The sequence below is a fragment of the Mixophyes fleayi genome, chromosome 4 (genome assembly GCF_038048845.1).
Source record: "Mixophyes fleayi isolate aMixFle1 chromosome 4, aMixFle1.hap1, whole genome shotgun sequence".
In the NCBI taxonomy this organism is placed as follows: Eukaryota; Metazoa; Chordata; class Amphibia; order Anura; family Limnodynastidae; genus Mixophyes; species Mixophyes fleayi.
In genome coordinates this window covers 25,212,351-25,279,685 of record NC_134405.1, presented here as the reverse complement: position 1 = coordinate 25,279,685, position 67,335 = coordinate 25,212,351, and the positions used below count along the sequence as shown (strand labels likewise).

The 67,335-nt window shown below is 44.1% G+C and overlaps 8 non-coding genes across 8 annotated transcripts; 6 read left to right on the top strand and 2 right to left on the bottom strand.

The window, feature by feature from the left end:
- Positions 1–14,237: 14,237 nt before the first annotated feature.
- TRNAW-CCA (transfer RNA tryptophan (anticodon CCA)) lies at positions 14,238–14,309 on the bottom strand. Its single transcript has one exon. It is a non-coding gene; the product is annotated as a tRNA-Trp (tRNA).
- A 280-nt stretch (positions 14,310–14,589) lies between these two features.
- On the top strand, positions 14,590–14,660 carry TRNAG-GCC (transfer RNA glycine (anticodon GCC)). Its single transcript has one exon. It is a non-coding gene; the product is annotated as a tRNA-Gly (tRNA).
- A 16,275-nt stretch (positions 14,661–30,935) lies between these two features.
- TRNAW-CCA (transfer RNA tryptophan (anticodon CCA)) lies at positions 30,936–31,007 on the bottom strand. The gene has a single exon. It is a non-coding gene; the product is annotated as a tRNA-Trp (tRNA).
- Positions 31,008–31,285: 278 nt separating this feature from the next.
- Positions 31,286–31,356, top strand: TRNAG-GCC (transfer RNA glycine (anticodon GCC)). The gene has a single exon. It is a non-coding gene; the product is annotated as a tRNA-Gly (tRNA).
- A 14,374-nt stretch (positions 31,357–45,730) lies between these two features.
- On the top strand, positions 45,731–45,801 carry TRNAG-GCC (transfer RNA glycine (anticodon GCC)). Its single transcript has one exon. It is a non-coding gene; the product is annotated as a tRNA-Gly (tRNA).
- Positions 45,802–50,765: 4,964 nt separating this feature from the next.
- TRNAG-GCC (transfer RNA glycine (anticodon GCC)) lies at positions 50,766–50,836 on the top strand. Its single transcript has one exon. It is a non-coding gene; the product is annotated as a tRNA-Gly (tRNA).
- A 6,633-nt stretch (positions 50,837–57,469) lies between these two features.
- TRNAG-GCC (transfer RNA glycine (anticodon GCC)) lies at positions 57,470–57,540 on the top strand. Its single transcript has one exon. It is a non-coding gene; the product is annotated as a tRNA-Gly (tRNA).
- Positions 57,541–63,491: 5,951 nt separating this feature from the next.
- On the top strand, positions 63,492–63,562 carry TRNAG-GCC (transfer RNA glycine (anticodon GCC)). Its single transcript has one exon. It is a non-coding gene; the product is annotated as a tRNA-Gly (tRNA).
- Positions 63,563–67,335: the final 3,773 nt, after the last annotated feature.

Below are 67,335 nucleotides of genomic sequence, written 5' to 3'. Positions count from 1 at the left end.
TGCCGCTTTCATTACCATATGCTACACTTCGTGATCAACAGCTCCTGCCCTGCGCTGCACTTCTGTTTCCCATCGCTGTTGGTTCCTGTGGTTGCTACTGGTTACCTCCGTGTGCCGCTGAGTCCTGCTGCTGTGGTCAGCGCTATCCTCCATCTCCTGCTGATCCACTCTCCACGCCTTCACGTGTTCCACTGGTCTCTACCCTGCTGTCAGCATTTGATTTGTATCTCATCTACTACCCGCTGCTGGATCATCTCCATTCTCCTGGGTCTCCTATGAGTCCAGTTCCACGTGTTGCTGACTCCTGTGAATTCGTGTCCCTGTTGGTCTACTCACCTGTGCGCTGCACCTGCTAGACCGCTGCCTCACCTATCCAGGGACTTCCTATCCAGGCGGTCTCCCGCCGCTCAGGTACCGCTGCTATCCCATCTGACTGCTACTGCTGAACCACGGTATGCATACTTCTCATTGACTGTGCTGTGTATTGCATATCTTGCTGGACTGTGTTTGGTTCTCTCTGGAGTCTGCTATCCGCTGAGTCTATTGCCATCATTGACTGTGTTATAATTGTGCTGGACTACTTCAAGAGACTTTCTAGATTGCAGACCTGCTCAGTCATTTATATCTATATGTATATCTATATTGTGCATATTACTGTGGATCGTGTATAAGGTGCCTGTGTATATCCTGTGTTGCAGTCTTCCCCTGTGCACCTCCTCACATATATATTCAGTGGTACAACTTGCTGATGTCAGACCACTGATCCCTGTTTCCGGTATCACCTGTTCCATCATCCTCTCACATAGCAGTGGTACAACTTGCTGCCGCAGACCACTGACTACCCGGATACCTCCACTTGGATTCCATTCCTTCACTCAGACAGCGGTACAACTTGCTACCCGCAGACCGCTGACTCTCATCACCTCCTTGTTTCTGTTGGACATTCCTCCTCCCTATAGCAGTGGTACAACTTGCTATCGCAGACCACTGACTATCTTCACGTGTCCTTGTCCATACAGTTCCTTGTGTATTATTACCTCATTATTACCAGTGTTGCTAGTCATAGACTTTCCTGAGCATCTCATCGGCCATCATTTCATGTTCCGTGATCACCTAGCTACCAGAGTATTCGATTACCATCTACATTGCTCTGGTAAGCCTACCATCTGGTGATCCCTGGGTAAAGACTCCTAGTGCCCGTGACAGTAAGATCAGGCCATGACAGACCCAGATACGGAACCTACAGCCAAAGAGATGCTGCGGCATCTGGTTACTCGTATTGAGCAACAGGAAGTTCGCCAACGGCATTTACTGCGGTGTTACCAGGCCTTAGCCTCCCAAAGACCGTCTGTACAAGATGCCACAACTACTGTTGATGCTCCTGTGCCTTCCTCCGTTTCCCCAGTGCCATCCCAGGTGTTTACAGCTTCCATGCTTCACCTGCCTACTCCGTCAAAATACGATGGAGACCCCAAAACTTGTAGGGGTTTTCTTACTCAATGCTCAGTTCATTTTGAGCTCGAACCTCAAAATTTTTCTACCCATCGTTCCAGAGTGGCCTATCTTATTTCATTGTTTTCTGGACAAGCTCTCGCATGGGCTTCCCCTCTGTGGGAAAGAAACGATCCATTGTTACAGGATAGTGCCGAGTTTATTTCCACGTTCCGAAGTGTATTCGATGAACCAGGTCGTGTCATTTCCGCTGCATCCAGCATTCTCCGTCTTCGCCAAGGATCTCGCACGGTGGCTCAGTACGTCATTCGATTTAGGATCTTAGCCTCTGAACTTCAGTAGAACACTGAAGCACTAGTTGCCGCCTTCTGGCAGGGGCTTTCCGATAAAATTAAAAACGCACTGACTTCACAAGAACTACCCTCCTCTTTAGAAGATTTGATCTCTCTTTGCCATCGGGTAGACCTGAGGTTTCGTGAAAGAGAACCTGAGAAAACAACTTCGGTTAAAACACCTCCTCTCTCAAATCCTCAATTTCACCCAGCTTCATCTCCGGTGATACCCATGGAGATAGGTCGCTCCAAATTAACCTTAGAGGAGAGGGACCGAAGAATAAAGAATAGACTTTGTATCTATTGTGCCGATTCTACGCATATGCTCAATTCTTGTCCCAGGAGATGCCGGGCTCTAACCAATACTGGGGAGATAAGGTTAGGGTTCCTGCAGTCCTCTCCATCGTCTATGAAATCTAAAGTCTGCGCTTTTGATGTGACTATTTCCTTTGCTACCAAAACCTTTGAGTCACAGGCATTGATTGATTCCGGAGCAGCAGGAAATTTTATTTCCAAATCATTAGTAAATCAATGGTCTCTACCAGTGATTACCTTAAAAACACCCATTACTGTGACGGCTATAGATGGATCACGTCTCATCAACGGTCTCATCACCCAGAGTACGTCTCCAGTAACCCTTCAGATTGGTGCCCTGCATCATGAAGAAATATCGTTTTTGATCCTTCCTGTTACGACAAGTCCGATTGTCTTAGGCCTTCCATGGCTTCAGTGTCACTCTCCCCAGATTGACTGGCGCACTCCTCGAGTTACATCTTGGGGAACTGAATGTCATCATCGTTGTCTCTCCCAAGTGGTTTCATTCAAAAGACAGCATTCGTCTATTCCACCAGGTCCTCCTCCACAAGATCCTTCATCTACGGATCTGTGTGATAAAGTTCAGTCTGAACGCCTTCCTCCTCATCGGGCGTTCATGACGTCATCGGACGTTGAAGATGGATCTCAGGAGTCATCTTCAAAAAGTCAAGTGCTGGTGGTTCACGGTCACCATCCGTCTTTTCCGGAATTTCCTGCCCTCCCGCCCACCCAAGTTCCTGCGGTGGAAACTGTTTGTCAGACCTTTAAAAATATCTGGTCTCAGGTCAGTACCTGTTTAAAGAAGACATCTGTCAAATATAAATCTTTCGCTGATAAGAAGAGGCGGGCTATTCCACCACTAAAAATTGGAGATCGTGTCTGGTTATCCACAAAAAATATTCGTTTGAAGGTTCCATCCATGAAATTCGCCCCTCGTTTTATTGGTCCATATAGGATCATTCAAGTTATCAATCCAGTATGTGTGAAACTCCTTCTTCCTAAGAGTCTTCGGATTTCTAATGCCTTCCATGTATCTTTGCTCAAACCTCTTATTATCAACCGTTTTTCAACTCCTCCCTCAGCTCCGCAGCCAGTTCAAGTTCATCAGGAGGAGGATTTTGAGATTACCGAGGTACTAGATGCAAAAATTTCGCGAGGAGTCCTCCACTTCCTCGTTCATTGGAAGGGCTTTGGTCCTGAGGAGCGCTCTTGGATCAAAGCTGAAGATCTTAATGCTCCTGCCCTTTTGAAGAAGTTTTACTCCAAAAATCCGGACAAGCCCGGTTCCAGGCGTTCTGTGCCCACCTTTAAAAGGGGGGGTACTGTCACTCACCGGACCGTGAGTGCCTCTTCCCGGACATTTAGGAACCGTGGTCGTCCACCATCCTGAGGGTCTGCGCATGCGCAGCCCTTTTCTATACTTCAGTGTATACCCCTTTAACTCAATTGGCAGATCAGGCAACCTCCCTATATTAAGCACCTGTGGTCAACACCACGTTGCCTGATCTTGGAGTCTCATTCCTCATGAGTCTCTGAAGGTGTTCCTGTATTACTCGTGTATTCAGCGCTGCTGATTCCTGTGGTTTCCAAACCACTTCTACTACTGTGGTTCCATACCACTTCTACCATCAACTGTATCATCATGACTGTTTGCTGATTCCTATCCGCTGCCTCCGTGCACTACAGTCTTCTAAACCACTTCTACGTTATTTTACATCTATGTGACTGTTTGCTCATTGCTATCCGCTGCCTCCGTGCACTCCAGTTTTTACTTCACTCACCTGCTTCTCATCAAGTTTGTTTGCTGATTCCTATCCGCTGCCCGTGCACTACAGTCTCCTGCTATCAACTCGCCTGTGTTCAACATCGTGACTGCCAGCTGATTACTATCCGCTGCCTCCGTGCACTACAGTCTCCTGCTTGCAGCTCGCCTGTGTTCATCATCGTGACTGCCAGCTGAATACTATCCGCTGCCTCCGTGCACTACAGTCTCCTGCTATCAACTCGCTTGTGTTCAACATCGTGACTGCCAGCTGATTACTATCCGCTGCCTCCGTGCACTACAGTCTCCTGCTTGCAGCTCGCCTGTGTTCATCATCGTGACTGCCAGCTGATTACTATCCGCTGCCTCCGTGCACTTCAGTCTCATCTCATCTTTGCTGTGACTTCCTCGAGCCTGCCGCTTTCATTACCATATGCTACACTTCGTGATCAACAGCTCCTGCCCTGCGCTGCACTTCTGTTTCCCATCGCTGTTGGTTCCTGTGGTTGCTACTGGTTACCTCCGTGTGCCGCTGAGTCCTGCTGCTGTGGTCAGCGCTATCCTCCATCTCCTGCTGATCCACTCTCCACGCCTTCACGTGTTCCACTGGTCTCTACCCTGCTGTCAGCATTTGATTTGTATCTCATCTACTACCCGCTGCTGGATCATCTCCATTCTCCTGGGTCTCCTATGAGTCCAGTTCCACGTGTTGCTGACTCCTGTGAATTCGTGTCCCTGTTGGTCTACTCACCTGTGCGCTGCACCTGCTAGACCGCTGCCTCACCTATCCAGGGACTTCCTATCCAGGCGGTCTCCCGCCGCTCAGGTACCGCTGCTATCCCATCTGACTGCTACTGCTGAACCACGGTATGCATACTTCTCATTGACTGTGCTGTGTATTGCATATCTTGCTGGACTGTGTTTGGTTCTCTCTGGAGTCTGCTATCCGCTGAGTCTATTGCCATCATTGACTGTGTTATAATTGTGCTGGACTACTTCAAGAGACTTTCTAGATTGCAGACCTGCTCAGTCATTTATATCTATATGTATATCTATATTGTGCATATTACTGTGGATCGTGTATAAGGTGCCTGTGTATATCCTGTGTTGCAGTCTTCCCCTGTGCACCTCCTCACATATATATTCAGTGGTACAACTTGCTGATGTCAGACCACTGATCCCTGTTTCCGGTATCACCTGTTCCATCATCCTCTCACATAGCAGTGGTACAACTTGCTGCCGCAGACCACTGACTACCCGGATACCTCCACTTGGATTCCATTCCTTCACTCAGACAGCGGTACAACTTGCTACCCGCAGACCGCTGACTCTCATCACCTCCTTGTTTCTGTTGGACATTCCTCCTCCCTATAGCAGTGGTACAACTTGCTATCGCAGACCACTGACTATCTTCACGTGTCCTTGTCCATACAGTTCCTTGTGTATTATTACCTCATTATTACCAGTGTTGCTAGTCATAGACTTTCCTGAGCATCTCATCGGCCATCATCTCATGTTCCGTGATCACCTAGCTACCAGAGTATTCGATTACCATCTACATTGCTCTGGTAAGCCTACCATCTGGTGATCCCTGGGTAAAGACTCCTAGTGCCCGTGACAGGCTGCCTGTGCGCTGACGCGGTCGCATCTCGTGTCATCAGATGCGGGCGGGGGTAAAAATGTGGTATGTTGCATGCGGGGGGCGGCCGGCCGGCCTACCCCCCGGCCCTAATAGCAGTCTGACCACCCCTGCCCCCCGGGCCAGCCCGCCGCTGATGCTTTATATCTAATCTTAAGGCTTACCTGCACACAGGTTTTAAAGGCAAGTCCTTCCCAAGCACTAGCAGTCACATGACACAAGTTGGAATTAATTAATGTAAAGAATGGGGTGCAAGAGTGATAGGACTTACATTGTATAAACAAAAACAGACGTAGATCTTCTGCACTCTCCATGTACAGACCGGGGTGCAAGAGGAGTTGCACACATATGATAGACAAACAACAGGGATACTCTGCACTCTCCAAACACATAAATAATGCTGTATGAACTACTGTTGTATATTAAAAACAGGGAATGTCAGTTCCACATATTGCAATATATGTTAAGCTGACCAACTCAAGGAAAAGTCTTCCCATTCTTGTCAGTCCTAACATGATCAAATGTTATTTTTTATATCTAGTCTAATGGCTTACCTGGAGCTATATAAATAAATGTTGTTGATGATGTTTTGTCTCCACCGCCATAAAGGTCACAGTTTAAGGGATATCACTGTCCAGCGAGTTTACACACACATACATATACAGTTAGCACTACAAACGTCACTGTTCTTGTATTAGGAATTATTAAGGAGCGGAAAACATACAAAGGAAGGACTCAACTGTCCATGTGATAGAAAGCCTTAAATATGATAGACCAACCACTTTTTTGATTGAAAAAGTAGCTTTATTTGTATAAAGTACAGAAACACAGGCGATACATTACATTCAAGTGTACACAGTACACTGTAAAACATAATCATGCATACATTTTAGCACAATACAAGGTATAAAGTACAAGATATAACATCCTACACTATACATCAAGTACTGCACTAACCATTCAAACTTTAAACAATATCACATTACAATAAAACAACAGTGGATGTGAGGGGGAGGTAGGTGAGAGGGGTAGGGTGGGGGAGTCACAAGCAAAAAGTTTTATTGAGGACGGACCCAAAGGGAAGGGTGCATAAATAGACATGACATTCAATAATACTTTAAACTGTGATGGGGGAATGGGTTGGAGCGGGTAAGGGAGGGGAAGCACAACCCAAAGATTTTAGTGAAAAAAACACACAGTGGGGAGAAGGAGAAGAGGGAGACAACAATCAATCGTCGTCTTCTTCTTCCTCAGGACTGTCAAGGGTGTTATATTCTCTTAGCAGGCTGTGGATCAGCCTGCGACAGTCCTGGATGGTCATCTTCTCCCGCTTCAAGATGAGGCGATTCCTGGCAAGCTACATAGCGTCCTTAAAACAGTTCATAAGGCGCCAGGTCTTCTGGATTGCCCCAACGGTGTGAGTCCCAGGAAATAATCCATAAAATACTGAATGGTATGAAAGGCAAGTCCTGGGCACACTGTCCTTAAGTTCGTGTTCCAGGGCATCCAACAGTGCCTGTGCAGTGGGGCAGTTCCAAAAAATATGCTGAGCTGTTTCCCTTCTGGTGGTGCAAAAGGGGCAGTGAACATATCTGCACACATTCCAGGAGTGCATGAATGTCCTGAGAGGCAGACCCACCTGGATAGCAATCCATGCAATGTCCTTATGTCTATTAGTCAGCCTCTTAGAGGCCACCATCTCCCAGACGTGTTTGGCCATTGCAACAGGGAGTCCTGGAACAGACTCCATAACGTCCTTCACTCTGATGATCTTGTGGATAGATTTAGGCTTCCACAAGTCTGGCTTAAGTCCCTCCTGATGGTGCTCCCTCACAAATTGTCCAACATCCAGGTAGAACCAAGGTGTAACCAGTTGTAAGGGAAGGAGCTGTCCCACTTGTCCCAACCAAGGGATTTCCCAGCAGAGCAAAAGTTCTTTTCAAGAAGTGTCCTGCGGATGCAGTTACAAACAAAGAAGGCCCACAGCATGGTGGGGATATTGGGGATCCCTTTCCCACCTTTGAGGGGCTCCTTGTACATAACTGACCGCTTCACTCTGTCCATTTTGGAGCCCCAGATGAAGTGAAAGACTGTCCTCGTGATGATCTTACAGACGGCAGCAAGAGGTGGCCAAGCTTGGGCCGTGTACTGCAGAAGCGGTATGATCTCGTTGCTCTGCAACAGTGCTTTCCCTTCGATGGTAAGGTCTCTGAGGCTCCACAGTCCAATTTTCTCTCTTCCCAACACTTCAGGGCCGCCTTCTCTCCACCAAACCAAACTCCAAGGATTTTGATGAAGTCTGGCTTGATAGTGAAGGGGAATGCAGCGGGGGATGACAGGTGCCACTGACCAAACAGCATCGCCTCTGACTTCCCGCAGTTGACCTTTGCCCCTGAAGCTTGGCCGAAGTTCTCGCAGGTCTGGACGAGTGCTGCCAACGAAGGCTGATCAGCGCAAAAGACAGTGACGTCGTCCATGTAGAGCGAACACTTGGCCCGTAGACGGTCTGGACCCAATGCGGTGATGCCTCTTATCTTTGGATTCTGCCTGATGCACATCGCAAAGAGCTCTATACAACAGACAAAAAGAAGAGGCTGTGAGTCAAGAAATCTGCTGTTTATTGAGAAATGTACCCAAGTAATTCCAGAAGTCTAATAGTTTTTTGAGATACTGACTCTTACATACAAGGCCCTCGTCAATGCCACTGCACCCTACATCTCAGCACTCCTATCTATTCATGCTTCGTCCCGCCCTCTCCGATCTGCCAATGACCGTCGCCTCTCTTCCCCCTGATCACCTCCTCCCACGCGCGTATCCAAGACTTCGCCCGCGCTGCCCCCCTCCACTGGAACAAGCTCCCTCCCTCCATCAAAACTTCCCCTAATCTGTCCAGTTTCAAACGGGCTTTAAAAACCCACCTTTTTCTTAAAGCCTCCCAGTCTCCCACTTAACTTCCTACCTTATCTTCTGCCTCTCCCCCTTCTTTCCCCTTCCATGCCTCTGTCCCCTTACTCTCCCTCTCTCCCCTGCGTTTCTCTGTCTGTCCACTCCTCCCCTTAGATTGTACGCTCCTCTGAGCAGGGCCCTCTCTCCTCCTGTTTCCACCACTTCTAACTCTGCTCTCCAGCTACTTAGCCCTCCTCCTCGAGGGTCCTCCACCTTACCGTCCCCTCTCGCTCCCTCCTCCCCCCTCTGGGGGTCTCCCTGTCTTCCGCGCCCTCCTTCTTGGGCCCCGTCGTTTGCGGATCCTCCCTCCCCCTCCCTCTCTAGCTGTGCATTGAACTCACTGAGTTACTGTGCTTAGTGTTTACTGTACTGTGCTGTCTCACCTTGTATTGTAATTCGTTTGTCCCTGTACGGCGCTACGGACACCTTGTGGCGCCCTATAAATAAAAAAGGAATAATAATAATAGTTATTTTCCCCAGGGTGTATTGCCTAAAAAGCAGCTCCGGCATGTTGTGGGGATGGATTTTGTAATCTGTGCAGCGCTGTGAACACCTTGTGGCCACATATAAATTAAAGCTAATAATAACAACACCATGACTGTCCCAAGTATTGAGTCATGGTGGAAGACTCAAGTTCTGCTGAATTATGATAATCTTTGTGCATATGATATTTGTGAAGGCTGTTAGTAGATCTTTTATATTAGACAATCTGTGCATTCATGTTCTTATCATTCACCAATATTCCTGATTGTTTTGTTAATATACTTGTAAATCAGTTCATCAGGACACTGAAGCATGGGTGGGCACTGCTGAGCTCTTTATTCAGCCATTTGCAGACTCTGGGTACATTGCACACTGGCCACACCCACTTCCCAGCATTCCACATGGTCTTAGGGACCATCACTAAAGATTCAAGCTTAAACATATAAGGGAGTGTCTACAAACATTAAGCATATCTAATGCAATAACATCACATCTTCTTTTCTTTAAAGATAAACCATGTATCCTTCAGTATAACAATTTAACGATATAACATTAAGAACATCATCTAACACGTTTCAATGAGTCTCTCAGGTCTGCGTATTTCTCTTATGGGTATTTCACACAAAGTCTGTGTATCGTCAACCATGTTGGACCTTTCTTCCATCATGGTTTGTTCACCATTATCAAGTCCATCATACATGTCAGATGAAGGGTATTCTTCAGTCGTGTTGCCATCACTATGGTTGGGTTGAGATCTTAAATCGACCCGATTTCTTCTTACTTCTGTTCCACGATCTGTACGTACAATATAAGATCTTGGTGCTACTTGTGCTTGCACAATACCTTTCTGCATCCAAATGCCTTTCTCATGATCTCGGAGACGGACTTGGTCACCTGATCTTAGATCAGATAAGCTTTTTGCTCGCCTATCATGGTACAGTTTCTGTTTCTCCTGTTGACGTCCCTTACTCAGTCTCACCAATGCTGAGTTATGCGTATTAAGCAGTTCATCACTTATCGGAAGATTTGCTCTAATCCTCCTTCCCATCAGCATTTGTGCAGGAGAGAGTCCATTCTGTAGAGGTGTACTGCGGTAGATTAAAAGACTTTTGTAGAAATCTTCTTTGCCGTCTTGTGCTTTTTTCATTAGACTCTTTACAGTTTTTACTGAACTTTCCACCAACCCATTTGACTGTGGATAGTGGGGACTCGATGTTGCATGGACAAATTCCCACTCTTCAGCAAACTGTCTAAATTCAGCGCTGGAAAACTGAGGTCCATTGTCAGTGAACACTTCCATAGGAACACCATGCCTTGCAAAGATTGACTTCATGCAACTGATTACGGCTTTACTAGTAGTTGTAGGTAGAGTCTGCACCTCAGGGTAATTAGAATAATAATCAGTCACGACAATGTGCGTTTTTCCAATACAATCAAACAAATCTGCGCCTACCTTCTGGTATGGTCTCTCTGGCACTGCATGAGGACTCAGCGGCTCGACTTGTTGCTTTGGTCTGTACGTAAGACACAGTTCACATGTAGCTGTTGTCTGTGCTATGTCCTGGTTCATTCTTGGCCAATACATCACTTCACGCGCCCTCCGTTTACATTTCTCTTCTCCTAAGTGGCCTTCATGTATCTTGCACAGCATAATTTTTCTTAGTCGTGCAGGTATAATAATTCTATTGCCTTTGTAAATAATACCATTGACAACCGTAAGGTCAGTGCGGTACATCCAATAATCATGAATAGACAGTGGGCACGCATTTTTTTCTGCTGGCCATCCTTTCAGAATGATGTCTTGTAACACTTTCATTGTGATGTCTGTCTCTGTTTCTTTTCTTATCTGTTCTTGTCTTGCAAGAGACACAGGTAGAGAAGCTACAATAAAAATAACATATGCGTCTATCTCTTTATCCATCAGACTTTCGGAACCTTCACTTTTGTTCACAGCACGGGAAAGTGTGTCAGCAATGTACATGTATTTACCAGGACAGTACAGCAATTGGACATCATATTTCTGTAGTCTTATAAGCATTCGTTGAATTCTCATGGGACAGTCATGTAACGATTTAGCCATGATAGCTACCAATGGCTTGTGGTCAGTTTCCACTGTAAACGCTTGACCATACACAAATTGATGAAATCGCTCACATGCATATGTGATTGCTAGAAGTTCTTTTTCTATCTGAGCATATCTTGTTTCAGCACTTGTCAATGCTCTTGATGCATAGATTACCGGTTGCCATGTATCCTCATGTTCTTGTAACAACACTGAGCCTAGGCCAAATTGCGAGGCATCTGCTGAAATTCTTATACTTTTTGTAGGATCAAAGAATCTTAGTACCGGTTGCTCTGTGATGGTCCATTTCAAGTTTTGCCAACTTTCTTCTTGTTCATGTGACCACATCCACTCATTATTTTTGTCCAACAACCATCTTAGAGGTGCTGTTTGTTCGGAGAGTTGAGAAATAAACTTTCCTAAGTAAGTAATCATTCCTAGGAATCTTCTCACGTCGTCTTTGTTGTTAGGACATTCCATGTTTATTATGGCTGATATTTTCCTCGGGTCAGGCTTCACACCTTCCTCCGAGACCACGTCACCCATAAAGGTAAGTGTTTTCACACCAAATTCACATTTGTCCTTGTTCAGCTTTAGATTCACCTTCTTGATAAGTTCCATTACTTGTCTCAGTCTAGAATCATGTTCTTCTTTTGTAGATCCCCAGACAATAATGTCATCCATCATTGTTTCAACACCTGGAATGTGTTCAAAAATCATGTGTATCCTTTTGTGATATACTTCTGGAGCAGACAATATCCCATATGGTAGTCGAAGGAATCTGTATCGACCTTCTGGGGTATTAAATGTACACAGCATTGAGCTGGCTTCATCTAGCTTCATTTGCCAGAATCCTGAAGATGCATCCAATTTACTGAACCATTTTGCTCCCGCAAATTGTGACATGATTTCATCTCTGGTTGGTAGTTTGAAATGTTCTCTTTTAATAGCCTTATTTAAATCTCTTGGATCCAGACATATTCTGAGTTGTCCATTTTTCTTTTCAACAATTACTAAGGAGCTCACCCATTCAGTAGGCTCATCAACTTTCTGTATCACACCCAAAGCTTCCATGCGGTTTAACTCCTCTTTTAGTTTTTCTCTCAGCGCAAATGGCACTTTTCTACAGGGGTGTATCACTGGAGGAACTTGCGTGTCTAGATTTATCTTATGCTCGCCAGGCAGACAACCTAAACCTTCAAACATGTCTCTGTATTCTGCAAACACTGATTTGCATTCATCTTCTACTTGTGATGTCACCATGAAAACTTTCTTTATCAAGTTAAGCTTCTCACATGAACTTAATCCTAGAATCGGTTGTACATCTTTATCCACAATCAGTAGAGATGTTTTGAACTTTTGTCCTTTGTAGCTCAGGGTCACTAGGCATGTACCTTTCACAGGAATTTCCTCCCCAGTGTAGCCTGTAACTTTCACATTGGCTGGATGAATTTTAGGTTTTACTCTAAAAGTCTTATAGTCTTGAAACGATATCAAATTCACCTGCGCACCAGTATCAAGCTTAAAGGGAATGACAATCTCGTTCACTGTTAAAGGAACAATCCATTCTTTCTTGTCTGTACTGCAAAGTTCAATACAATTCACAAAAAAATCTTCAGACGTAGCTTGTTCAACGGCATGCACTTTGTTTGTTTTACTATTGGTTCTACAGCATTTGGCAAAGTGATTAAGTCCACCACATTTCATGCAGGTTTTACCATAAGCAGGGCACATTTTAGGATTGTGAGTATTTCCACATCTACTGCAGATTTTCCTATAAGATTGCATTTTAGACTGCTTCATTTTAGAGAATGGTGGTTTGCTTGGCTCTGTTTTCTTCACCACATGTACAGTAGTATCAGATTCCTTGTGTAACTGTTTGGCTTGCAGTCTGGTCATTTCTGCAGATCTGCACATAGTCATTGCCTTGTCTAGTGTTAGGTCTTGCTCTCTCAGCAATCTTTCTCTGAGTCCATTATCAGGTATTCCACAGACAATACGATCTCTAATCAGTGAGTCCTTTAAATCACCAAACTCACAGGTTTTGCTGAGTGATTGCAGTTCTGTAACATACTGATCAAATCCTTCTCCAGACTTCTGATCACAGGTGAAAAACTTATATCTTTCATATGTCACATTTTTCCTTAGCACAAAGTAATCTTCAAACTTTTGCATTATAGAAGATAGCACCATTTTCTGCCCTTCAGCAAACTGAAAACTGTTATAAATGTCCAGCACATCCTCTCCTATCACATGGAGGAAGATGGATGACTTTGTTTTATCCTCCATTGCATCAGCTCCACATGCAGCAAGATATATATTAAACCTTTGTTTAAATCTTTTCCAGTTTTCAGACAAGTTGCCAGACATGAGCATGCCTGCTGGAGGAGACAGCCTATCCATAGTTACTCACTGTTTGATGTGACCAGAGCACAAGGCAGATATTCAGACACTGCGTGTCACAGCTTTACAGACTTCTGCAGGATCCTTTCACACTCTGAGCTCTAGCAGTCCAGTTAAAACTTCTTCTGACACCATGTTTTGTTAATATACTTGTAAATCAGTTCATCAGGACACTGAAGCATGGGTGGGCACTGCTGAGCTCTTTATTCAGCCATTTGCAGACTCTGGGTACATTGCACACTGGCCACACCCACTTCCCAGCATTCCCCATGGTCTTAGGGACCATCACTAAAGATTCAAGCTTAAACATATAAGGGAGTGTCTACAAACATTAAGCATATCTAATGCAATAACATCACACTGATCATGATGTAATTCATTTTAAATGGATCATTGTTGGCCATTGTGGTCATCTTGGGGAAATATATTCTGCGATACCAAACAAGTTATCCTGTATTGGAGGAGATATATCAGAGTGTGTGGCCAGCTTTAAAAAGACACAGAAATGTTCTGTTTCCAGCAATGGTTCTAAGGGGCCCTGAAAGTTTTGGTCTAGGAAACTTCTTAATATATTGGTTAGAACTTCTGAACATGTGTCTATGTCACTTTGCAGTTTTACACTCACTTGATGTTCACATGGTTCTGTCAGCTCCTTGTGTTCAGGTCACACGTTACTGAACCACGGAGAAGTGTGTCAAGTGTGGAGAGACGAGAGCAACAGTTAACAATTGGCCACACTCCACACTAGTCATAAGATTTTATTTTATAGAATTTCATGGAATTTATCGGAGTGTGTGGGGTTTTACTAGGCCCAATTGACTGTTTTATCATCAAAATAGAAATTGACCCCGACGTGATTTGAACACGCAACCTTCTGATCTGGAGTCAGACGCGCTACCGTTGCGCCACGAGGTCACTTGTAGCACTGCATGCTTTAAAAGATTGTGACACTTTACTGCTGTATCTCACAACTTAACTCAACTGGCTCGTTGTAAATCAGCGGAGGCGGACAGATTTCAAGATCTGTTCAACTCTGTAAATGTGCGGAAATAAGCTATTTTTCAATGCTCATTTTTTAAGACTAGACAGAAAATGATATGAATAGTATCACTTATAGATCAATTTCTTTTTCTAAATACTATGGTAGAAATATCTAATATTCATCTCCTTTAACTAAAAACAAAAACACATGCAAGCATTGGTGGTTCAGTGGTAGAATTCTCGCCTGCCACGCGGGAGGCCCGGGTTCGATTCCCGGCCAATGCAGCAAATGTTCTTTTCTTACGTCTTATTTATGTTAATATTTGCAAATAAGCCAACTGATAATGTATATATTTTACTTACATTTTGCATTACAATTTATAGTAGAGTAGTTTAGTGCACAGTGCACATGAATGGGCTATGGAATGTTGCCACATCATCCATTCCTCAAGCTGTGTAACTTTATCCTTACAGCTGAGCATCAGGTTTTGGAAAACTTTCTTAGCTAAAATCACCAAAGCGAGTAGATAATATGAACCAGTTTTTTGCTATCAATTTCTGTTCATATATATCTTCAAACTGGCAATATTTGATGTATATGAAAAAACAATGAATACTTTTTGTGCTCTTGTGTAAGTCTAGAAAATGCAAATGACGACTAAGGGCTAGATTTACTAAACTGCAGGTTTGTAAAAGTGATAGCAACCAATCAGATTCTAGTTTTCATTTATTTAGTACATTCTACAAAATGACAGCTAGAATCTGATTGGTTGCTATAGGCAACATCTCCACTTTTTCAAACCTGCAGTTTAGTAAATATACCCCCAAGTGTGATCAGTTTTCTCCCTATACAATTTAACTTTCAATAGTTTTTAATCAAAAATAGCATGACAGCGATGATAACATATTTTTTTTCTAACCGTTAGTTTTTATTGAGTGTTTTAAAGACTTTTGGGGTAGAGAAAACAAAGAAGGATGGGAACAAACACAATCCACAATACTGCATTACTGTGTCACTAAATTTGATAGGGCGGGTGGGAGGTTATGCTTCCTTTTGTATTTCACGTCATTAGATTAAATTGCGGTATTAATTTGTTCAGGCCTAGAAATTAAAGCTGCATTGTAGAAAGTGTCAACTTCTTCATACATGAAACCATTTCAACCCATACTGTCAACATGTAGCCCTTTTAGCAATTAGTCTAAATTATCTCAGAAGACTAATTAAAGGAAGACTCAGATTAAATGCTTTCTCCAGGTCCACCCAAGGCCTTTTACTGAGGAGGTAGGACTCAGAACCCAAACCCAAAGCCAACACATTGGCTGTCTGCCCCCATATATGTCCTCATCTCACCTTGTGTGGAGCAGGGACTACGTGACATCTTCCCCTCTTGGGAGTTGGGCTGAGATATCATAGCCCGGCGCCCACTCCCCAGCCCATTACCAACATGGAGGTCCAGCAGACGGCAGCTTCACTGTTAAGAAGCTGTCAGTTGCTCCATGTCAGCGGGCGGCAGATAGTGAAGGGCTGCTACATTGAGAATAAAGCTGCTAAATGAGTGACATTATGTCCCAATTCCAAGGGAGAGAAGCATGGTCTGACTATGTGATAGGGATGAAGCAAATCTCCACAGTCTGTTGGAGAATCCGTTTGTTATTGTGTACTGGGGGGTAGTTCTTTTTTTGGGGTTGTTGGCCCACCACGTGTCATATAGCTAAAACTCAGTGAGCACTAGAATGCCACGGAAGGCCCTAAATCTTTAATTACATGTTTAGCTAAAGGTGAGTTGGACTTTGATCTGACCTCCTGTAGCTCTGTGAATAGCTTTCTGATAAAAGATGTGCCTGGAGTTAGGAGTACATAGAGAGACAATTGTAACTAACTGATTGTTCAGCTTGCCTACGACTATCAAGTATCTGCCATTTTATTCTCTACCTCTTCATCATAATCATTTCTTTCTTTCTATTAGAATCTAAGAATCTAAATGAGCATTTAATTTCCTAATGAGTGAATGGTATACATGTTGAGTTCTGAGTTGCTTACTTTTTCTGGGAAGCCATGAAACTTATATTATTGTGACATAATCTGTCTTCAAGGTCTGCAACCTAATCTATGAGGACTGAGACAATGCCCTTTAGAACATAATGGGCAGTGATTAGGTCCTAATGAGAGGCTAACATCTCCTTCATTTTGTCCTTGGCATGATCAGTTTGGTTCCCCTAATTCAGAGAACTCCACCGTTAGCTCTCGTAGGAATGATCGCAACGCCGTAGCTAGATCTGTGTTATGTTAACGAGCCATCTTCGTCTACTGGGAAATGAGGAGGAATATTGGCCACTTGTAGTCCTGAGTGAGAGGACGCATTGTGGCTTTGTCCTGAGGGAGGATTGTGTATCATATGAGAATGTGGTACATTGCTTGCAGAAACAGATGGGAGAGACTGTCTTGTCAATTCTGTTTTTCAGGCCCATATTAACTGGTGAAAGGTGAGGTTCTTCCAGTGACTAGTTCGGTTAGTATAGAAAGGTTGTATGTGATTAGAGCGGTGTTAAGACAAATGCAGAGGGCTATGGCTTTCACAGATACATTATGGCCTCATAGGGTCTGCAGACATGAAGTGTTTTTTGCATCATAGAACAGAATAATTCATATTGTTAGTGGCATTCAAGATATTTGGTCCCTTTTGGGGGCCACCCAAAAAACGGGCTGATGCCTGGTCAGCTTGGATTTCTGTTTTGTGGAGAATATAAGGAGAAAATCTGTGTTTGTCTGTTAGTATAATTTTCAGAATCTCGAGTCTCTCTTTGATGAATTGGTTTTCCAAATTGTCCTATTAGCCCTGCTGTACTCTCTCCCTGACTGTTGAGAATGCTATAATGGATAGAGCATGTCCTCTCACCAACTCAAACTCAGTCTTTCAAAAACAGAGCTAATCACATTCCCACCAGCCAACATATGTTGCCTACTTGACATTTCTATTGCCAACATGACAACAAGTCTTACCGCACAAGCTCGCTGCCATCATTTGTGATGTTGACTCAGAACTATCCTTTGTTCCCCACATCCAAACTATATCGAAATCCTGTTGCATACATCTAAAAAACATTTCCAGAATATGCACATATCTCGTACAAGACACTGCAAAAACTTTCATTCATGCACTCATCATTTCCCGCATTGACTATTGCAATTCCCTCCTTACTGGTCTTCCCAGAATCAGACTCTCACTCCTACAATCTATTTTGCACGCAGCAACTAAATTGTTATTCCTTGTTCAACAACTGATCCTCTCTATCAGTCTCTACATTGGTTGTCTGATTTTTACCGAATCCAATGTACAATACTTCTTCTAACATACAAGGCTATCAATAAAACTGCACCAACATACATATCCTTACTTGTCTCAAAATATCTCCCAACTCGATACCTCCATTCTGCACAAGTTATATGTCCCTCATCCACACTCATTACCTGGTCCCATTCCTAGTAACAGGACTTTTTTCAGCCTGCACCCACTTTGTGGAATTCCATCCCTCGCACAATAAGACTTTCCTCTAGTCTTCAAACTTTTAAGCGTTCTCTGAAATCCCACCTCTCGGGCAAGCTTATAATATTCCTCAACCACTGTCTTAACCTCCCTAGGGTACCGTTTTACCATCCTTTACACAATTCACCCAAAACAACAGCAATCTCAGCCCCTGACCAACATTATTGTGGGACAGGATCATATAACCCATTAAGCACTTTCTACCTTTGCAACTTGGCTGGACTAATATGCAATATGTAGCACTTAACCTCATATATCAAACTTCTATTGTCCTATAAATTGCAAGCATGCAAGTAGCGCCCTCCTACCTTGCTGTCTGTCTGTAATAGCTAGTATTGTTTCATTACTGTGATTGATCCCAATTGTTTAGCACTGCAGAATATGCTGATGCGATATAAATAAAAGTTGTTGATGATGATGATGACGTGTCTCCCACACCATAAAGGTCACAGTTTAAGGGATACCACTATCCAGCAGCATTATATATATATATATATATATATATATATATATATATATAAATATAAATATAAATAAAACAGGGATACTCTGCACTTTCCAAACACACAATTAATGATGTACTAATTACTTTTCTATATTAAAAACAGGGAATGTTAGTTCCACATATTGCAATATATATTAAGCTGACCAACTCACGCCAAAGTCTTCCCATTCTGGTCAGTCCTAACATGATCAAATGCTATGCTTTACAGGCGCGGGCTGGGGGAGGGAAGCCCGGGGGGCACACAGACGGCCGCATCACATGACACGGGAAGCGGCCAGTGCGCTGACGTGGCCGCATCTCGTGTCATCAGATGCGGGCGGGGGTAAAAATGTGGTATGTTGCATCCGGGGGGCGGCCGGCCTGCCTACCCCCCGGCCCTAATAGCAGTCTGAACCACCCTTGCCCCCCGGGCCAGCCCGCCGCTGATGCTTTATATCTAATCTTAAGGCTTACCTGCACACAGGTTTTAAAGGCAAGTTCTTCCCAAGCACTAGCAGTCACATGACACAAGTTGGAATTAATTAATGTAAAGAATGGGGTGCAAGAGTCATGTGACTTACATTGTATAAACAAAAACAGACATAGATCTTCTGCACTCTCCATGTACAGACTGGGGTGCAAGAGAGGTTGCACACATATGATAGACAAAAAACAGGGATACTCTGCACTCTCCACATAAATAATGCTGTATGAACTACTGTTGTATATTAAAAACAGGGAATATCAGTTACACATATTGCAATATATGTGTCACGGGCACTAGGAGTCTTTACCCAGGGATCACCAGGTGATAAGCTTACCAGAGCAGTATAGGTGGTAATATGGTACTCTGGTAGCAGGGTGATCACGGAACAGGAGACAGCAGATGGTAGAGAATGCTCGTGGAAAGTCTATGACTAGCAGCACTGGTAATATATATGTAGTAATACACGAGGAACTGTATGGACAAAGGACACGTGAGGGTAGTCAGTGGTCTGCGGTAGCAAGTTGTACCACTGCTATAGTGAGGAGGAATGTCCAACAGAAACGAGGAGGTGATGAGAGTCAGCGGTCTGCGGTTAGCAAGTTGTACCGCTGTCTGGGTGAAGGAATGGAATCCAAGTGGAGGTATCCGGGGAGTCAGTGGTCTGCGTTAGCAAGTTGTACCACTGCTATGTGAGAGGATACTGGAACAGGTGACACAGGAAACAGGGATCAGTTGTCTGCCTCTAGCAAGTTGTACCACTGAATATATATGTGAGGAGGAGCACGGGGAGAGACTGCAATACAGAGGATACACGGGCACCTTGAACTTGATTCACAATGACATGCACAATATAGTAATGACTGAACAGCACTGCAATAATAGAAAGTCACAGAAACTATCCGGGCAAAAGATAACACAGTCAATGATGGCAATAGTCTCAGCGGATAGTAAACTCCAGAGGAGAACAACTCAGTCCAGCAAGATATGCAATACACCAGCACAGTCAATGAGAAGTATGCATACCGTGGTTCAGGAGCAGGCTGTCAGACAGGAGTGCAGAGATACCTGAACGACTGGAGGCCGGCAGGATGCGAAGTCCCTGGAGGGTGAAGCGGTAATCAAGTAGGTGCAGCGCACAGGTAGGTAGACCAGCAGGGGAACAAATACTCAGGAAGCAGTAGTATGTAGAACTGGACTCCTGGAGGAGCCTGAAGAGTAGCGATGGTCTAGACGAGATGAAAGCAGTGAGGCGCAGATCCGATGCAGACTGGCGAGTAGAGACCAGCCGGAACACTGAGAAGCACGGAGAGCGGATCAGCTGTTGTAGACACGAGTAGAACTGAGGAGTAGCAGCCAGCAGGACTCTGCAGGTACACGGAGGTAGCGGATAGCAACCAGCAGGTGCAGCAACGATGAAACACGGGAGATCAGAGCTGAGCTGGAACTGTTGAGCACGGAGAGCAGCGGATAGGAATCAGTTGTAGCAGTCTCGAGGAAACACGGGAGAGTTGAGATGAGCTGAAGACTGACGCGCACGGAGGCAGCAGATAGGAATCAGCCAAACAGTCACGATGAAACACAGGAGGGTTGAAGTGGTCTGAGGACTGTAGTGCACGGAGGCAGCGGATAGGAATCAGCTAACAGTCACGATGAAACGCAGCAGAGTTGAAGTGGTTTGAAGACTGTAGTGCACGGAGGCAGCGGATAGGAATCAGCTAACAGTCACGATGAAACACAGCAGAGTTGAAGTGGTTTGAAGACTGTAGTGCACAGAGGCAGCGGATAGGAATCAGCTAACAGTCATGATGAAACACAGGAGAGTTGAAGTGGTTTGAAGACTGTAGTGCACGGAGGCAGCGGATAGGAATCAGCTAACAGTCACGATGAAACACAGCAGAGTAGAAGTGGTCTGGAAACCACAGGAATCAGCAGCGCTGAATACACGAGGAAACACAGGAACACCTTCAGAGGCTCATGGGGAATGAGACTCCAAGATCAGGCAACGTGGTATTGACCACAGGTGCTTAATATAGGGAGTGTTGCCTGATCTGCCAATTAAGTTAAAGGAACAGGTACTGAAGGTTTTGAAAGGGCTGCGCATGCGCAGACCCTCAGGATGGTGGACGGCCACGGTTCCTAAACATACGGGAAGAAGCACTCACAGTCTGGTGAGTGACAGTACCCCCCCTTTTAAAGGTGGGCACAGAACGCCTGGAACCGGGCTTGTCCGGATTTTTGGAATAAAACTTCTTAAGAAGAGCTGGGGCGTTGAGATCTTCAGCTTTGATCCATGAACGCTCCTCAGGACCAAAGCCCTTCCAATGAACGAGGAAACGGAGAACTCCTCGCGAAATTTTTGCGTCCAATACATGAGTAATCTCGAAATCTTCCTCCTGATGAACTTGAACTGGCTGAGGTGCTGAAGGAGGAGTCGAGAAACGGTTGATGATGAGAGGTTTGAGCAAGGACACATGGAAGGCATTGGAAATACGAAGGTTCTTAGGAAGTAGAAGTTTGACACAAACTGGATTTATCACTTGAATGATCCTATATGGACTAATAAAACGAGGAGCGAATTTCATAGATGGGACCTTCAAACGAATATTTTTGGTAGATAACCAGACACGATCTCCAATTTTTAGTGGTGGAATAGCCCGCCTCTTCTTATCTGCGAAAGACTTATATTTGGCAGATGTCTTCTTTAAACAGGTTTTGACCTGAGACCAGATATTTTTGAAGGTCTGACAAACAGTCTCTACAGCAGGAACTTGGGTGGGAGGGAGGGCAGGAAATTTCGGAAAAGACGGATGGTGACCGTAAACCACAAAGAATGGAGTTTTGGACGATGACTCATGGTACATGTTGTTATGGGCGAATTCAGCCCAAGGAAGCAATTCTACCCAGTTGTCTTGATTGGCTGATGAGAACATCCTTATAAAGGTCTCGAGATCTTGATTGACCCGTTCAGTTTGTCCGTTTGATTGCGGATGGTAAGAAGATGAGAGTGCTAATCGTATGCCCAAGGTTTTACAAAGGGCCCGCCAGAATCTGGAAACGAATTGTACTCCTCTATCTGACACAATCTCAGACGGACATCCATGGATACGAAAGATTTCCTTAACGAAATGTTCAGCCAGAGTAGACGAGGAAGGCAAACCAGACAAAGGGACAAAATGAGCCATTTTCGAAAATCTGTCTACCACTACCCAAATAGTATTACAATTTTTACTAGATGGCAGATCAGTAACAAAGTCCATACTAATATGGGTCTAGGGCTTGGACGGAATGGGTAGTGGTTGCAGCAACCCCGCTGGAGTTCTGCGGGAGGATTTAAACTGAGAACACAATTCACAAGAAGCAACAAACTCTTTGACGTCTCTCCTCATCGAGGGCCACCAGTAACTTCGAGAGAGAATCTCAAAGGTCTTGCGTACACCAGCATGTCCAGAAAAACGAGAAGAATGGAACCACGAAAGGATTTTCCTCCTAAGAGTAGGAGGCACGAGGGTCTTCCCAAATGGTAGCACTTTGGTGGAAGAAGCAGCCAGCGAGATACATTTGGGGTCTAGTATAGAATGGTTGGAAACCTCTTCAACGTCAGAGGACGTCACAAAAGCTCGAGATAGAGCGTCAGCTTTCTTGTTCTTGGCAGCTGGTTTGAAGGTTATGATTAATTCGAAACGGGAAAAGAAAAGAGACCATCTTGCTTGACGAGGATTCAAGCATTGGGCAGACTGTAGGTATGACAGGTTCTTATGATCCGTGAAAATCGTCACAGCGTGACGAGCTCCTTCCAATAAGTATCTCCACTCCTCTAATGCAACTTTGATAGCCAGCAACTCCTTGTCCCCGATCGTGTAATTTTTCTCTGCAGGCAGGAGACCCCGAGAGTAAAAGGCACAAGGATGGAATTTTTGTTGCTCCGAGCGTTGGGAGAGACTGGCTCCTAAGCCCACATTAGAGGCATCTACTTCTAGGAAGAAGGGAAGTGTCACATCAGGCTGTCGAAGAATGGGAGCAGAGGAGAAGGACTCTTTAAGAATTTGAAAGGCTTGGAGGGCCTCGGATGACCATTGCTTAGTATTGGCCCCTTTACGAGTCAGGGCCACAATAGGAGATGCAATGGACGAGAAGTCTTGAATGAAGCGTCTATAGTAATTGGCGAAACCTAAAAAACGCTGGATAGCACGAAGAGTAGTTGGCTGGGGCCAATGTAATACAGCATTTACCTTTTCTGGATCCATTTTTAGGCCAACTCCGGAAACAATATACCCCAAAAATGGAATCTGGGGCAACTCGAATGAACATTTTTCTAGTTTGCAGAATAATGAATTTTTCCGGAGTCTGGAAAGGACCTCTGCCACATGTTGGTGATGAGAAGGCAGGTCCTGTGAAAAGATCAATATGTCGTCCAGGTAGACAACGACACATACATATAACAAGTCCCGAAAGATCTCATTAACGAAGCCTTGGAAAACAGCGGGGGCATTGCACAACCCGAAAGGCATTACTAGATATTCATAATGCCCATCTCTGGTGTTGAACGCTGTCTTCCATTCGTCACCGGGACGGATTCTAATTAAATTATAGGCACCACGAAGATCCAACTTGGTAAAGATCCGAGCTCCCTTGATGCGATCAAATAACTCAGTGATCAACGGAATGGGATACCGATTCTTAATAGTAATGGCATTGAGTCCACGAAAATCTATGCAGGGGCGTAGTGATCCATCCTTCTTTTTTACGAAGAAGAACCCGGCTCCAGCGGGAGAGGTGGAAGGTCGAATAAACCCTCGCTGGAGATTCTCCTGTATGTACTCAGATGTGGCTTGAGTTTCAGGTAACGAAAGTGGATAGACCCGACCCCTAGGAGGAGTCTTGCCAGGTAGAAGATCGATCGGACAATCCCAAGAACGATAAGGAGGAAGACGTTCAGACTGAGCTTTATCAAAAACATCGGCAAATGAAGCATACTGAGGAGGGAGTCCCGGTAAGGAAGATGAGATGGAAGATTGCTGTACTTTAAGAGGAATGACTTGAGAAAGACAACGATGATGACATTCAGCTCCCCAAGACGTAACTTGAGGAGTGCGCCAGTCAATCTGGGGAGAATGACATTGAAGCCATGGAAGGCCTAAGACAATCGGACTTGTAACAGGAAGAATTAAAAACGAAATCTCTTCATGGTGTAGCACACCAATCTGAAGCGTTACTGGAGACGTACTCTGGGTGATGAGACCATTGATGAGACGTGATCCATCTATAGCAGTCACAGTAATCGGTGTTTTCAAAGTAATCACTGGTAGGGACCATTGATTCACTAGGGATTTAGAAATGAAATTTCCTGCTGCTCCAGAATCAATCAGTGCCTGAGACTCAAAGGATTTGGTAGCAAAGGAAATCGTAACATCAAAAGCGCAGACTTTTAATTTCGTAGAAGATGGAGAGGACTCCAGGGACCCTAACTTCACCTCTCCAGAACTAGTTAGGGCCTGGCATTTCCCGATTTCTTAGGGCAAGAACTGAGCATATGTGTGGAATCAGCACAATAGATACAAAGTCTATTCTTTACTCTTCGTTTCCTCTCTTCTAAAAATAATTTGGAACGTCCTATCTCCATGGGAATCACGGAAGGTGAAGCTGGACGAAATTGAGGGGTTGAGCGAAGAGGTGCTTTAACTGAAGTTGTTTTCTCAGATTCTCTTTCACGAAACCTCATGTCTACACGATGGCAAAGAGAGATCAAATCTTCTAATGACGTAGGAAGCTCTTGGGTAGTCAGTGCATCTTTAATTTTATCGGAGAGCCCCTGCCAGAAGGCGGCAATTAATGCTTCAGTGTTCCACTGAAGTTCAGAGGCTAATATCTTAAATTGAATGACGTACTGGCCTACTGTATGAGAACCCTGACGTAAACGAAGAATGCTGTAAGCAGCGGAGGTCACACGACCTGGTTCATCGAACACACTTCGGAACGTAGAAATGAATTTGGCACTATCTTGTAATACAGGATCGTTTCTCTCCCACAGAGGGGAGGCCCAAGCCAGAGCTTGTCCAGAAAACAATGAGATAAGATAGGCCACTCTGGAACGATGGGTAGAAAAATTTTGAGGTTGGAGCTCAAAATGAACTGAACATTGGTTGAGAAAACCCCTACAAGTTTTGGGGTCTCCATCGTACTTTGACGGAGTAGGCAGGTGAAGCGTGGGAGCTGTAGACACCTGGGATGGCACTGGGGAAACGGAGGAAAGCACAGGAGCTTCAACATTAGCTGTAACAGGCTGTCCAGATGGTCCTTGGGAGGCTAACGACTGGTAGCATTGAAGTAACAGCTGTTGGCGAGCATCCTGTTGCTCCACACGGGTGACCAGATGCTGCAGCATCTCTTTGGCTGTAGGTTCCGTATCTGGGTCTGTCATGGCCTGATCTTACTGTCACGGGCACTAGGAGTCTTTACCCAGGGATCACCAGGTGGTAAGCTTACCAGAGCAGTATAGGTGATAATATGGTACTCTGGTAGCAGGGTGATCACGGAACAGGAGACAGCAGATGATAGAGATGCTCAGGAAAGTCTATGACTAGCAGCACTGGTAATATATATGTAGTAATACACGAGGAACTGTATGGACAAAGGACACGTGAGGGTAGTCAGTGGTCTGCGGTAGCAAGTTGTACCACTGCTATAGTGAGGGGGAATGTCCAACAGAAACGAGGAGGTGATGAGAGTCAGCGGTCTGCGGTTAGCAAGTTGTACCGCTGTCTGGGTGAAGGAATGGAATCCAAGTGGAGGTATCCGGGGAGTCAGTGGTCTGCGTTAGCAAGTTGTACCACTGCTATGTGAGAGGATACTGGAACAGGTGACACAGGAAACAGGGATCAGTGGTCTGCCTCTAGCAAGTTGTACCACTGAATATATATGTGAGGAGGAGCACGGGGAGAGACTGCAATACAGAGGATACACGGGCACCTTGAACTTGATTCACAATGACATGCACAATATAGTAATGACTGAACAGCACTGCAATAATAGAAAGTCACAGAAACTATCCGGGCAAAAGATAACACAGTCAATGATGGCAATAGTCTCAGCGGATAGTAAACTCCAGAGGAGAACAACTCAGTCCAGCAAGATATGCAATACACCAGCACAGTCAATGAGAAGTATGCATACCGTGGTTCAGGAGCAGGCTGTCAGACAGGAGTGCAGAGATACCTGAACGACTGGAGGCCGGCAGGATGCGAAGTCCCAGAAGAGTGAAGCGGTAATCAAGTAGGTGCAGCGCACAGGTAGGTAGACCAGCAGGGGAACAAATACTCGGGAAGCAGTAGTATGTAGAACTGGACTCCTGGAGGACCCTGAAGAGTAGCGATGGTCTAGACGAGATGAAAGCAGTGAGGCGCAGATCCGATGCAGACTGGCGAGTAGAGACCAGCCGGAACACTGAGAAGCACGGAGAGCGGATCAGCTGTTGTAGACACGAGTAGAACTGAGGAGTAGCAGCCAGCAGGACTCTGCAGGTACACGGAGGTAGCGGATAGCAACCAGCAGGTGCAGCCACGATGAAACACGGGAGAGCAGAGCTGAGCTGGAACTGTTGAGCACGGAGAGCAGCGGATAGGAATCAGTTGTAGCAGTCTCGAGGAAACACGGGAGAGTTGAGATGAGCTGAAGACTGACGCGCACGGAGGCAGCAGATAGGAATCAGCCAAACAGTCACGATGAAACACAGGAGGGTTGAAGTGGTCTGAGGACTGTAGTGCACGGAGGCAGCGGATAGGAATCAGCTAACAGTCACGATGAAACGCAGCAGAGTTGAAGTGGTTTGAAGACTGTAGTGCACGGAGGCAGCGGATAGGAATCAGCTAACAGTCACAATGACACACAGCAGAGTTGAAGTGGTCTGAAGACTGTAGTGCACGGAGGCAGCGGATAGGAATCAGCTAACAGTCACGATGAAACACAGCAGAGTTGAAGTGGTTTGAAGACTGTAGTGCACGGAGGCAGCGGATAGGAATCAGCTAAACAGTCACGATGAAACACAGCAGAGTTGAAGTGGTCTGGAAACCACAGGAGTGGAAGTGGTCTGGAAACCACAGGAATCAGCAGCGCTGAATACACGAGGAAACACAGGAACACCTTCAGAGGCTCATGGGGAATGAGACTCCAAGATCAGGCAACGTGGTATTGACCACAGGTGCTTAATATAGGGAGTGTTGCCTAATCTGCCAATTAAGTTAAAGGAACAGGTACTGAAGGTTTTGAAAGGGCTGCGCATGCGCAGACCCTCAGGATGGTGGACGGCCACGGTTCCTAAACATACGGGAAGAAGCACTCACAGTCTGGTGAGTGACAATATGTTAAGCTGACCAACTCAAGGAAAAGTCTTCCCATTCTGGTCAGTCCTAACATGATGAAATGCTTTTTTTTATCTAGTCTAATGGCTTACCTGGAGCTATATAAATAAATGTTGTTGATGATGATGATGATGTTGTGTCTCCTCCGCCATAAAGGTCACAGTTTAAGGGATATCACTGTCCAGCGAGTTTACACACACATACATATACAGTTAGCACTACAAACATCACTGTTCTTGTATTAGGAATTATTAAGGAGCGGAAAACATACCAAGGAAGGACTCAACTGTCCATGTGATAGAAAGCCTTAAATATGATAGACCAACCACTTTTTTGATTGAAAAAGTAGCTTTATTTGTATAAAGTACAAAAAACACAGGTGATACATTACATTCAAGTGTACACAGTACACAATACACCGTAAAACATAATCATGCATACATTTTAGCACAATACAAGGTATAAAGTACAAGATATAACATCCTACACTATACATCAAGTACTGCACTAACCATTCAAACTTTAAACAATATCACATTACAATAAAACAACAGTGGATGTGAGGGGGAGGTAGGTGAGAGGGGTAGGGTGGGGGAGTCACGAGCAAAAAGTTTTATTGAGGACGGACCCAAAGGGAAGGGTTCATAAATAGACATGACATTCAATAATACTTTAAACTGTGATGGGTTAATGGATTGGAGGGGGTAAGGGAGGGGAAGCACAACCCAAACATTTTAGTGAAAAAAACACACAGTGGGGAGAAGGAGAAGAGGGAGACAACAATCAATCGTCGTCTTCCTCTTCCTCAGGACTGTCAAGGGTGTTATAGTCTCTTAGCAGCCTGCGACAGTCCTGGATGGTCATCTTCTCCCGCTTCAAGATGAGGCGATTCCTGGCAAGCCACATAGCGTCCTTAAAACAGTTTATAAGGCGCCAGGTCTCCTGGATTTCCCCAACGGTGTGAGTCCACACTGTCCTTAAGTTCATGTTCCAGGGCATCCAACAGTGCCTGTGCAGTGGGGCAGTTCCAAAAAATATGCTGAGCTGTTTCCCTTCTGGTGGTGCAAAAGGGGCAGTAAACATATCTGCACACGTTCCAGGAGTGCATGAATGTCCTGAGAGGCAGACCCACCTGGATAACAATCCATGCAATGTCCTTATGTCTATTAGTTAGCCTCTTAGAGGCCACCATCTCCCAGACGTGTTTGGCCATTGCAACAGGGAGTCCTGGAACAGACTCCATAACGTCCTTCACTCTGATGATCTTGTGGATAGATTTAGGCTTCCACAAGTCTGGCTTAAGTCCCTCCTGATAGTGCTCCCTCACAAATTGTCCAACATCCAGGTAGAACCAAGGTGTAGTCCAGTTGTAAGGGAAGGAGCTGTCCCACTTGTCCCAACCAAGGGATTTCCCAGCAGAGCAAAAGTTCTTTTCAAGAAGTGTCCTGCGGATGCAGTTACAAACAAAGAAGGCCCACAGCATGGTGGGGATATTGGGGATCCCTTTCCCACCTTTTAGGGGCTCCTTGTACATAACTGACCGCTTCACTCTGTCCATTTTGGAGCCCCAGATGAAGTGAAAGACTGTCCTTGTGATGATCTTACAGACGGCAGCAAGAGGTGGCCAAGCTTGGGCCGTGTACTGCAAAACCGGTATGATCTCGTTGCTCTGCAACAGTGCTTTCCCTTCGATGGTAAGGTCTCTGAGGCTTCACAGTCCAATTTTCTCTCTTCCCAACACTTCAGGGCCGCCTTCTCTCCACCAAACCAAACTCCAAGGATTTTGATGAAGTCTGGCTTGATAGTGAAGGGGAATGCAGCGGGGGATGACAGGTGCCACTGACCAAACAGCATCGCCTCTGAATTCCTGCAGTTGACCTTTGCCCCTGAAGCTTGGCCGAAGTTCTCGCAGGTCTGGACGAGTGCTGCCAACGAAGGCTGATCAGCGCAAAAGACAGTGACGTCGTCCATGTAGAGCGAACACTTGGCCCGTAGACGGTCTGGACCCGGTGCGGTGATGCCCCTTATCTCTGGATTCTGCCTGATGCACATCGCAAAGTGCTCTATACAACAGACAAAAAGAAGAGGCTGTGAGTCAAGAAATCTGCTGTTTATTGAAAAATGTACCCAAGTAATTCCAGAAGTCTCATAGTTTTTTGAGATACTGACTCTTACATACAAGGTCCTCGTCAACGCCACTGCACCCTACATCTCCACACTCCTATCTATTCATGCTCCGTCCCACCCTCTCCGATCAGCCAATGACCGTCGCCTCTCTTCCCCCCGATCACTTCCTCCCACGCGCGTATCCAAGACTTCGCCCGCGCTGCCCCCCTCCACTGGAACAAGCTCCCTCCCTCCCTCCATCAAAACTTCCCCTAATCTGTCCAGTTTCAAACGGGCTTTAAAAACCTACCTTTTTCTTAAAGCCTTCCAGTCTCCCACTTAACATCCTACCTTATCTTCTGCCTCTCCCCCTTCTTTCCCCTTCCCTGCCTCTGTCCCCTTACTCTCCCTCTCTCCCCTGCGTTTCTCTGTCTGTCCACTCCTCCCCTTAGATTGTACGCTCCTCTGAGCAGGGCCATCTCTCCTCCTGTTTCCACCACTTCTAACTCTGCTCTCCAGCTACTTAGCCCTCCTCCTCGAGGACCCTCCACCCCCCCGTCCCCTCTCACTCCCTCCTCCCCCCTCTGGGGGTCTCCCTGTCTTCCGCGCCCTCTTTCTTGGGCCCCGTCATTTGCGGATCCTCCCTCCCCCTCCCCCCGCCCTCTCTAGTTGTGCATTGAACTCACTGAGTTACTGTGCTTAGTGTTTACTGTACTGTGCTGTCTCACCTTGTATTGTAATTCGTTTGTCCCTGTACGGCGCTACGGACACCTTCTGGCGCCCTATAAATAAAAATGAATAATAATAATAATAATAATTTTCCCCAAGGTGTATGGCCTAAAAAGCAGCTCCGGCATGTTGTGGGGATGGATTTTGTAATCTGTGCAGCGCTGTGAACACCTTGTGGCCACATATAAATTAAAGCTAATAATAACAACACCATGACTGTCCTAAGTATTGAGTCATGGTGGAATCCTCAAGTTCTGCTGAATTATGATAATCTTTGCGCATATGATATTTGTGAAGGCTGTTAGTAGATCTTTTATATTAGACAATCTGTGCATTCATGTTCTTATCATTCACCAATATTCCTGATCATGATCTAATTAATTTTAAATGGATCATTGTTGGCCATTGTGGTCATCTTGGGTAAATATACTCTGCGATACCAAACAAGTTATCCTGTATTGGAGGAGATATATCAGAGTGTGTGGCCAGCTTTAAAAAGACAGAGAAATGTTCTGTTTCCAAAAATGGTTCTAAGGGGCCCTGAAAGTTTTGGTCTAGGAAACTTCTTAATATATTGGTTAGAACTTCTGAACATGTGTCTATGTCACTTTGCAGTTTTACACTCACTTGATGTTCACATGGTTCTGTCAGTTCCTTGTGTTCAGGTCACACGTTACTGAACCACAGAGAAGTGTGTCAAGTGTGGAGAGACGAGAGTAACAGTTAACAATTGGCCACACTCCACACTAGTCATAAGATTTTATTTTATAGAATTTCATGGAATTTCATGGAATTTATCGGAGTGTGTGGGGTTTTGCTAGGCACAATTGACTGTTTTATCATCAAAATAGAAATTGACCCCGACGTGATTTGAACACGCAACCTTCTGATCTGGAGTCAGACGCGCTACCGTTGCGCCACGAGGTCACTTGTAGCACTGCATGCTTTAAAACATTGTGGCACTTTACTGCTGTATGTCACACCTTAACTCAACTGGCTTGTTGTAAATCAGCGGAGGCGGACGCATTTTAAGATCTGGTAAACTCTGTAAATGTGCAGAAATAAGCTATTTTTCAATGCTCATTTGTTAAGACTCGACAGAAAATGATATGAATAGTATCATTTATAGATCAGTTTCTTTTTCTAAATACTATGGTAGAAATATCTGATATTCATCTCTTTTAACTAAACATAAACACATGCAAGCATTGGTGGTTCAGTGGTAGAATTCTCGCCTGCCACGCGGGAGGCCCGGGTTCGATTCCCGGCCAATGCAGCAAATGTCTTTTCTTACGTCTTTATTTATATTAATATTTGCAAATAAGCCAACTGATAATGTATATATTTTACTTACATTTTGCAATACAATTTATAGTAGAGTAGTTTAGTGCACAGTGCACATGAATGGGCTATGGAATGTTGCCACATCATCCATTCCTCAAGCTGTGTAACTTTATCCTTACAGCTGAGCATTAGGTTTTGGAAAACTTTCTTAGCTAAAATCACCAAAGCGAGTAGATAATATGAACCAGTTTTTTTGCTATCAATTTCTGTTCATATATATCTTCAAACTGGCAATATTTGATGTATATGAAAAAACAATGAATACTTTTTGTGCTCTTGTGTAAGTCTAGAAAATGCAAATGACAACTAAGGACTAGATTTACTAAACTGCAGGTTTGAAAAAGTGTGGATGTTGCCTATAGCAACCAATCAGATTCTAGTTTTCATTTATTTAGTACATTCTACAAAATGACAGCTAGAATCTGATTGGTTGCTATAGGCAACATCTCCACTTTTTCAAACCTGCAGTTTAGTAAATATACCCCCAAGTGTGATCAGTTTTCTCCCTATACAATTGAACTTTCAATAGTTTTTAATCAAAAATAGCATGACGGCGATGATAACATATTTTTTTTCTAACCGTTAGTTTTTAATGAGTGTTCTAAAGATTTTTGGGGTAGAGAAAACAAAGAAGGATGGGAACAAACACAATCCACAATACTGCATTACTGTGTCACTAAATTGTATAGGGAGGGTGGGAGGTTATGCTTCCTTTTGTATTTCACGTAATTATATTAAAGTACGGTATTAATTTGTGTCAACTTCTTCATACATGAAACCATTTCAACCCATGCTGTCAACATGTAGCACTTTTAGTCTGAATTCTCTCAGAAGACTAATTAAAGGAAAACTCAGATTAAATGCTTTCTCCAGGTCCACCAAACGACTTGTGCTGAGGAGGTAGGACTCAGTACCCAAACCCAGGGCCGTCTTTCCCATAGGGCACAATGGGCAGGTGCCCGGGGGCCCTGCAGCCCAGGGGGGCCCGTCGGAGGAAGTAAAAAAAAAAAAAACCTGGAAAAAGAAAAGAAGAAAATACTTACCGTGCAGTGCATGTCGGGCGTGATGTCATCACGTCCGCCCGACATCCATTGCGGAGTGCGACAGAGGAGGAGACGAGGGAGGGAGCCGGATCGCCAGCTGACAGCACGGTAAGTATTTTCTTCTTTTGTTTTTCCAGGTTTTTTTTTTTTTTGGCTTCCTCCGACGGGCCCATATATATAATCATTTTTTTTTTTTGTATATACAGGGGCCCCGGTGCACTGCTGTGCCCGGGGGCCCAAGATGGTCTTAAGAGGGCCCTGCCCAAACCCAAAGCCAACACATTGGGTGTCTGCCCCCATATATGCTGTCCCGCTGGTCCTCATCTCACCTTGTGTGGAGCAGGGGCGACGTGACATCTTCCTCTCTTGGGAGTTGGGCTGTGATATCATAGACTGGTGCCCACTCCCCAGCCCATTACCAACATGGAGGTCCAGCAGCCGTTGGCTTCACTGTTAGGAAGCTGTCAGTTGCTCCATGTCAGCAGCCAGTATATAGCCAAGGGCCGCTACATTGAGAATAAACACAATAAATGAGTGACATTATGTCCTAATTCCAAAGCAGAGGAGCATGGTCTGACTATGTAATAGGGATGATGCAAATCTCGACAGTCTGTTGGAGAATCTGTTTGTTATTGTGTACTGGGGGGTAGTTTATAAAATTTACTTTTTTTTTCCTATTTCTTCTTGGTGTGATTAGTTTGGTCCCCTAATTCAGTGAACTCCACTGTTCGCTCCCATATGAATGATAGCAACGCTGCAGCTAGATCTGTGTTATGTTTAGAGATGGTCACTGACCCCCGTGTTTTGGTTTTGGATTCGGTTTTGGATCTGGATTACCGTCGTGTTTTGGTTTTGGTTTTGGTTTTGCAAAACCGCCATTGCGTGTTTTGGTTTTGGTTTTGGTTTTGTTTGGTTTTGTTTTGCTATTTTTTGGGAAAATCCATGTTTTTGGGCCTAAATTAACCCAATTTAGTGCTCCAACTGTTTTAGAGACAAGTAATCTAATTGTTGAGGTAATAAATCATCCAAAAAAACAGTTTAATTCTTCGTTGGTAGGCCTATTCTACACACAAAACAGATTGTCTTCCTCTCCATCTATGCATATTGGCAATGCAGCCATCGTCTTTGAATGTATATTACACCCTACACTTATAGTTAAATATGTAAAGAAATGGAAAAAGCCAGTTTGGTTTCTGTCTCTCAAGGCACCCCTCCACTTGTATAAAATACTAAAAAATTCAGCCATTATAGACTGTACAATATTAATTGACATGGAGAAAGACAGTTTGGGGTCACTCTGTCTCTCTAGGCCCCCCTCCACTTGTATAAAATACCAAAAAATTCAGCCATTATAGACTGTACAATATTAATTGACATGGAAAAAGCCAGTTTGGTTTCTGTCTCTCTAGGCCCCCCTCCACTTGTATAAAATACCCAAAAATTCAGCCATTATAGACTGTACAATATTATGAAAAATGGACAAAGCCAGTTTAGGGTCACTCTGTCTATGACACCCTACCCTTAAGGATAAATTGCCCTAACAGCAGCCTTTCAAGATGGTATGTGATATGGAAATGCCACAAGTTTCTTTCCTCTTTGGGGGTAGATTGCTCCCTACACTTACATAGAAAGTTTTAAAAAGATGTTATCGTCATCATCTTCAGCTTCATCCTCACCCTCATCAGTGTGTACGTCATCATCACAGACTATCAATTCATCGCCGCTTGAATCCGCCATTAGAGAACAGTCAGTGCTTGGATGTCTTGGATGGTGAAGGCCTTCCTCGTGGAAGATGTAGTTCATTTTTATAAACATCATTTTCTCCACATTTTTGGGAAGTAACCTTCTACGGCGATCACTGACTAAGTTTCCTGCTGTGCTGAACACTCGTTCAGAGTACACACTGGAGGGTGGGCAGCTTAGGTATTGCAAAGCAAGTTTGTACATGGGTTTCCAAATGGCCTGCTTTTCTTCCCAGTAAGGAAAGGGACTGTCTGACATTTCCATATCAACTACCTCTTGAAAGTAATCCTCCACCATCCTTTGCATGTTTATACTCATATTGGATGGAGTTATGGGCAAAGTGACACATTTTTTTGAAAAATCCTTCAAACCAGCCCAGATGTTAAATTGTTCTGGTCTGCCCCCTGTGTCTTCCCTGCTTCTTTTTTGGAAATTTAATTTTTTACGAGCAACAGCTTGAGAAAGTGAAGGAGGACACGTCGTCAAGCCGAGGCCCAGTTCAGCGGCCAACTTGCTGAGCAATAGCTCCTTGCAAAAGTTCACATCTCGCTCATTTACAAGTAAAGACTCAATGTAGGTTTTAAACCTTGGATCAAGCACAGTGGCCAAAACGTACTGATCCGAGTTCAAGATCTTAATAACTCGAGGATCATTGTGAAGCGAATTAAGTACTTGATCGACAAGGCCAACATACTTTGCTGAATTGCTTGCTTTCAGCTCCTCCTTCATTTTCTCAAGCTGCTTTTCCAATAGTCTAATTAAAGGAATGACTTGGCTCAAACTAGCAGAGTCAGCACTGACCTCACATGTCACAACTTCAAATGGTTTCAGCACCTTGCACAGCACTGAAAGGATTCCCCACTGTGCAAGAGTGAAATACATCCCCCCTCCTTTCCCAATGTCATGACTTGTGCAATATGCTTGGATGGCTTTGCGCTGTTCCTCCATCCTCTGAAGCATGTACAGGGTGGAATTCCACCGAGTTACCACCTCTTGCTTAAGTTGGTGGCAGGGCAAGTTAAACTGCTCTTGGAGCTGCTGTAATCTCCTACATGCTGTGGCTGAATGCCTGAAATGGCCTGAAATTTTACGGGCCACCGAAAGCATCTCCTGCACCTCACGGTTATTTCGTAGGAAGCTCTGCACCACCAAGTTGATGGTGTGAGCAAAACAGGGAATATGTTGGAAATCACCCAGCTGTAATGCTCGCACTATATTGTTGGCGTTATCTGAAATGACATACCCTGGGGAGAGTCCGAGTGGTATAAGCCATGCATCAATCACATCTCTCAGTTTGCGTAACAAATTGTCAGCCGTATGCCTGTTAGTGAAGCCGGTGATACAAAGAGTGGCCTGCCTGTGACAAATGTTACGTAGTGGTGTACATGCTGCTGCTGTTCCTGCTGGTGAAGGTGAATGACCAACCCAGTGGGCTGTCACAGTCATATAGTCTTTGGTTTGGCCACTTCCACTTGTCCACATATCTGTGGTTAAGTGAACAGTGGGCAGAATGGCATTTTTCAGCGCAATCTCTACATTTTTACACACTTTTTGGTATAGTTGTGGAATAGCTTTACGGGAGAAATGGTGTCGCGATGGAATTCTGTAACGCGGACACAAAACCTCAATTAACTGTGAAAAACCAGCTGCGTTTATTGTGGAGATTGGACGCAGATCTAACACTAACATTGCAGCCATGGCGTCTGTGATTCGCTTGGCGACTGGGTGACTGCTGTCATATTTGCTTCCCCTCGCAAATGATTGTTTCACAGTTAATTGCTGAAATGTAGGACTGCTCATTTTATTCACCTGCCTCTGGGATGACGATTCACCCCCAGCAGCAGCAACAGCAGCAGCAGGACTAACGCTTTCTTCAGAGGAATCAATAATAGTGCCGGAGTCATCCAGCCTTAAGTGGGATGCCGGGCTAACTCCGAGCGCTACTGAGGATATTGATGAGGATGGTGTGGTGGGTGTATTTTGTAGCCGTCGGTATGTCGGTGAGCGGAGGGTCTTAGCTGATGAGGGAGTGCTTGTAGTCTTTTGGGAAGAACTTTCAGCTTTTCCCAACACTTTGCCATGAACTCTCGTTAAATGGCGTAACATAGACGAGGTTCCAAGATGGTTAAGGTCCCTCCCTCGACTGACTGTGGCTTCACATACACTACAAATGGCTATACAATTGTTGTCTGGATTTGGGTAGAAATAATTCCACACATAAGAAGTGGATTTTTTTGTTTTATGCCCAGGCATGACAATGGCCTTTTTCTTGTCACGTGCCAGAACTGCTGCCACTGGTGCAGGACTTACACAAACAACCTCATCCTCATCAACATCCTCATTAGCGCCCTCGTCGCCTACACAAATCTCCCCCTCATCCTCTTCTAATTCCAAAGTGGCATCCTCAATTTGGGTATCACCGGCTACACTCGGGCTATTAAGGCACACATCAGCAGAATGCTCACGATTAGACATCCCACTGTTGGATGGACTCTCCACAGGGATTGTTGTCATTTGTGAATCAGAGCAAATATTCTCCTGTAATGCCTCACTGTTATCTTGCAGCTCAGCTTTGACGCGTAACAGTAGTTGTGCACCAATTGTAGGCTGGGTAACTTTTTGGGATCTGCCACTAATAGCCAAAGGTGAAGGCCTCATTCTCTCTTTGCCACTGCGTGTGTAGAATGGCATGCTTGCAATTTTTTTTTTATCGTCACTTAACTTTTGCTCAGTTACACTTCTTTTTCGCTTCAATACAGTAAATTTTTTTTTGCTTTTTGTTTTTTGCACTAATTTGAAAACACTCTGTTGTTTGACATCGCCTTGGCCAGATGACGTACTGGGAACACTAACATCAGGACTGGTGACAGAACCTGGTTGCTCATTTAGATCATATGTGGACTGCTTTGAATCCATTCTGAGCGCAAACCACTGGGGAGTGCTAAAAATTATTTAGTAGATTCTGCTGACAGTTATGACTTTTGACAGCCAGAAATATTAATGCACAATTAGGGAGGACACCCCAAAAGCACTGAGGAGTGCTAAAAATTATTTAGTAGATACTGCTGACAGATATGACTTTTGACAGCCAGAAATATTAATGCACAATTAGGGAGGACACCCCAAAAACACTGAGGAGTGCTAAAAATTATTTAGTAGATACTGCTGACAGATATGACTTTTGACAGCCAGAAATATTAATGCACAATTAGGGAGGACACCCCAAAAACACTGAGGAGTGCTAAAAATTATTTAGTAGATACTGCTGACAGATATGACTTTTGACAGCCAGAAATATTAATGCACAATTAGGGAGGACACCCCAAAAACACTGAGGAGTGCTAAAAATTATTTAGTAGATACTGCTGACAGATATGACTTTTGACAGCCAGAAATATTAATGCACAATTAGGGAGGACACCCCAAAAACACTGAGGAGTGCTAAAAATTATTTAGTAGATACTGCTGACAGATATGACTTTTGACAGCCAGAAATATTAATGCACAATTAGGGAGGACACCCCAAAAGCACTGAGGAGTGCTACAAATTATTTAGTAGATACTGCTGACAGATATGACTTTTGACAGCCAGAAATATTAATGCACAATTAGGGAGGACACCCCAAAAACACTGAGGAGTGCTAAAAATTATTTAGTAGATACTGCTGACAGATATGACTTTTGACAGCCAGAAATATTAATGCACAATTAGGGAGGACACCCCAAAAGCACTGAGGAGTGCTACAAATTATTTAGTAGATACTGCTGACAGATATGACTTTTGACAGCCAGAAATATTAATGCACAATTAGGGAGGACACCCCAAAAACACTGAGGAGTGCTACAAATTATTTAGTAGATACTGCTGACAGATATGACTTTTGACAGCCAGAAATATTAATGCACAATTAGGGAGGACACCCCAAAAACACTGAGGAGTGCTAAAAATTATTTAGTAGATACTGCTGACAGATATGACTTTTGACAGCCAGAAATATTAATGCACAATTAGGGAGGACACCCCAAAAGCACTGAGGAGTGCTACAAATTATTTAGTAGATACTGCTGACAGATATGACTTTTGACAGCCAGAAATATTAATGCACAATTAGGGAGGACACCCCAAAAACACTGAGGAGTGCTAAAAATTATTTAGTAGATACTGCTGACAGATATGACTTTTGACAGCCAGAAATATTAATGCACAATTAGGGAGGACACCCCAAAAACACTGAGGAGTGCTAAAAATTATTTAGTAGATACTGCTGACAGATATGACTTTTGACAGCCAGAAATATTAATGCACAATTAGGGAGGACACCCCAAAAGCACTGAGGAGTGCTACAAATTATTTAGTAGATACTGCTGACAGATATGACTTTTGACAGCCAGAAATATTAATGCACAATTAGGGAGGACACCCCAAAAACACTGAGGAGTGCTAAAAATTATTTAGTAGATACTGCTGACAGATATGACTTTTGACAGCCAGAAATATTAATGCACAATTAGGGAGGACACCCCAAAAGCACTGAGGTGTGCTACAAATTATTTAGTAGATACTGCTGACAGATATGACTTTTGACAGCCAGAAATATTAATGCACAATTATGGGGGACACCCCAAAAGCGCTGGGGAGTGCCAAATATGAAGAAAAAATAATAAACCTCTATCCTCCTCTCTGCACTAGCGATTTTGGTTAGAGCAATTGCAAGAACAATATTGTATTCTCTGTCCCTGCTCTAATTAGCCTATGACTACACCCTGCTCTCTCCCTCTGTCAAATGGCGATGGATTGCTGTGGAGGCGTGTATTTATAAAGTTGAAGTATCGCGAGAACCGAGTCCCGAGATCCGACGACGTCACAATGACGTTCGGCCTCGATTTGGATTCGGAATGGGCGGGAGAGTACCGAGCTGCTCAGCTCGGTACTCGGATACCCAAAGTTCGGGTGGGTTCGGTTCTCGGAGAACCGGACCCGCCCATCTCTAGTTATGTTATCGAGCCATCTTCGTCTACTGGGAAATGAGGAGGAATATTGGCCACTTGTAGTCCTGAATGAAAAAAGACGCATTGTGGCTTTGTCCTGAGGGAGGATTGTGTATCATATGATGATGTAGTACATTGCCAGCAGAAACAGATAGGTGGGACTGTCTCATCTATTCTCTGGTTACTCAGGCCCATATTAACTGGCTAAAGGTGAGGTGCTTCCAGTGACTAGTTACGTTAGTATAGAAAGGTTGTATGTGATTAGAGCTGTAATGGAGAGTGCATGTCCTCTCACCAACTCAAACTCAGTCTTTCAAAAACAGAGCTAATAACAATCTCACCAGCCAGCCAACATGTGTTACCTACTTGACATTTCTATTGCCAACATGACAATAAGTCCTACTGCACAAGCTCGCTGCCATCATTTGTGATGTTGACTCAAAACGATATCGAAATCCTGTTACATACATCTCGTACAAGACACTGCAAAAACTTTCGTTCATGCACTCATCATCTCCCGCATTGTCTATTGCAATTCCCTCCTTACTGGTCTTCCCAGAATCAGACTCTCACTCCTACAATCTATTTTGCACGCAGTGACTAAATTGATATTCCTTGCAAATTATTGTTCCACAACTGATCCTCTCCGTCAGTCTCTACATTAGTTGTCTGTTTTTTACCGAATCCAATATATAATACTTTTTCTAACCTACAAGGCTAGCAATAAAACTGCACCAACGTACATCTCTTTACTTGTTTCAAAATATCTCCCAACTCGATATCTCCATTCTGCACAAGATCTACGTCTCTCATCCACATTCATTACCTGCTCCAATTCCTGGTAACAGGACTTTTTCAGTCTGCATCCACTTCGTGGAATTCCCTCCGTCGCACAATAAGACTCTCCTCTAGTCTTCAAACTTTTAAGCGTTCTCTGAAATCCCACCTCTCAGGCAAGCTTATAATATTCCTCATCCACTGTTTTAACCTCCCTAGGGTACCGTATTACCATCCTTTACACAATTCACCCAAAACAACAATCCTCTGACCCCCTGACCAACATTATTGTGTGACAGGATCATATAGCTCATTAAGCACTTTCTACCTTTGCAACCTGACTAATATGCAATATGTAGCACTTAACCTCATATATCAAACTCCTACTGTCCTATAAATTGTAAGCTTGTAAGTAGCGTCCTCTTACCTCCCTGTCCGTCTGTAATACCCAGTATTGTTTCATTACTGTGATTGATCCCAATTGTTTAGCCCTACAGAATATGTTGGAGCTATATAAATAAATGTTGATGATGATGACGATGATGATGTGTCTTCCCCGCCATAAAGGTCACAGTTTAAGGGATACCACTGTCCAGCGAGATTATATATATATATATTGTGACATAATCAGGGGAACAGGTACCATCTCCTGGGGGGGAGATGGCGACGAACAGCAGCAGTAAATCACACATGTCCAGAGGTTTCAGGTTAAAAGCAACACATAGTTTATTCACCAGCTTGCAAACAAAACAAAACATAAACAAAATCCTAGCTGTCTGGCTACTAGCTAATACATTTTAGCAATACCCTATCTCAGGTATTGGACCTTGTGTCCAAACACACACTTAACATATCATTGCTCACCACAGCAGTGTCTCAGAAGGCAACTCACCTCCTTCCCAGGTCTGAGACAATTATTGCATATTCTAGCTGCCTTTTTCACAGGCACCTCACAGGTGCATCTCTTGATTAGTCTGTTTAGAGACTGGGCTATATATATGGAGCCCACCCTTCTCTTTCTCCATACATAACACCAGGGACCCTTACCATGTTTTGTTAGTGCAGGGAAATACCCTGTGGGAAGCTTTACCCACACATCTACACATTCTCCCTGGTGTTTTAACATACACAATGCAGGAAGCCTGGGACACATACCTCTGCCATTTAGCCTTCTTCCAGTGACTCTGTCACAATATATGTAAAATAGGGATACTCTGCACTCTCCAAACACATAATTAATGCTGTACTAACTACTTATCTATATTAAAAACAGGGAATGTTAGTCCCACATATTGCAATATATGTTAAGCTGACCAACTCACGCCAAAGTCTTCCCAATCTGGTCAGTCCTAACATGATCAAATGCTATGCTATTTTATCTGGGCTTAAAGCTTAGCTGCACACAGCTTTTAAATTCAAGTGAGACCTGGGACTCACCTGATTGTTTAGCACTACAGACTATGCTGGATCTATATAAATACATGTTGTTGATGATGATGATGTTGTGTCTCCTCCGCCATAAAGATTACAGTTTAAGAGATATCACTGTCCAGCGAGATCACTAGAGATCACACACACACACACACACGTGGGGAAGTGCGGCAGAGGTTTGGTTAGTAGCCGTAAAATGGTATATCTAATGCAGGGGGGGAGTGGGGGAAGAATTTTACACCGTATTAAAGATCAAGGGGTAAATGTATGAATCTCCGGATTCTTCATCTCCGGCGTGTTCAGCCTCTTCAGCGCTTAAATTTAAAGCGGCGCTGAAGAGGCTGAACACGCCGGAGATGAAGAATCTGGAGATTCATACATTTACCCCCAGGTGATGGACATAGGAGGGTTTGTGTCACAGTAATTTGTCCAGGGAGTCTATACTGTATGGAAATTTGATGGAGTGTCATGCAATGTGGCCATAATACACTCCATATATTCTGGATCGTCTCTGACAGCGAGGGTGCAGCTGGCTGCTTCCAGCAGGCTGCAATGAGGCAGTTTGCAGCATTGAGGATATGGCGAATCAGTTTCAGTGTAGGGCGGGAGATATTAGGTATAGGTCTGGGTAGCAACGTATACAGCGCAGTGTCAGGGATGCTAACGCCGGTTATGGATGTTATAAGCGAGTGGATAACTCACCAGTAAGGGAATATCTTTTGGCAGGACCACCATATATACAGCAGGGTGCCTCTGTGACCACAGGCTCTCCAGCAGGGGAAGTAGGTGAACAAGTGGTGAACATTCGTCAGAGGCCAGAGGGAGTTTAAGTGAATAAAACTAGTGTCAGAGTTGGAGGTATTGGTAAAAGATTCAATTGGGGAGGGCTAGTGAGGTGCTGAGGGCTTCAAAGGTAGAGAAAATTCACATGGGAGCAAGATCCCAGACAAATAACTGATTATGGTTCGCCCAAAGTCTTGACCTGGTGGGATAGAAACTGAGTTCCACAGAGGGGATAACAGGGAGTAGCTGGAGCGCAATTGATACACGCATGTGGCGTGGTCCCAAATAGATAAAGAGAATTTAATTGTGGGGATATGTGAAATTGAAGGGGGTCTTTGTATTAGGGCCGTCCCTAAGAGTGTATAGGGTAAATAATAGCGTAGTAAATGTGACTCAATGTGCGTCCATACCCGTTGGTGTGGGGGGGAGTGCCATGTAACGCTTTGGGAGAGGCGAGTGGCCAGGCGATATTTCCGTAAATGTGGAACGTCCATTCCTCCCGAGGTCTGATGTCTGTAAAGAAGCTGCATTCGGATTCTGGGTTTACATTCGGCCCATATAAACTTAGTGAGGGTCTGTTATAGATTAGTCATAACATAGGCGGGCATATGTATAGATAGTGTTTGCCAAATATATAGCTGTCTACGGAGGACATTCATCTTAGCGGTGGCAATTCAGCCAAACCAAGAAATAAGGTGTTTAGTCCAATGGTTGATGTCTGTCTTAATGGAGTCTAAACGAAGGGGAATGTTGGCTGCATAGAGTTGAGAGTACATTTTCGTAAGATAAACCCCTAAATATTTAAGTTTCGCAGTTGCCAATGGAATTGACACTTTACTTTGAGTGCTTGGAGAATAGACGTTGTCATATTCAAATCCAACACTTAAGACTTGTCGCGTTTATTTTATAATTGGAAAGTGCACTATATTTTTCTTTTTCTCAGAATAGGTTAGGTAGAGTGAACATGGAGTCAGTCAGGATGACATCGTCTGCGTAAAGAGCAGTCTTATGTTTGCGTGTGGCTGTTTGATCCCAGAAAGATCTGAGCTTAGTCGGACTCAGGCCGCAGGGGGCTCCATGGTCAGGGCAAAAGGTGAAAGAGGGCAGCCCTGAGGGATGCCATTGTAAATAGCGAAAGGCGTGGATGTGTAGCCATTCGCTAGTACCACGGCCGATGGATTATAGTATAGGGCTGAAATACCCCTACAAAAAGCCCCCTAAATCCCCATGCTCACCAGTGTACATTGCATAAACGTCCAGGCTACTCGGTCGAATGCCTTTTTGTCATCTAAGGCCACCAGCAGAGCAGGAAAGGTGGAACGGTTCGCATGATGAATTAAATCAATAAGCCTCCTGGTGGTAAATGTATCAAGGTGCGAGTTTCCACCGGGTTTGAAAAGTGGAGAAGTTGCCTATAGCAACCAATCAGATTCTAGCTATTATTTTGTAGAATACACTAAATAAATGATAACTAGAATCTGATTGGTTGCTATAGGCAACATCTCCACTTTTCAAACCCGCCAGAAACTCGCAGCTTGATACATTTACCCCTCAGTGTTATGTGAGTCCTGTCTGTTGGGCACAAATCCTACTTGGTCAGGGTGTACCAGTGAGCAAAGTACTTTGCTCAGTCTGTTGGCTAAAATTTTTGCAAATAGCTTCAATTCTACGTTTAATAATGATATTGGTCTGTAGCTGCCCGCATCTGTAGGATCGCGGTCTGGTTTGGGGATCACAACTTTCTCTGCTCCGGTGGTGGCCCCATCGAATTTCTCTCCTGAGAGCATGGCGTTGACCAAACCTAGGAGCATAGCGACTAGAGAAACCAGCATCTTTTTATAATAAACAGCTGTGAAGCCATGAGAGCCAGAAGCTGAATCTATTTTGAGGGATTTGATGGGCTGTACTACTTCGTCTGAAGTGATGTCAGCATTAAGGGATTCCAGTTGTACTCTTGTGAGTTTGGGGAGATGACGTGTGCGGATCTATGCGTTTATATCATTTTTCAATTGAGTAGGGTCGGTGGCTATGGAATGAAGATTGTATAAAGCGGCATAATAATCCCGAAATCTTTGTGGTATAAGTTTTTGGTCATATATTAGGGAGCCATTTGCATTTTTAGGGCCAATATTTGATTACGTGTATGGCGCACCTTAAGCTTGTTTGCGCGGAGAGTGTCTGCTTTGCTCCCTCCCTCATAAAATTGCTATCTCCACTTTTTCAAACCCGCAGTTTTGTAAACATACCCCAATGCATATATAATTGGCCACACTTCCCAGCACCCTAGTCCTAAGATTTTATTACAAAGTACATATATAGTGGAATTAGTAAGAAAATAAGTGGGCAGGTCCAAACCTCAATAAATGTCAACAGTTGACTAGCTTGACACATATAATTTAAGCCTGTTTCATCAATTGTAGATGTATTTTATTACTAAATAAAAGAAACAAACAGCAATAATGTCCAGAAAATTATGTAAATAGTTTTCTGTCTTACATCACTCATGTCTGCTGAACAATGGGATTGAAATATCACTCATCTATTCAATAAATCTGTTTCCCATTGGCTCCGATCTGTCCAATTCTAGACTCTCTTCCAGTGGCCTTGTCAGCCACAATAAGGGCATCCACCTGTCTCTCTGTTGTGAGTTCTCAGGGAATCAAAAAACCTCCTTAGGCTTTGAGAAACTCTCAGCTGGCATAGATTATCCATGGTTGTGAGCTAACAGGAGATGTGATTAGCCACTTCTTTGCACTGAAACTGACACACTGGAATTGGGACTTTGTGATGAATGCAAGTCAGGATGATACAAAGGTTCTGACAAATGTGCTTGTCTTTACTGGAGTTCACCATTATTCTCTGAAATGAGGCAAGCAGCGATTCATCATTCAATGCAGAGTTCTGAATTTAATGGCATACTAGGAGATTGAGTGACCATATTGCTCGATTTGGCCAGTCTTGCAGAGGCAGTGGCAGTGTGACCCAGAGAGTCAAAGATCAGCTTCAAAATGGCCAAAAGCTCCTTGCTGTTACCTATCAGCAGATTTTCTTGATGTGGTGTGACCCAGGCCACAACGTGGACAGACAGCATGAAGATGACATGTCCTACTTTGATCAGTTCTGTGGGAAATGATGCTGCTTGTAGCTCAAAGCGTAAACATTTGGGTCAAGAAATCACTGCACCCATCGTGGTTGCCACCAAAACAGAAAAGGTGCAGTAATTTTAGGGCCCCAGACAAAATTCGGCGCCACATTTTTTTGATCCTGGACAAAATGGAATTTGCTTATGTGAGCATGTCTGAATTTTCCCACCTGATCGACTTTTGAGCCATTTGTTGATTCAATATGCACAATCATAATCCCATCAGGGTTGACTGAAATAACAGGTTCATCGATGACCAAAGAACCAAATTAAAATATGTGATTGCGCAGGTGAATCATATTACTCTGTATCTTTGCAGTTGCTAGTCAGAAAATTATATGAATAGTAGTCCTTTTTTAGATCTAAGGTACTGAGATTTCAGTGTGTCAAACATGTGAGCATTGGTGGTTCAGTGGTAGAATTCTCGCCTGCCACGCGGGAGGCCCGGGTTCGATTCCCGGCCAATGCAGCAAAAATACTTTTTTTTTTTTCTCACAGATGATCAGTGGTTGAAGTGGGGGTATATATGGTGGTATGTCATACTACTTCCCCTACTGCGTTCAATGTAAAACTATCATATTAGAGTATTTAGACTGCACAATGGAATATGGAATGTTGTCAAATCATCAATTCCTCCAGCTGTACTTTTTGTCTACAACTGAGAATCAAGTATTTGAAAAGTTTCTAATCTAAAATCATTTTACTTATACATGAATTTTGTTTTTGTTTATGTTTTTTTCCAATGCATTTTATCAGTTATAATTGAAAGACCAGACATGAAACTTAAGACAGCACTTTTTGTTACAGAATAGACAAAACATTCATGGAAAAGCCTCCAGGCAGAGATGGTGGGAACTTGTACAGTTAAACCATTTTAAAACTTAAGAAATAAGTAAAACAACTTGGCACTGAAATGAGGTCACAAGCTGGGCCAATCAGTTATTTTCTGTTATCAAATCATATGTTTCTCTGTATCCTAGAACTGACAATACTTGATTGATACGGAGAATAATTAATAATTATTTCATCATCATCAACATTTATTTATATAGCGCCAGCAAATTCCGTAGCGCTTTACAATTAGGAACAAACATTAATAAGACAATACTGGGTAATACATACAGACAGAGAGGTAAGAGAACCCTGCTCGTAAGCTTACAATCTATAGGACAATGGGAGTTTGAAACACAAGGGCATGTGCTACATTATATTGCACAATGGACCAACCAGACTGCATTTCTGTTCTTTCTGGCGTAAGTCTAGAAAATGCGGTCGGCACTGAAGAGGACTCATGCCCTCCCTATACTGTATAATTGAACTTAAAATAGTTTTAACTTAAAAATAATATTTGCTTATGTTATTGAGTTTTTGATGTGTATATGTTTGGTGGAAGAGGACACATAAATAATTTGGATTTGGATTACTGTAAATAAAATAATGTAATAATGTAAAATAAATACTGTATGGAGGACTCCTCCATGTTTTTAATTGCTTTAAACCAGTGGTTCCCAAACTGTGCACCTGGGCTCCCTTGGGTGCCTCGGCGATCTCACAGGGGTGCCTCGTCCAGGGCCAGTGGTAAGCAAGGTGGGGGACTACTTGGTAATAATTATGGCTTAGGGGTGCCTTGAAAAAATTATGGAGAACCTAAGGGTGGCTTGAACTGAAAAAGTTTGGAATACACTGCTTTAAACTATATGAATATTCAGATGCTGACACTGGCCAATATAACATCTACATATATTTAACTACCAGACAAATACGGGTTCATAATGTCACTCAACCACTGGTTTGGTGAGTTTTGTCTTCTGTCTGAGCCTGGCCAATGGAAGTCAGCCATGTGCAGGAAGATCTGATGGGACAGGAGTCTCTTTAGAGGTGGCAGCAGAGCACACTTCTTCTTAATTATCCCATCCCAATGTGAGGCTAACTCAGTAATTGGCATCTCCATGTTAATGTCACACACAGGTCAGGGAAATGCTCAGCTCCAAAGTTCTCAGGCGACAATCGTCCATTTGGGCAGACTTTCGACCATCGTGTCACTACACACACTGACCCGACTTTTGAACGAGCGGTCGTATGCCGGCTGATTGAGCCAATTATTGGACGAAAACCGTGTAGTGTGTACCCAGCTTTAGTCTTCTCTTCCTAGAAAATCCCCAGTTGGTGCTCTCTGCATCTCTGGAAGTGTTGTAATGAATCCAGAAGGAGTGCTGTCTCCAGATTGTAACTAATTATACTCCAGATTATGATGGTTCAAGGCTACATCCCCAAGATGTAGTCAACCTTTGGGAGACAAAATCAGTAGGGGTACTAAATCCAAGACTTCTCCCGTGCTGCCCCTCGTCACTGAAACGACCTCCCTCGCTCCATCCGTCTGTCTCCTAACCTGTGCTCCTTCAAACGGGCATTTAAAACCCACCTGTTCCTCAAAGCCTACCAACCATTCACCTAATCCTCTCTTATCTCCACTGTTGGTTCTCCCCTCTCTCCTCCCAGCCCCCCTCTTCACCCCCCCTTGCTATATCCGCTCGTCTGACTCCCCTCTGTGCCTGATGTATGTTTACCCTCCCTTAGGATGTAAGCTCTTATGAGCAGGGCCCTCTTCCCTCCTATCTCCATACCTGTTCTTCTGCTCCGTCTCTATTGCAACAGCCATGCCTGGAGTTTCTGAAGTATTGGCATTATTTGTTCAGTAATGTTTCACCCTGTATAGTCTACTGTTTGTTCCTTGTACGGCGCTGCGGAAATCTTGTGGCGCCTAACAAATAAAGGGTAATAATAATAATAATAATAATAATTACTAGTGATGACGGCTGTGTATGCATGCTATAACATGTGTTTCCAATCAGGAGCAACTGTAAAAATGTATTTTATGCACAGTAGACATTAAGGGGCATATTCAATTGTCGGCGGAAACCCTAAAAATCTCGCGCTCAGCACACTATTACCGTTATCACGGTAATAGTGTGCGGAAAAAACATTATTACGGTAGTTTTTTCGCTGGATTTCAGCTCGCAGCTCCCTGAGCCGCGAGCTGAAATCCAGCTAACTATTACCGTAATAACGGTAGTAGTTTTAACACGGCGGGAACAAAGAAGAATTGAATATGCCCCCAATAATACTAATTATGGGGAGAAAAAAAACACTTTTTTTCTCATTTTTAAAGTTTAGGTGACATTAATTGAATAGCTTTTTTTTCAAGAGGTTCTTTTGTGATTTTTATATTCCACGTATGTACTGGACGTATCCTGCAGTGTATTGTCTTTTTAGAGCAGAGCGCACCTAGGTCGGTATTCATCAACAGACGTATATTCAGATCTGCTCCATGTCACGGACATACTCACATACCTGATGTACGCGCGTTTAAAAAAAACAAAAAAACTCACATTATGTTTGCTTTGCATTCCTTGATGAATGAGGCCCTTAATGAGTAACTGTTGTAACTGCTACTCAAAGATGTTTGTTTGGAATAAGCTACAACTTAGTAATTGTTTGTGCTTTTTGCATTTATTCCTATTCCATATTACTATGTATGTTTTACTTAGGTAGTGCATATCACTTTACAGCAGAGTTAGTGAGTCCGCAGTGTACACTATGCACAATGGAATGTGAAATGCCACATCAGCAGTTCATCAAGCTGTGCTTTTCCCTTACAGCCGAGCATCATGATTTTAAAAACCTTCTTAGCTAAAATCAGCTTGCTTATACGGGAGTTTGTTTTTCTTTTTTGGTTCTTTCTTAAGTGATAGTCCAATTTTAAAGGCTAGAAAAGTAGTGTAATGACGTTTTTCTTTCAAAATAGTTGTTTTTTTTTAGATTCATTGGACAGTCTCCGAGAAGATGTGTTAGGGATTTGTACAGTTAAAATATTCCAAACTGCATAACACAAACAAAACAAAAAAAACCTCCCCATCACATAAATCAAATAGAATTATTTAAATTAATAAATAATAGAAATAAAATGATCAACAACAAAATAAAATAGGAGCTGATATGAGCAAAATAAGGTGGACCGATGAGTTCTTTCCTGCCATCAAAATTCTAATTATTATTTTATTATTATTATCTTTAATTTATATGGCGCCACAAAGGGTCCGCATCGCCGTACATGACATACAGAAAACAGTGGCCCATGACACAACATGATACAGAAAGAACAAAAAATGAACAAAATTATATAGACAGACACAGGTAACATGGTAATGCAAATTAAATTATTACTGGGACAATGAGTGAAAGTGATGGTAGAAATCAGCAAGAAGTAGGCCGAAGCTTAAGAAAATAGGGCTAGGGAAGCTTTGGAGCTGTTTCCTTGCCTCATTTAGCGTTACAGTGCGGTCTGCCTCCCCATGGCTTCTGGCAACTGCACATGGTCTGGCCCAGTTTATTTTTGGTAGGGGACTAGCGCAGTCAGCCATATGTACAGCTCCCCGATCATACTCCTGCCTGTGTTGAGCTGCCAGAGATTGGAGTGGTTTAGCTCCATTAATCTTCTCAATCTCTTTCTTAGGTGCTATACAAGTTCACTGATGGGGACTTTGGAGAAGCTTAATTTCATTTCCCAGCTTTTGCAAACCAGAACCAACGAACCAGGGCCATCTTAACAACATTATGAGCCCCCGGGCAAAGCAGTGCACCTGGGCCCCTAGATATAGATATAGATATATAGATGTATACAGATACAGATATAGATATAGATATATAGAGATAGAGATAGATAGATGTACTTGCTCAGTGACCCTTGAAGGTGTTTTTTGCAGGTTTTTTTGTTTTGCAGGATTATTTATTCTCATTAAGAGCCGTGCCTATGGGGCCCCCTTGCCCGTGGGGCCCCCGGACAGCTGCCCATCGTGCCCAATGGAAAAGATGGCCCTGCAACGAACCCCGACCCCCCGCTTATACAGTAATCCAAATGGGGAGTCCTGTAGTCAGTGGCGGATCCAGGGGCGGGGGGGCGTTCAGGGTGATCAGCCCCGGCTCCACCCCCACCCCCTAGCGGGGGCCTGCTGCCGGGGGCTGTACACTAGCATTTTTCACCTGTCTCAACACAGAAAGCTGATATTTAGTGGTAGGATTAGCTGTGTGCACTGTATATTAAATATAACTGAAATAAATCTGAAAAGGATTAGTGTTTTCTCTGTCGCTCCCCGCAGTGATCTCCCAGTGCCACTTGCCTGTACTCTGCAGATGGACAAATGGAATAACATAGGGGTAATTACCATTAACACATCTTTATAACCTTGTAAACTGTACACTAAAGACACTAGGGTAACATGTGCTCCTATTGATGACATTACTTATATATGTATAGAAACTATTCACATTGGCATAGAATACAGCTCGACCAGTATATGCAGCAGAGGTAAAGCAACCTGTGGCTCATTGACAGGAAATTTGTAATCATCATCTCATTCATTGATGTGTAAGTAAGCATTGGTGGTTCAGTGGTAGAATTCTCGCCTGCCACGCGGGAGGCCCGGGTTCGATTCCCGGCCAATGCAGCAGATTTTTTTAAGATATTCCTAAACCTTTTTTATGATAGTCTTTCTGTGAGAGATGCTGACATACAACTATTACAACTTGATGGAGATGCTACTGTTTATTACCAAAACACAGGATTATATATGTCTGGTTTTATTGAGGACTCATAACACACTTTATCTGAATATTTCCAATAATTAAACATTTTATTATGGTCTGTGATACAACCTCCTGTTATTGTGATATCACACCACATTTCATGCCCAGCTGATGAGAAGTATTGGTAAGTAACAGGGTGCAGGTGACAGGTAGACACTATTATTTAGATGACAAGATATTCACAAGAAAATGCCTGGTATTGTATGATCTGTGGCTGCTATATTTTCTCATAACAATTAATGATCTGATTAACATCTTATTATAAAATCCACCCAGCAGCATGTACTTTTTTTGCAACCCAGGTTTAAAGTCTTCAGTTTATTCTTCTGAGTTGTGAACGTTCTATCAGTGTTCTGAATATTACTGAACTCAACTTGTGAGGTATTAAATGTAAGTGACACTGTTCTTACTGATTAGATGCTCTCTCTTCCCAGGAGGGGAAGTACAGACTAGGGATATTTGTTGACAAAACACAGACGTGTGTGCACAGCAGGGACCCAGCCTCTGGAGAACACGAGTCAGACACACTGTGCTCAGAGGTGTTAGTCACATAATACCACAAATTAACATGATTGTGCGAAGTTATAACTACACTTAGTCTGACCACAGTACTGGGCTTCTTGTAAACTCTTCACACTAATAGATTCCTATGCAGTGCAACCCGATCTCCAGCTTTTATTTGCATTGGACTATTAATTTGCACTTGTGCCTTTATGTGAGTTCAAGCTCTTCAGTCTGACAGTGTTGAATGATATTTCTGTTACAATATCCCAATAATTCTTGTTGTTGTCCTATAAGAAATGTAAGCTCTTCAGACTAATGTACTTTTATGAAATACATTCTAAGCTCTCACTTGTACTTAGGCTATTTCAGATCTTCAGATCTTTAGATTGCTAGCTTATCGCATTAAATGTCCATCTTTCCTCAGTTTCTGCTAAGTCTCTGCAGCTTTCTCTCTCCAACTCTCTCTTAGGGATATATTTACTAAACTGCGGGTTTGAAGAAGTGGAGATGTTGCCTATAGCAACCAATCAGATTCTAGCTGTCATTTTGTAGAATGTACCAAATAAATGATAAGTAGACTCTGAGTGGTTGCTATAGGCAATATCACCACTATTTCAGACTCACAGTTTAGTAAATATACCCCTTAGTCTCTCTCCCTCTCTCCCTATCTCTCTGTCTCCACTCCTTTCCCTCACCCTTTCCCTCTCTATCTCCTTCTCTCTCTTTGTCACCCTCTCTCTCCCCTCTCCCCCTCTCTTTACCCTTCTCTCTCTCTGTCTATTTCCTTTCTGTCTCTCTTGCTGTCTCTTTCCCTCCATATCTCCCTATCTTTGTGTCTCTCTCTTTCCCACTCTCTCAGACTCTTTTCCTCTCTCTCTCTCTCTCTCTCTCTCCCTCTCTATCTCTCTGTCTCTTTAATTCTCTGACTCCTTCTCTCTCTCTTTCCTACTCTCTCTGTCTCTTTCCCTCCCTCTCTCACACTCTCTATTTATTTCCCCTTCTCTCTCTCACACACTCTATGTCCCCCCCCTCTCTCTCTTTCTCTCTCTCTCTCTCACACACTCTGTTTCTTTCCCTCTCACTCTCTATTTCTTCCCACTATCTCACTCTCTGTCTCTTATCCTCTCTCTCTCCCTCTCTTTGTCTCTGTCTCTTTAATTCTGACTCCCTCTCTGTCTTTTCCTCTCTCTCTCTCTCTCTCTCTCTCTCTCTGTTTCTGTCTCTCTCTGTCTCTGTCTCTTTCCGTTCTGTCTCTCTTGCTGTGTCTTTCCCTCTTTAATTCCCTCCCTTTGTGTCTCTCTCTTTCCTACTCTCTCTATCTCTTTCCCCCTCTCTCTCTCTGTCTCTCTCTCTTTAATTCTCTGGCTCCCTCCCTCTGTCTTTTTCCCTCTTTCTCTCTCTCATTCTCTGTTTCCCCCCCTCTCTCTCTTTCTCTCTGAGTGTCTTTCCCTCCGTCTCTCTCTCTCTCTCTCTCTCTCTTCTCCTCCCTTCCTCTCTCTCTGGCCCTATTTAAGTAGCACCACATATTATGAAAGATAGGATTGAACAATCTCTCATATTTATTTAAAAAATCAACACAGCAACAGCCGTTCCGAACAACGGCTATTCCTGTGAAGTGTATCACTTACTTTACTCTTGCGGTTCTATTGCGATGTCTTTTCCGGATTGATTAAATCCCTGTGCCCATGAGCCAACTGAAAAGCTCGGCAACGCGCACAGAGAAACCTACCGTAGTACAGTAAAGAAGTGGATTCATGTCACAGGGAGAGATCACATGATCCCTACACACATGCGCTGTGCAGCTCTGCACTGCACTGGGCAGCTCTGCTCTGCGGAGCAGAGCAGTCAGCAGTGACACTTTTCACTTATGTTAATGTACGCCAGCTTCAGTACATCCATTTAATTTCGTTCATTGGTCAATAGTGTTACTGAGCACTCCCCATACACTGTTATGGGAGTGCTCAGTAAAACTAAGAGAGATGCAAAGCAGCAGATATCTACGATATCTGTGATTCATAAATCTGATGTTTGCTGTAAATCACAGACAACTGAGGTTTTTAACAGATAAATTGTGTATGCTAAATAGGCCAGGGCCATCTTTTCCATTGGGCACGATGGGCAGGTGCCCGGGGGCCCCACGGGCAAGGGGGCCCCATTGGCAGGGCTCTTAATTGGAATAAATAATCCTGCAAAAGAGAAAACCTGCAAAAAAAAGCTTCAAGGGTCACTGAACAAGTACATCTATCTATCTCTATCTCTATATATCTATATCTCTATACATCTATATATCTATATCTATATCTATCTATCTATATATATATATATATATATATATATATATATATATATGTAGGGGCCCGGTATACTGCTTTGCCCGGGGGCCCATAATGTTGTTAAGATGGCCCTGAAATAGGCGCCTCTCTCTGTCTCTTCCCTTCTGTCTGGTAAGGCGATAACCTTAATAATATAACTCACACCTTTAAGGGTTTTATTTACATAGAATGAATTCCTACTTGAGTTACAAAGAGAATCGGCTCACAATGACCACACTTCACCACACACTTTTGTCTCTTTTGCTGTGTATTTGTATGCATAGTGCTTCTCATGCAAAGCAACAGACACCAGCTGTGTATATAGTGACACTGAGTATGTCTCAGCTCAGCCGTTTTCCCTCTAGATTGTAAGCTCTCTCACAAGCACGGCCTTCCTACCCTTTGTTTTCATGTCTGCATTTCATATGTCTGCCTTGTATCTCCCTGTATCTCCCATAGAGGCATACATATGGTGACATTGGGCCTTTTCCCCGACAATGGCTGCAACATCGTAATGTGTTTGACCAACATAAACGATTGTATGCATGGACCGTATTACATCCACCTGTAGTGCGTTGTACTCTATCGAGAGCTGCAAGAACATTCAAGAAACCCTTCCACGGCTTCATTTCACCAGTGAAGTTAGTTTTTTGTCTTGAGATTTTCTTTTAAGAAAACTTGATGCACTGATTTTAGAAACATGTCTCCCCTCGTGCCAGTGAAACGGAATGAGGCCCGTCTGACGTGATCTCTGGCCTGGGCCCACTTATGTCTTATACCGGCCCTGACACAATTCTACCAGGTATTTTGAAATTCTTTTAAGTAACTACAATTATTCTGGCTAATTCCGCACTCTAAATTCCATCACCAGTGTGTCTCTCTTCCTCTCAATGGGATGTCCATTGCTCCTTCTCACTTCACCACTTATGTGATGGAGAGGTGTTACAAGGATGGAAAGGTCACAAGACAATAGTTACCTTATCATGGTGCCCAAGGAAAGTATACTTTTTCTAAAAAGACATTTATATATATAAAAGAAGTTTGTTGGCGAATATCTTCAACACCACTCTGCCGATTGGGATGAAACCAACTTAAGGTGGTCCAGTTGGATGCTGGCCAGGTTTTAATGGGGTTAGGGCCCTGGTTAGACCTCCCGTAGGCATACTCGGGGCAAAACTTTGACCGGAGAGCTTGTTCTGGGCCTTTCACTCTATGGATTTGGACAAAAACTTCACAGACTGGTAACATGGGATCCCAGAAAACATACTAGGGGGTTAAGGTCCCGGTTGGATCTACCGTTGGTGAACGCTGGCCAGAACGTTGACCCAAGGAAGCCAGTTCTGGGTCTTCCGCTGGATGGATTTGGATGATATATTTATATATGAAAGAAGATGTTTGTTTGTTTGTTGGCGAATATCTTCGACACCCCTGCACCGATTGTGAGGAAACCAACTCAAGGTGGTCCAGTTGGATACTGGCCGGGTTTAAAGAGGGTTAGGGTCCCGGTCGGATCACCCGTAGTTGTATACTGGGCGGAACTTTGACCCGAGAAGCCTTTCTGGGCCTTTCACTTAATGGTTTTTGGCGAAAACTTCAGAGACTGGTAACAATGGATCCCATTAGACATACTAGGGGATTAAGGTCCCAGTTGGACCTCTGGTTGGTGTACGCTGGGCAGAACTTTGACCTAGGGGGCCTGTTCTGAGCTTTCCACTGGATGTATTTGGATGACATTTCATATAAAAACAAAAATAACACTAGGCACCCACCTCAATGGTGTGTTGGATGAGCTGCTAAGTTGCTAATTGTTTTTCAAATGTTGACAGTTACATCCAACTCATGGATAACTTAATAACCTCAAAATTTAAACCCGGGCAATGCTGAATACTTCAGCTAGTATAAAATATGTAAAAAAATAAAGATAAATAATTGTGCAAAAGAAAATGAAAACTCGTATTAAAACCAGGGTTGGGTGCTATCCACGTTCTTTTTATTGGTCTCCAGACGTATAGTAATGTGTTTTATTAATTTCTTAGTTGTGTATATTTTTCTTATAGTACTCAAAGACAGGTCAGATGTGTGTTTATGAACTTTCTCAGGAATGCATGTTTTCTTGTATAATGATTAGAGAGGGATCATACATATATTCATGATTCTGATGGTAAAATGTCCCACTTGATGTCATTATTTCAATATTAACACTGCATGATATTAGCATATAAAAATTCAGCTTTATTTTATTCAACTGTTTTCCAAAGTAGTGTTACCTTCAATATACCCCCCAGTATTTAGTTTAAGTTCTTTTCCTAAAATTCAGCCCATAAATAAATATTATTGTGGAAAGCAAAAATGGCAATGTGGCCCCGGATATTCCTGTAACACAATGTGAACTATCACAGGGACAAACAGGATTTTAATGGGCACTAATCTGCCTATCCACGTGTTTTATCAGGTGCGATATTGCTATAAACATGCACAGCATACATATAATATACATACAATTATGGTAGATACTGAACTCCATTGTGACCGTTAAATGATAACTGTACTTTACGAATTTAAATGGAAGAAACATGATGATCTTTGACTCTAGCACAGGGGTCAGGGAACTTTTTTACCTTTTACCCCCAAATATATTTAGATACACCGACGTTAACCCCTTGATTTGAATGGCAGGAAATCATATATTATTAATTATTGGAATTCAAAATTTTATTGAATCTATTCAAAATTTCTTTGAAAGCTTCAACTTCAAAACTTCAGGTTTTGGAGAAATGATGTTGCTTCATTTTTGATACGAGAGCATCAATATTGGGGCATTTTGATGTCAGAGCAATTTGGATACAGGCTTCAGCGTCCAATCGATTTCTCTGCTTTGTTTTTATGTTCGTTAGAGTGGAAAATCCTTGTTTGCAAAGGTAGGTTGTTGCAACAGGCAGCAACTCTTTGACTGCCCCCTCATGTGCAATGAATGCCTTTGCAGCTGTTGACATCCAAAAATATGACAGATCTGCTTTGTTTTCAAATGCAATATGTGCTTCATTATTGCATCGTAGCTCAAGAAGTGCCTCTGCCAACCCTTGAGGCTCTTCTGGTACAACAGCAATTTCACATTTAAAGGGGTCTACAGTCCAACTGACAGCATGTGAACCAGCAGCATTACCCCCAGGAATTTCATTTTTACCCCATTTGGGATAATTTGCCCCTGTTCCCTGACCACTGCTCTAGCACATAGTCAGGATCATTTTCCTGTACAGTTATATCGAACAGGAGGAAATATATAATTATCTGCAGAATATATTGGCGTAAGATTCCATGATACAACTGGTCGTTCTGGTTTTGGATATACCGCGAGATCATTGGCCAAACCCAAACAGCTCTATCTGTATACAAATAACAGCAATAACGGGGAGAGTTGTGTAATTCAGTCTGTTCATGAGCCATAAAACAGTAATTAGTTTGTATTAGTGAGGGAATCAGGAGTATTTTATTGTAAACTGGAATGTAGAGGCGGTTGTCTAGTATGTGCTCATACAGGTGACAGTGCTTGTAATTGTAGATAGGATACAACTGTAATACAATTCCCAGCAAAGGTATACAACATGTAGATCTGTGATAGAGTATCCTGACACTTGTACTTACACATCAGCTGAAAGGTTGGCCAGATGTTGCATGAGAGCATTGGTGGTTCAGTGGTAGAATTCTCGCCTGCCACGCGGGAGGCCCGGGTTCGATTCCCGGCTAATGCATCAATGTTTTTTTCTTTCTGAGAAGTTTGCATTTTAACTATTGGGAATTTTATGTAGCTTTCAAAAGTTATGTACAATGTACAATCTGCTGCTCTTTCTCCCTTGATCATCAGACTGGTAGCTATGGTGATAATACACAGGCAGTGTGTGCAGAGCAGGTTCACCAGTCTTCCTGAGAACCCGCATCAGGACACACATTGCTCCCTCTCTTTGAGCAGACTGTTGCTTCTCCGCAAATGCACTGATGTTCCTCTGCAATCCCATGCGCCCTGGCTGAAATCCAGACACACTTGGCAGTGCATAGAGGCGCCAAAGGTACTTTTGTGCTATGTATCTAACCTCCATTCACTGCTTACTCTATACTTCTCTAGAGAGTATTGAATTGCAATAAATTTAATGCAGAATTAGGTTAGTGCGGGAACCAGGGCTATTTTTTTTTGTCATAGAACACTCAGAACAGCGTTCTGGCACCTTTTTCCCATGGGTTTTCAAAGTTTAATGAACTTTTTAACATTTCATTATTTTTTTCTCTGCGGTGCTGCTACAGTGCAGCATTCATCTTAGTGTGTGTCCTGCTTCCGGCTCCGGCAGTGTTGTGACGTCACAACACTGCCAGTGAGAGGAGCCGCGATCAAGCAGAGAAGCGAGTAAAGAAGCATAGAAAGTAAGTACAGACTGCAGAAAGCAGTGGAGGGGCGCAGAAAGAGAGGGCTACAGAAAAATGAGGTGGCAGAAAGAGTGGGCTACAGAAAAACAAAGGGGGCAGAAAGAGAGGGCTACAGAAAAATGAGGGGGCAGAAAGAGTGGGGTACAGAAAACTGAGGGGGAGGGGCAGAAAGAGGGCTACAGAAAAATGAGGGTGGCAGAAAGAGGGGGCTACAGAAAAACGAAGGGGGCAGAAACAGAGGGCTAGTCAAAAATGAGGGGGCAGAAAGAGGTGAGTTCCGGCACCTTTTTTCTTTGAAAAATAGCACTGGCGGGAACAGACCATTTGACAGAGGCGCGATGTTGCAGCTGTACAGTCTACAAGTTGTACTTTTTTGATTTGTGGTGCCGGAACTCCGGGTGGCATACGAATGGAACAGGTAAGGCCAATATTCTGCAGAACAGTGTGATGAAGAGTGAGTAGTGTGATGAAGGGGGAACAATGCGATGAAGGAAATGAACAGTGTGATGACATTTGGGAACAGTGTGAGGAAGGAGGCAAGCAGTGTGATTAAGTAGGGAAGCAGTGTAATGCTGTAGCGGAGCAGTGTGATGAAGGAGGGGGTTGGAGTGATTATGTAGGGTTGCAATGTGATGAAGGAGGGGGCAGTGTGATGATGAAGAAGAAGGAGCCGGGTCATGATGAAGAAGAGGGAGCAGAGTGAAGATGTAGGGGAGCAATGTGATGATGTAGGAGAACATTGTGATGGAATACGAATGGAACACGTAAGGTGAATATTCTTCAGAACAGTGCAATGAAGGGGTAACAATGTGATGATGGGGAACAGTGTGATGAAGGGGCAGCAGTGTGATGAAGGGGGAACAGTGTGATGAAGGGGGAAGCAGTGTGATGAAGGGGGAACAGTGTGATGAAGGGGGAACAGTGTAATGAATTAGGAACAGTGTGAAGAAGGGGTAACAATGTGATGATGGGGAACAGTGTGATGAAGGGAGAACAGTGTGATGAAGGGGAAACAGTGTGATGAAGGGGGGACAGTGTGATGAAGGGGGAAGCAGTGTGATGATGGGGAACAGTGTGATGAAGGGGGAAGCAGTGTGATGAAGGGGGAACTGTGTGATGAAGGGGGAACAGTGTAATGAATTAGGAACAGTGTGAAGAAGGGGTAACAATGTGATGATGGGGAACAGTGTGATGAAGGGAGAACAGTGTGATGAAGGGGTAAGCAGTGTGATGAAGGGGGAACGGTGTAATGAAAGGGGACCAATGTGATGAAGGAGGGGAATAGTGAGATGAAGGAGGGGAGCAGTGTAATGAAGGGGAACCAGTGTGATGAAGGAGGGGAATAGTGTGATGAAGGAGGGGAATAGTGTCATGAAGGAGGGGAGCAGTGTTATGAATGATGGGAGCAGTGTGATGAAGGGGAACAGTGTGATGAAGGAGGGGAACAATAAGAAGAAGAAGGAACAATTTGATGAAGAGGGAACAGTGTGATGAGTGAAGGAAGCAGTGTGATGAAGGGAGAACAGTGTGATGAAGGGGAAACAGTGTGATGAAGGAGGAATGGTGTAATGAAAGGGGACCAATGTAATGAAGGAGGAGAATAGTGTGATGAAGGAGGAACGGTGTAATGAAAGGGGACCAATGTGATGAAGGAGGGGAATAGTGAGATGAAGGAGGGGAGCAGTGTAATGAAGGGAAACCAGTGTGATGAAGGAGGGGAATAGTGTGATGAAGGAGGGGAATAGTGTCATGAAGGAGGGGAGCAGTGTTATGAATGATGGGAGTAGTGTGATGAAGGGGAACAGTGTGATGAAGGAGGGGAACAATAAGAAGAAGAAGGAACAATTTGATGAAGAGGGAACAGTGTGATGAGTGAAGGAAGCAGTGTGATGAAGTAATGTAGCATTGTGAAGATGGAGGGGAGCAGTGTGATGAAGGGGGAACAGTGTGATGAAGGCGGAACAGTGTGATGAAGGAGGGGAACAGTGTGATGAAGGGATGGATCAGTGTGATGAAGGAGGGGATCAGTGAGAGAAGGGAGGGGAGCAGTGTGATGAAGGAGGGGAGTGAAGTGATTATGTAGGGCTGCAGTGTGATGAAGCGTGAGTAGTGTGATGAAAGGGGAACAATGAAATAAAGGAGAGGAACAGTGTGATGACATTTGGGAACAGTGTGAGGAAGGAGGCACGCAGTGTGATGAAGTAGGGAAGCAGTGTAATGCTGTAGCGGAGCAGTGTGATGAAGGAGTGGAGTAATTATGTAGGGTTGCAGTGTGATGAAGGAGGGGGCGGTGTGATGATGAAGGAGAAGGAGCCGGGTCATGATGAAGGATGGGAGCAGTGTGATGAAGAAGAGGGAGCAGAGTGAAGATGTAGGGGAGCAATGTGATGATGTAGGAGAACATTGTGATGGAATACGAATGGAACATGTAAGGCGAATATTCTTCAGAACAGTGCGATGAAGGAGCAACAATGGGATCATGGAGAACAGTGTGATGATGGGAAACCGTGTGATAAAGGGGCAGCAGTGTGATGAAGGGGGAACAGTGTGATGAAGGGGGCTGCAGTGTGATGAAGAGTGAGTAGTGTGATGATGGGGGAACAATGAAATAAAGGAGAGGAACAGTGTGATGACATTTGGGAACAGTGTGAGGAAGTAGGCACGCAGTGTGATGAAGTAGGGAAGCAGTGTAATGCTGTAGCGGAGCAGTGTGATGAAGGAGGGGAGTGGAGTAATTATGTAGGGTTGCAGTGTGATGAAGGAGGGGGCGGTGTGATGATGAAGGAGAAGGAGCCGGGTCATGATGAAGGATGGGAACAGTGTGATGAAGAAGAGGGAGCAGAGTGAAGATGTAGGGGAGCAATATGATGATGTAGGAGAACATTGTGATGGAATACGAATGGAACACGTAAGGCGAATATTCTTCAGAACAGTGCGATGAAGGAGCAACAATGGGATCATGGAGAACAGTGTGATGATGGGAAACAGTGTGATAAAGGGGCAGCAGTGTGATGAAGGGGGAACAGTGTGATGAAGGGGGAAGCAGTGTGATGAAGGGGGAACAGTGTGATGAAGGGGGAACAGTGTGATGAAGGGGGACCAGTGTGATGAAGGAGGGGAATAGTGTCATGAAGGAGGGGAGCAGTGTTATGAATGAGGGGAGCAGTGTGATAAGGAGAACAGTGTGTTGAAGGAGGGGAACAATAATAATAAGAAGGAACAATTTGATGAAGAGGGAACAGTGTGATGAGCGAAGGAAGCAGTGTGATGAAGTAATCAGGGCCTGATTAAGGGTCACAGCCGCCCCAGGCTACTACACTAGTATCCCCCCCCCCCCAGTGTGTGTGTGTAAATAATTTTTTTATATATATAGATATATATCTGTAAATAAAATTGTAAAACATTAATACATAAAACACACTTCATTATGCACTTCCTCTCTTACCTGATCTTGCAGTGTAGACTACCTGGTGTTCTCTTTTGCATGTTCTTGGAGTGTTGTCCGTTGGCTTCTGGAAACTTGGGAGTCCTGTATTTAAAAAAAATTGCAAAAAATATTGCAAAAATTGTATTATAGTGCAAAATTTTAACAAACCCTGAATGATACAAAACAACCCCCTAGTACAGACAGACAATAAAATATATGAAAATTATTTACACTCATATAGTAACATCTACGAGCCCTGTCTATCTAGTATTTAGCATTCTAATGACCGCTGAAACCACAGTCAGCATCACCGCCACACAATACAGAAATCCTGCCCCCCGCAAGCTATTTCATCACCTCCCCACCAATTCATCCCCCTGTCATTATTATCAACCCGCACCAGACAGTTTATGACCCCCCCTATCCAATTCACTAACCCCCCCCCCTCTAGCCAGTTCATTACCTCCCCATTTTCACTTCATTAATCACCTACCTCTAGCAATTTCATTAACACCCTCCATCCAATTGATTTGCCCCCTCTATCCAATTCATAAGCCCCCCCCCTTCTAGCCAGTTCATTAATCCCCATTTTCACTTCATTAATCCCCATTTTCACTTCATTAATCCCCCCCTCTAGCCATTTCATTAACTCCCCCATCCAATTCATAAGCCCCCCCTCCAGCCAGTTCATTACCTCCCCATTTTCACTCCATTAATCCCCCCTATCCAATCCATACTAGCAGATCATTAATCCCCCCATATCCAATTTATAAGATCCCCCAGTCATCTCCCCCCCCTCCACATCCGATGTGTCACCCCCCTGATATTTAACAAGCACTTACATTGCTGTCTTCTGTTCTCCTCTGACTAGACGCCGGCGCTTCTGTCATCTTCACACGCAGCTAACAGCATCCGACGCTGTTAGCTGCGGGCGTGCTCTGTGTGATTTGTGTGGTCACGTGAGATTTGAGATCTCACGTGACCACACTAAGCAATACACTGATAGGGCAGCTAACAGAGTTGGATGCTGTTAGCTGCGTGATTGGGCACAGGAACATGCGGGACCGCTCCCTTGAGGCCAGGGGCGGCCCCAGTAGAGGAGAAAGAAGCCGATCACCGGCACTTGAAGAAAAAAAAAACCCCAAAAAAACCAACAGCTTGTCAGTGTTCCGCGCTGCGCCCCCCCAGGACTCAGCGCCCCAGGCTGCAGCCTGATCAGCCTAGTGGTTGATCAGGCCCTGGAAGTAATGTAGCATTGTGAAGATGGAGGGGAGAAGTGTGATGAAGGGGGAACAGTGTGATGAAGGAGGGGATCAGTGAGAGATAAGAGGGGAGCAGTGTGATGATGGAGGGGAGTGGAGTGATTATGTAGGGCTGCAGTGTGATGAAGGAGAAGGAGTATAGTGATGAAGAAGGGGGCAGTGTGATGATGAAGGAGGGGAGCATTGTGATGAAGAAGAGGGAGCAGAGTGATGAGTAGGGGAGCAATGTAATGAGGAGGGGAACATTGTGAAGAAGGGATAACAGTGTGATAAGGGGGAACAGTAATTGTGACAGTGACAGTGGTTGTGATTTACATGAGTTAGAAGCATAGAGCAGTAATCCCTCATACAGCATTTTAAAAAACCCAAACAAATAAATACATTTTAAGGAGAAAATCCCTTAAACCTTGTAAGCTGGAATGTAGAGGCGGTTGTCTAGTATGTGCTCATACAGGTGACAGTGCTTGTAATTGTAGATAGGATACAACTGTACTACAATTCCCAGCAAAGGTATACAACATGTGGATCTGTGATAGGATATCCTGACTCTTGTACTTACACATCAGCTGAAAGGTTGGCCAGATGTTGCATGAGAGCATTGGTGGTTCAGTGGTAGAATTCTCGCCTGCCACGCGGGAGGCCCGGGTTCGATTCCCGGCCAATGCATCAATGTTTTTGTCTTTAATTTCTTTCTGGAAAGTTTGCATTTTAACTATTGGGTATTTTATGTAGCTTTCAAAAGGTATGTACAATGTACAATCTGTTGCTCTTTCTCCCTTGATCATTAGACTGATATCTATGGTGATAATACACAGGCAGTATGTGCAGAGCCGGTTCACCAGTCTTCCTGAGAACCCGCATCAGGACACACATTGCTCCCTCTCTTTGAGCAGACTGTTGGTTCTCCGCAAATGCACAGATGTTCCTCTGCAATCCCATGCGCCCTGGCTGAAATCCAGACACACTTGGCAGTGCATAGAGGCTCCAAAGGTACTTTTGTGCTATGTAGCTAACCTCCATTCACTGCTTACTCTATACTTCTCTAGATGTATAGAGTAAGCAGTGAATGGAGGAATTTATTGCAATAAATTCCTCCATTCACTGCTTACTCCATTCACTGCTTAGAATTCCTCCATTCACTGCTTAGAATTTATTGCAATTCTATACTTCTCTAGAAGTTTAGAACTGCAATAAATTTAATGCAGAATTAATTTAGTGCGGGAACCAGGTCTTTTTTTGTCATAGAACGCTCAAAACGGCGTTCCGGCACCTTTATCCCATGGGTTTTCAGAGTTTAATTAACCTTTTAACATCTTATTTTTTTTTTGTCTGCGGTGCTGCTACAGTGCAGCACCGCATCTTAGTGTGTGTCCTGCTTCCGACTCCGGCAGCGTTGTGACGTCATGACGCTGCCAGTGAGAGGTGCCGCGATCAAGCAGAGGAGCGAGAACAGAAGCATAGAAGTAAGTACAGACTACAGAAAGCGGGGGAGGGGCGCAGAAGGAGAGGGCTGCAAAAAAATGAGGGGGCAGAAAGAGTGGGCTACAGAAAAATGAGGGGGGCAGAAAGAGAGCTACAGAAAAATGTGTGATGAAGAGTGAGTAGTGCGATGAAGGGGGAACAATGCGATGAAGGTGGGGAATGTGATGACATTTGGGAGCAGTGTGAGGAAGGAGGGAAGCAGTGCGATGAAGTAGGAGAGCAGTGTAATGCTGTAGCGGAGCAGTGTGATGAAAGAGGGGGGTGATTATATAGGGTTGCAGTGTGATGAAGTAGAAGGAGTAGTGTGATGAAGGATGGGAGCAGTGTGATGATGAAAAGGAGAAGGAGCCGGGTCATGATGAAGGATGGGAGCATTGTGATGAATAGGAGGGAGCAGAGTGATGATGTAAGAGAACATTGTGATGGAATACGAATGAACACGTAAGGTGAATATTCTACAGAACAGTGTGATGAAGGGGGAACAATGTGATCAAGGAGACCAATGTGATGAATTAGGAACAGTGTGATGAAGGAGGAACGGTGTGATGAAGGGAGAACAGTGTGTTGAAAGAGGGGAATAGTGTGATGAAGGAGGGGAATAGTCTGACGAAGAAGGGGAATAGTGTGATGAAGGAGGGAAGCAGTGTGATGAAGGGGGAATAGTGTGATGAAGGAGGGGAGCAGTGTGATAAAGGGGGAATAGTGTGAAGAAGAAGGGGAATAGTGTGATGAAGGAGAGAAGCAGTGTGATGAAGGGGGAATAGTGTGATGAAGGAGGGGAGCAGTGTGATGAAGGGGGAATAGTGTGATGAAGGAGGGAAGCAGTGTGATGAAGGGGGAATAGTGTGATGACGGAGGGAAGCAGTGTGATGAAGGGGGAATAGTGTGATGATTGGGGGGAGCAGTGTGATGAATGAGGGGAGCAGTGTGATAAAGGGGGAACAGTGTGATAATGGGGAACAGCGTGATGAAGGAGGGGAACAATTATAAGATGGAGGAACAATGTGATGAACGAAGTAAGCAGTGTGATGAAGTAAGGTAGCATTGTGAAATGGAGGTAGAACACAACTCTACTACAATTCTCAGCAAAGGTATACGACAGTAGTGTGATGAAAGAGGGGATCTGTGTGATGAAGGAAGGGAGCAATGTGATACAGGAGGAGTGCAGAGTGATGAAGGAGGGGAACAGTGTGATGAAGGGGTGCAGAGTGATGAAGGAGGGGAACAGTGTGATGAAGGGGTGCAGAGTGATGAAGGAGGGGAACAGTGTGATGAAGGGGTGCAGAGTGATGAAGGAGGGGAACAGTGTGATGAAGGGGTGCAGAGTGATGAAGGAGGGGAACAGTGTGATGAAGGGGTGCAGAGTGATGAAGGAGGGGAACAGTGTGATGAAGGGGTGCAGAGTGATGAAGGAGGGGAACAGTGTGATGAAGGGGTGCAGAGTGATGAAGGAGGGGAGCAGTGTGATGAAGGGGTGCAGAGTGATGAAGGAGGGGAGCAGTGTGATGAAGGGGTGCAGAGTGATGAAGGAGGGGAACAGTGTGATGAAGGGGTGCAGAGTGATGAAGGAGGGGAACAGTGTGATGAAGGGGTGCAGAGTGATGAAGGAGGGGAGCAGTGTGATGAAGGGGTGCAGAGTGATGAAGGAGGGGAACAGTGTGATGAAGGGGTGCAGAGTGATGAAGGAGGGGAGCAGTGTGATGAAGGGGTGCAGAGTGATGAAGGAGGGGAACAGTGTGATGAAGGGGTGCAGAGTGATGAAGGAGGGGAACAGTGTGATGGAGGGGTGCAGAGTGATAAAGGACGGGAGCAGTGTGAGAAAGGAGGGGTGCAGTGTGATGGAGGGGTGCAGAGTGATAAAGGACGGGAGCAGTGTGATGAAGGGGTGCAGAGTGATGAAGGAGGGGAGCAGTGTGATGAAGGGGTGCAGAGTGATGAAGGAGGGGAACAGTGTGATGAAGGGGTGCAGAGTGATGAAGGAGGGGAACAGTGTGATGAAGGGGTGCAGAGTGATGAAGGAGGGGAACAGTGTGATGAAGGGGTGCAGAGTGATGAAGGAGGGGAGCAGTGTGATGAAGGGGTGCAGAGTGATAAAGGACGGGAGCAGTGTGATGAAGGGGTGCAGAGTGATGAAGGAGGGGAGCAGTGTGATGAAGGGGTGCAGAGTGATGAAGGAGGGGAACAGTGTGATGAAGGGGTGCAGAGTGATGAAGGAGGGGAACAGTGTGATGAAGGGGTGCAGAGTGATGAAGGAGGGGAACAGTGTGATGAAGGGGTGCAGAGTGATGAAGGAGGGGAACAGTGTGATGAAGGGGTGCAGAGTGATGAAGGAGGGGAACAGTGTGATGAAGGGGTGCAGAGTGATGAAGGAGGGGAGCAGTGTGATGAAGGGGTGCAGAGTGATGAAGGAGGGGAACAGTGTGATGAAGGGGTGCAGAGTGATGAAGGAGGGGAACAGTGTGATGAAGGGGTGCAGAGTGATGAAGGAGGGGAACAGTGTGATGGAGGGGTGCAGAGTGATAAAGGACGGGAGCAGTGTGAGAAAGGAGGGGTGCAGTGTGATGAAGGAGGGGAGCAGAGTGATGAAGGAGGGGTGCAATGTGATGAAGGAGGGGAGCAGAGTGATGAAGGAGGGGAGCAATGTGATGAAGGAGGGGAGCAGAGTGATGAAGGAGGGGTGCAATGTGATGAAGGAATGGAGTAGTGGGATACAGGAGGAGTGCAGAGTGATGACGGAGGGGAACAGTGTGATAAAGGAGGGGTGCAGTGTGTTGAAGGAGGGGAGCAGTGTGATATATATGTAAAATAAATTGCACTGTATTATTTCATCGACATCCTTTAGAGGTGCTCGTACTTCTTTGTTTCAGTTAATAATAAGTTAGTCATTTTTCACAGTTAATAATTAAAGTATAATATATAAACTTAGTTGGGGAAGGGGCTGCTGGACCTCGTCCAGG